The sequence below is a fragment of the Antechinus flavipes genome, chromosome 4 (assembly GCF_016432865.1).
Source record: "Antechinus flavipes isolate AdamAnt ecotype Samford, QLD, Australia chromosome 4, AdamAnt_v2, whole genome shotgun sequence".
Lineage (NCBI taxonomy): Eukaryota > Metazoa > Chordata > Mammalia > Dasyuromorphia > Dasyuridae > Antechinus > Antechinus flavipes.
In genome coordinates, this window is record NC_067401.1 from 40,786,955 (window position 1) to 40,859,043 (window position 72,089).

General features: G+C 38.4%; 2 protein-coding genes and 9 non-coding genes across 11 annotated transcripts; 7 read left to right on the top strand and 4 right to left on the bottom strand.

Annotated features, from left to right (window-relative positions):
* Positions 1–514: 514 nt before the first annotated feature.
* On the top strand, positions 515–596 carry TRNAS-AGA (transfer RNA serine (anticodon AGA)). Its single transcript has one exon. It is a non-coding gene; the product is annotated as a tRNA-Ser (tRNA).
* An 8,568-nt stretch (positions 597–9,164) lies between these two features.
* TRNAQ-CUG (transfer RNA glutamine (anticodon CUG)) lies at positions 9,165–9,236 on the top strand. Its single transcript has one exon. It is a non-coding gene; the product is annotated as a tRNA-Gln (tRNA).
* A 3,179-nt stretch (positions 9,237–12,415) lies between these two features.
* TRNAQ-CUG (transfer RNA glutamine (anticodon CUG)) lies at positions 12,416–12,487 on the top strand. Its single transcript has one exon. It is a non-coding gene; the product is annotated as a tRNA-Gln (tRNA).
* Positions 12,488–21,513: 9,026 nt separating this feature from the next.
* Positions 21,514–21,585, top strand: TRNAQ-UUG (transfer RNA glutamine (anticodon UUG)). The gene has a single exon. It is a non-coding gene; the product is annotated as a tRNA-Gln (tRNA).
* Positions 21,586–23,827: 2,242 nt separating this feature from the next.
* TRNAS-AGA (transfer RNA serine (anticodon AGA)) lies at positions 23,828–23,909 on the top strand. The gene has a single exon. It is a non-coding gene; the product is annotated as a tRNA-Ser (tRNA).
* Positions 23,910–32,659: 8,750 nt separating this feature from the next.
* On the bottom strand, positions 32,660–33,035 carry LOC127559147 (histone H4). The gene has a single exon (XM_051992805.1). It carries the CDS (start codon positions 33,022–33,024, stop codon positions 32,713–32,715), a length of 312 nt encoding a protein of 103 aa, XP_051848765.1. The 5' UTR covers positions 33,025–33,035; the 3' UTR covers positions 32,660–32,712.
* A 16,714-nt stretch (positions 33,036–49,749) lies between these two features.
* LOC127559145 (histone H4) lies at positions 49,750–50,148 on the bottom strand. The gene has a single exon (XM_051992803.1). It carries the CDS (start codon positions 50,108–50,110, stop codon positions 49,799–49,801), a length of 312 nt encoding a protein of 103 aa, XP_051848763.1. The 5' UTR covers positions 50,111–50,148; the 3' UTR covers positions 49,750–49,798.
* Positions 50,149–50,899: 751 nt separating this feature from the next.
* Positions 50,900–50,971, top strand: TRNAM-CAU (transfer RNA methionine (anticodon CAU)). Its single transcript has one exon. It is a non-coding gene; the product is annotated as a tRNA-Met (tRNA).
* Positions 50,972–52,603: 1,632 nt separating this feature from the next.
* On the top strand, positions 52,604–52,685 carry TRNAS-UGA (transfer RNA serine (anticodon UGA)). The gene has a single exon. It is a non-coding gene; the product is annotated as a tRNA-Ser (tRNA).
* Positions 52,686–53,473: 788 nt separating this feature from the next.
* TRNAS-GCU (transfer RNA serine (anticodon GCU)) lies at positions 53,474–53,555 on the bottom strand. Its single transcript has one exon. It is a non-coding gene; the product is annotated as a tRNA-Ser (tRNA).
* A 176-nt stretch (positions 53,556–53,731) lies between these two features.
* On the bottom strand, positions 53,732–53,803 carry TRNAQ-UUG (transfer RNA glutamine (anticodon UUG)). The gene has a single exon. It is a non-coding gene; the product is annotated as a tRNA-Gln (tRNA).
* Positions 53,804–72,089: the final 18,286 nt, after the last annotated feature.

Genomic DNA, 72,089 nt, shown 5'->3' on the forward strand with positions numbered 1-72,089 from the left:
AAATCCGAGCTGCTTCCTCCAGTGAAATGCGCCAGCCGTATACGAATTTTGCAAGGAAGCCGTTTCTGGCCGGGCCTTTACCACGGGCCTGCACTGACTGCGGAATTGGGGGTGCCAGGGGTCGTCCCAGCCGAACCTCGGGACTGTGGCTACGCCACGTTCCAAATAGGCTGGGGTGGAATTCCATCCTCTCCATTTTTCTCTTTCAGTCTTCCCAGCAGCCAAGTATAAGTGCCTGAGGGTCCGATGCTAATCGTTTTTTTCTCGTTTCACATTTGTCTCAGGCTGCTGCAGTCTATGAGAGGAGGTCATAAATGTCAAAAAGGGTCACTCTTGGATTGTCTGGTCTCCACCCTCTCGCAGAGATAATTGATTTCTCCCCCTCCTCCTCCAGTCTTGGTCTCTGTGATGCAATAACGAATTTCAATATAAGATGAAACAATTACCGTCGGGAAGCATCAATTTCCTATTTGTCTATGACGATATAGAAAAACTGGGTGGAAACGTTCGAAGGGTAGTCGTGGCCGAGTGGTTAAGGCGATGGACTAGAAATCCATTGGGGTCTCCCCGCGCAGGTTCGAATCCTGCCGACTACGAGAAGCGTTCTTTTTCTCACCCGAGTTCGAGTTCTGACAAATTTCCATTTACTGTTTGAAAGATTAACTTCGAAGAATTCCTTTTTACACTTCTTTAGGATCACTTGCTCTTGGTATATTAATCTATTGGAACAAATAGCCTTATGAAAGATAGAATGGGCAACTGGAAGAATACTGGCCTTGGTTTAGGAGATCTACATTACCCTCTTAGACGCCGTGTTAATTTAGGTAATTCCCTTCCCTGAAGATATGTCCCCAAGTACATACACATTTTGCTTCTTTTCTATCAGATATGATCTGGTAGAAATCTTTTGCAAGATTGACTCCAGTATTTGGAACAGTTCCAATTACTTCCACCATAATTCCTACCTCGCATCAAAGCTCAAAGACCACTTCCTACTCTAGACCTTTCCTGATTGCCTTTGTGTCTAGGGCCCACCCTCGAATTAATTTGAATTTACAAAGTACATATTTTGTATCTACTTAGGTCTACAATTTTTTTCCCCTGATAGAATGTAAACTTCTGGAAGGCACACATTTCTTTTTTTTTTTTTTCTTTTGTATCCCCATAGTTTGTAACAAAATATGTGCTTTAATTAAAAACTTGTGGATTGGTGAGGAGTTTTGAATACTAGACAACAAAGTTTGAGCTTCATTTTACAGTCAATATTTCAGAGAAGATGTTTGACCAGAGAAATGACATGATCTTTTCTTTTTGCAGAAAGGAGATGTTAAGGGTAGATTGGAAGCAACTAAAGGTAGGAGGACTTGGAGAACTAATGAAATAATACAGAGGGCTTGTATTCTGACAGCATCTGTGGAAATACAAAGAAAAGAGAGTTTATGTAAGAGATGCTGCTGAGGTGGCATCCATCAACCCTGGTCAGGGGTCGAATGTAGGCAGTAAAGAATATGGAAGAGGCATATATAAAACCACAAAGTTTTAATTTTTTTGATCTTGTTCTCCCCCTCTTCCTCGTGCTCCTCTTCCTCCTCCTCCTCCTCCTTCTTCTCTTCCTCCTCCTCTACTTTCTCCTCCTCCACTTTCTCCACCTCCATTTTTTCTTCCTCCTCCTCCTTCAGAAGGCTGTGTGAATGGTGCTGCTATAAATAGAAAGAGATAGAGGATAAGAAATAGATTTTAGAGAAAGATTCTTGATTGGCTGGATGTGTTAGATTTGATTTGGGGTGAGATATCAAAGGGCTAACATTCTTTTGGAAATGCAGATCTCAAGCCTTGAGAGAGAGAAATAAGGGCTGATTCCTGAATCATCTTAATGACAGAGATTGTAGAGAAAAGGAGAACAAGAACATATCTAACTCCCATATTTCTCCATTTCTACAACCTCTTCTGGGCCATGAGATCTTCTTGCTATCTTTCAGGATAAAAGCTTATGGAGTTTTCCCTCTATCCTACCTTTCCATTCTTCTTATATATCACATCCCGCTATGAACTTTATGACTCAGTTGAAGTGTCCCATTCCACACATTCTCTTTCCCTATAAGATACCTTGCCCAGAATGCTCTATTCAGCTCCACTTCTAGTTTTTTTTTTTTTTTTTTGGTTTCTTTCCAGACTCCACTCAAATTTCACTTTCTGAAGGTCTAACCTCCTCTTTGCAGAGGTCCCAAACATGCTAGCCATGTCAGGGACCCTTTGTCCAGTGCCCTTATCTCTACCTTCGCCTATTTCCATAACTATGCTTTAACCTTGCTTCCAAAGCCCATAATAAGCCTCTTTTATCAATCTAGCTTTTCAGGCAGATAAATGCTTTTATTGGAGACTCCCTCCGCTAGTAGACCTCATTTACCGCTGCCGAATCCATTGGGCTTTCAGGAGAGCTCCCGTTTGACTCCCTGTACTCCAAACCTGCCACTAGACCTTAACTAAACCCTAATTTCATTTAGGTACCCCAAATCTAGACCTCATCAAGATGAGGATTGACCTTTATCAGTGATCTTTTAGACCCAGGATAGCAAAATCTAAGTTGAGAACTCATTCAGTAGTCAGATTACTTTTGGACATGAACTTGATAGAAACAATATTTTGTAGACTCAGAGAGTATGTCTGCCTGAGTTATTGGGAAGAGATATCGTTCCATTTGCATCTACTATATATTTAAAGTAAATATCTCATGTTATATCTTTTAATATATTTTTTCCAATTACATGTAAAAGCATGTTTAACATTTTTTTTAAATTTTGATTTCCAAATACACTCCCTCTCTCCCTTTCTCCCCAGTAAGGGAATTTTAGAAAGTTTATTCATGTGCAGTCATATAAAACACATTTCCATACCAGTCAGTTGTAAAAGAAACACAAAGAAAAAAACCAAGAAAAAAAGTTTTTTAAAGAATGTTTTAATCTGTATTCAGACTCTTTCTGTAGAGATGGATAGCATTTTTCATCTTAAATTCGTTGAAATTGTCTTAGATTATTGAATTGCTGAGACTAGCTAAGCCATCCACATTTGGTCATCATACAACATCTGGATTACTGTGTTTAGTGGTTTCCTGTTTCTGCTCACTTTGCATCAGGTCATGTAGCACTTTCCAGATTTTTCTGAAATCATCCTGCTAATCATTTCTTATAGCATTTCTTATATAGTATTCCATCACAATCATATACCACAACCTGTTAAGCTATTCCTCAATTAATAAATAGATATTCTCTCATTTTCCAGTTCTTTGCCACCATAAAAAGAACTGCTATAGAAATTTTTGTACTTATATATCCTTTTCCTTTTATTTTTTGTTTGTCCTTTGTTTTTGAAGAAGACTAATGACATCACATGGAGATGTCTTCACTTGAGGGTGAATTAACTTTAAGTGAGACAGAGTTCCACAAAGTTGCTAACTTCACTCTCTCTTCCAGAGTCATTGAAATCTAGGGGCAGGACACAAGTTAGGACCTCTGGAAATGGCCAGGGGTGCAAAATTGGAAGCAACTAAAGGTAGGAAAACCCATTAGAACCTAATGAAATAATACAAAAAATGGCAAAAGAGGGCCATTACCATAAAATGGTTACTCGATGCTTGTCTAAACTAAAAATTCCACAGGGCCCACCCACTTTAGCTGTTTTCATGACCATTGGAACAAAGTGTTTTTATTTACCCTTTCTTCTAGGGGGTGGGGAGGGAGAAGAGCCATGTTCCCATGCTTGAAGTAAACATTTCCTTAATTCATCAGTAGGTTTGAGGCTTGTTGACTACTTTCAACCTGGTTTAACCTGTCTGCCAAGAAGGTTTTACTAGGGTGTGGCTACTGTGCGTGCTATAGCTTCTTGGAGCTACAAGTATGAATTGGATATCTCAGATTGGCTAAGATGACAGGAAAAGACAAGGACGAATGTTGGAGGGGATGTGGGAAAACTGGGACACTTAATACATTGTTGGTGGAGTTGTGAACTGTTTCAACCATTTGGAACTATGAAGAACAATTTGGAACTATGCTCAAAAAGTGCATACCCTTTGACCCAGCAATGTTTCTATAGGGCCTATATCCCAAAGAGATCTTAAAGGAAAGAAAGGGACCTGCATGTGCAAAAATGTTTGTGGCAGCCCTTTTTGTAGTGGCAAGAAACTGGAAACCAAGTCCATGCCCATCAGTTGGGAATGACTGAATAAGTTTGGTATATGAATGTTATGGAACATTATTGTTCTATAAGAAATGATCAGGAGGATAATTTTAGAAAGGCCTGGAGAGATTTACATGAACTGATGCCAAATGAAATGGGCACAAACAGGAAGTCATTGTATATGGCAACTTCAATAATATATGATGATCAATTCTGATGGATGTGACTTTTTCCAACTATGAGATGATTGATACTAGTTTCAATGATCTTGTGATGAAGAGAACCATCTACATCCAGAGAGAGGACTGTAGGAATTGAATGTGGATCACAACATAGCATTTTCACTCTTTTTGTTATTGTTGTTTGCTTGCATTTTGATTTCTTACTCATTTTGTTTCTTTTTTTTTAATCTGCTTTATCTTGTGTAGTAATGTGAATTTAACATATGTTTTAACATGTTTAACATATATTGAATTGCTTGCCATTTAGAAGAGGGGGGGGAAGGAGAAGAAAATTATAAACACAAGCCTATGTAAGGGTGAATGTTGTCAAATTATCTGTGCATATGTTTTTAAAATAAAAAGAATTATTAAAAAAAATCAAATATGAATTGGGTGATTAGTCACCAAAGGTGAATGAACAGACCTGAAAAAGTCTTATTAAGCTCAAACAACAGAAGTGCTAGTACTCTCTTAATAACCCATATGCCCTCTTTGAGTAGGTACTATTATTTGACTGTTCATCAATTGGGGAATGACCCATCCTGCTCTTCCCACTCCCACCTTTATCCTTTCCCTTCTTCCCTCCCTCCCTCCCGCCTCTTTCACCCTGTGTTTTATTTCTGTGAGGGATTATGTGGTTTCTCATAAAATCATTAAGGTAAATTGAACCTATAACCTAAATTTTAATTTATGAAGGTCTCATGGGTTTGGGAAAAGTGAAATTCTTTGTACAAACCTTACAATAGAATGCTCGTATCAGTTCAAGCAAGAATTAGCAAACATTGTAACCATAAACTTACACAAACACACCTGCAATAAGTCAGTCAACCATATCCGCTTGACTAGGAATTTAGCGAACCTTGGTAACCTATTTACTACTTTCACTTAAGCAATCATTGAGCAGGCAGTGAAAATTAAGCGGATAAGGGGAGGAGGTCATGGATTCCTATGGTTTTGACTATTTAATCGCTCCCAATTCTGTAACCAAGCGTCTCAATTCTTTGAGCACGCGGGGAACGGATCGCCCCTTTCTCGCGAGATTCTAATAAAACTTCTAATTTTCACTTTGAGAAATCTCTGACAGTCATTTTAAGTCAGGGGTAGCGTTGCTATCCCACACACTTCTGATCATCACTTCCCCCAACATACCCTCCTTTCTAAAAGCATCCCCTCCCTCCCCTTTCTTTTATTTCCTTATCCTGTTACTTCTCTATAAAGTAAGATAGATTTCTATACCCAACTGAGTTTATATGTTATTCCCTCTTTGAACTAATTCTGAGAATGATTCAAATATTGTTCTTCTCATTTCCCCTTCCACTATAAAACTTTTATCAAGCCTCTTTTATATGAGATAATTTATCCACATTCTACCTTTCTCTACTCTCAGTGCATTCCTTTTTCTCACCCCCTAATTATATTTTTTATATCACTCCATCACAGAGAAGTCACATCCCTACCCTCTATCTAAGAATATTACTTCTAAACTGTTCTAATACGGATAAAGTTCTTAGGAGGCTTCATTTTCCCATGTAGGAATGTAAACAGTTTAACTTTAGATAAGATGTTAAGAAGCAAGGAAACTCAATGAGGAGGCTTTGGAATCCTTACTGATGGTTTAGTAATGGTTAAGACAAAATTTTCCACATATTCTGTAGAGGATGTTTTATCTTGAATATTTGTAGTGATGTTTCACTTTGATGGTTTGAATTTGTCTAATAGGCCAGTTGATTGTTCTCTAAAATTTGTTTCTACTCCCAGGTCTAAGATTAGTAAAAGTTTTTATTTCAATTAAATATTTTAAAAGGCCAATTTGTAAAAGGCACTGTGATAGTGTAGTAAATATTTACTTGGTTCCAGGTCATTAGCAGAAACAGGGAGTCTGGTCACCCTATCCCTTCATCTACCTACTTATAATCACCTTCTATAGACCATTTTCACAAAAAAAAAGAAAGTATATATGTCTTTTCTCTACAATTCCTTCTTTTCCAACCTCTTTGCTAATGCAAATGTAATAGAAACTGACTCAAAAACATATTTTGTTTGGCTGATCTAACTTCTCTATGTGGAAAGGTTAGGGAGTTTTGTAGGGAAAATACTAGGATTTTCATAATTATTGATATATGTTTGATGAATATACTAATAATCTACCTTTTTCATGGTTACTATTTTTCCAACAGACTCTGACGTGGGAGTCAGTCTTACAATGCAGCTTGAAATGATGGGTTAACTCTTGAAAGCACTCTCCTGTATATATTAAGTGAAGCGATTCAAAACTTGTAGAACCTGTCCTTGTCAAAGTACTCTGTCCTCTACCAAATAATGACCCCCAGGATTTGAAACTATCACCTAAAAGTCATTCCTCTTTGACTGAAGAACATCCATACTGTCCTACAGTAGTGGGCTTGTCATGGGAGACTACTCAGGCCCTGAAAATGTATTTTTCATTTTGTGATTCATTTCCTCTCCCTTCCTACTTATGATTTATTATAAAATCTCTACCTTTCCTGCAATAGAAGGTCTCCTGCCCAAGGGAATTTCCAGTAAAAACTGTATTCCTCACTCTGAAATTGATGAATGAAATTGATCTCTAAAATCTGTTTGTAGTCCTGGTTTGTGCTACTCCAACTATTCAGTTTAGAAACCAAGACAGTAACAATCTGTTAACAGCTTGCTTCTAGTCCAATTGTGATTACTGTATATGCAAGTGAAGCATCTAGGAGAGAGTGGGAATATTCACAATCCTTCTGTAACTGATGCTGTTCTACTCAGTCAAACTGAGACCTATTGAAGACCTTAACTTAAAAAAGCCAAAGTCTTCGACTACATCCAGGGCCATCTCCAGTTATCTTGATTTATATCTTGCCAATGCACTCAGATGATTTTTGGAGAGAAAAAGGAAGCAGGAGAATTTGTACAGCCTCCCTTACTTAAATCCATTCACTTGCATGCCATGATATCACCTCCCTGATGTCATGGTCCTCTTCAAGAAGGATAAACAGTAACTACTAACCATATAATGGAGAAGAGACACTTTGACCAGGGAGGCATTCAAAAGGCCTTTCCAACTGAACAACTTTTGCTTCATAACTTCTTGAGGTATCTCAATAACTCATGGAATCTTGAGAAATCACAGTGTAGAAGAAAGGTCATGAGGCTTTATCTCCCCCAGACTACATGGTCTGATAAAAGGACCTTCATTCTCAGTCCCATCTTTGTGGTTTCTTTTCTTTTGCTTTCTAGATTAAGAGAATGGAACTTCTGTGAGTTTAGCAGAGATCTGGAGTCTAAGCATTTGAACAAGAGCAGCATCAAAATCCCCAAAGTAAGACATGATCTTCACAAGTGACCTTCTGTTCCCAAACCAATGGAAACTAAAACAAAGGATCATCTGGAAGACATACTTCATCTGGAGATAAACTTGTGCTTCATCTGGGAACAAGGCTATATAATTACGGAACTCGGGCAAGTGTTTGCCTTTATTCCCCGACTTGTCCCATGAAGAATTTTTCATTACCATGTATTTCTTCCATGGCTTTGTGTTCTAGCCCTAGAATTGAGGAGGTCAGAGAAACCCACCCTGTTTAGAAGACCCTTTCACTATCTTATTACTGGGTCTGTGCTTAGGAACGGAGCCCTGAAGCTGGCGATGGAGTTCCACTCAATTGGCAACTGAAAGTTTCCAGGGATTGATGTGATGTATAAAGCATATGTTCAGCAAAGAAGAGGTAATTCTCCTATATCTTCCCCAGACCTGCTTCGACCCTTACCACCTCCCAAGAATTTAGAAATGACTATGTCTTTACAATTTCTACTGTGTCCTACGGGACTCTCCCTCGGTTACCGCTATTACTATTACTACTACAATTACTTTAGTAGACTACTACTAATAGTATTAGACTAGTAGTAATAGTAGTAGTACTATCTTTAGAAGTAGACTTTAGTAGACTACCACTACTAGTAGTATTAGACTAATAGTAATGGTAGTAGTACTACCTTTAGTAGTAGACTTTAGTAGACTAGTGGTAGTAGTTAACTATAACTTAGTCTTTTTTAAAGGGAAAGATTTTTCAAATGCAAAAATTGAAACTCATATTTAATCTCTGACCCCGGAATATGTTCCTGCATTTAAATTATGCACAGAAGCCAGAGGCTTAACTGGATGGTTTCCCCTGAAAATTTAATTTTTTTTCCAATCTGGAGACTAAAAGATTTGAGGATTCAAGAAACCAGTCCCTATTGGGAGTGGTGGCACCCTGCTGTGGCAGCCTACCAGGAAATTTTTTTTTTTAAGGGGTGGGGGGCGGGGGAGAAGTGGTCTGCTTTTTCTTGCTCCGGACTGGGAGAAGTGCATTCGATTTCAGATTTTTAATTCACTGAAAGAATCACTCATTAAGCGAATAATCAGCCATGGGAACTCTTCGTTGCATATTCCAGGGGGGTGGGGAGGGGAGGGCGGGGGGAGGGGGAGAAGTGAAACGCTACAAAGAAAGATATATTCTGAAGGACCCAGGAAGAATTTTTGCTTGATTTTCTAGTACACAAAACTAAAACTGAGGACAGATTAGGAAAGGAAGAAAGATCACAGGATCGCAGATTCAGAACCAGTAAGGATCTTAGAGATAACTAGAAGTGTTTATTTCAATTGCCTCTGGATGTCTGTCTAATTCAGAAATTTAAAAAATCTCCTGATGGCTGGAAGAAAAAGTAAAGGATGAAACAAAGATATGGTTGTTGAAGTCCTAGAGGGAAAAAAGAAACTGTTGATGTAGCGGTTCCATGGTGTAATGGTTAGCACTCTGGACTCTGAATCCAGCGATCCGAGTTCAAATCTCGGTGGGACCTGCTGTTTGTTATTTCTACACTGACTTGTTGTGGAAGTGTTTTTAATGATAAATAATGCGATCAACAACTTTCTTCTGATATTGAAGGCAGGTACAGTTGTACATTTCTTAATTTCGTGTTCTTTCTGCCTTTGTCGTCGCGGAATTCTGAGGCAAAAGAAAAAAAAGAGAAATATGGGTGTGTTCGTCAGTAGGAGTAAGGTGACTAATGTTCTAGTGTTAAAATACAGTCTACTTTTCTGGAAGTAACCTTGAAGTAGTATGATGGAGTAAGTAGTACTCCTAGAATTGGAGATTCAGGGCTCGAACACCGGAAGTTGAAAACAGGATAATAACTTTAGCCAATTCCCTCATCCTGTCTCAGTTGCCTCGTGTTTTTTTTTTTTTTTTTTTTTTTTTTTTTTAATGATGTTTGGAATAGGTGGAATAGATGGAGAGATCATCTTAATGATGGTGTTTCTGAGTCAGTCAATAAGCATTAAGTACCTACTGTGTGCCCCGCACTGGATTAAGTAAACACTAAGGATACAATTAAGAAAAAGAATTGTAGCCTCTGACCTCAAGGAGTTTACATTCTAACCAGGAAAGACTACACAGAAAAGAAAGTTGCAGGGTCAAGATAAAAAGTATGATGTACCCGAAGGGAAACTCTCCTATCCTGCAATCAGAGGAGAGGGGCAACCTGAAGGTACCAAGGAGGTGTTGAGTACCAGATTTCTCCATGATAATATTTCTGGTGATGGGCTTATCCTGGAGGAAGCATATTGTTCTTAGAATCCAAACCAAGCAGAATCCTTGGTAAAAAAAGAAGATCAATTCATCCCGAGCCAATTAACCCCTCTAGGTCCCTCTGTTTCCTCGTCTATAAAATGGCATATTATTTATAGTACTGCCTTCAGAGGGAAATTCAAAAACTTTCGAGCTTCATATAAACACTTAATATCAGGTTTTGAGAAACATAAATCAGCCCCTTTCTCCTTCAGCCTAGCTTTTTCAGTCATAAGATAAGTAGACAGATCTTGGACCTTAAAAGAACCTCAAGAAATTTTTATCGCTTTCCCTTACGAAATGTGGATGTCCCACAGCTTCAATCTTACTTTTCCTCTTCCAAATAAAAAAAAAAATCACCTGGCTCTTTAACTTTTAACCTTTTACCTTCGTTGTGTAGAGTGATAGTCAAGTGACTTGTTCCTATTCATGCTGGTTGAGAGCCCAGTATGTGTTTCAGGATAAATTTGAACCTTAGGGGCCAACTCTGTTCACAATAACTGTTGCAATAACTGCAGCACCTGGGGCTCTGATACACTTTTCCTTTCTAGTCTTACTTGCTGTCAGGACTGTTTAAGCTGTTTCCCAAAACAGTTCTTCCCCCCCCCCCAAAAAAAAAAAAAAAAAAAAATTTTCCCAGTTGTGGGGAAACAGAGCTTGGCTTGCCTCCTTCCTGACTTTCATATCAGTGAGCACAGGATATCATCTAAAATACGGTCCTTCCTTAGCAAGCTTAATCATGAACTTTGTGTCTTTTGTATTTGCTCTCCTCTGATTTGTTATTTCTTGATGTGGATTTATCTAGGCTTGGGGATAGCCTTATAAAAGAGTTAGTGAGATCTTAGCTTCTATTCAGTTTCTTTCAGCTGAGGAATGCTAGGGGCTCTTGGAGAGATCATCCTTTAACAAAAGGATTGACCAAAAGTCTTAGTTTTACCAGGAGTTCTTGGACAGTATAGAACTGAGGCAAAAAGATAAATGATTAATTAGCTGTACTGCAAAATGCTTTATATTCTTATGAGATTTAAATATAACCCCAGCAGATTGCAAAAGTTTTACTAAATCTAGTTTATTTCTGTCTTTTATTAAATGCATACTTACAAATTTTGTTTAACATTCTTTTCATGTACATTAATACATTCTTATTCCATAATAAAAACTAGTAACATTATGAGTATTATATTATACCATAATATACATTCATAATTACACTGATTTTTTTTTCCTTTAGGGGAAAACTGAAAGTTAGCTATTCCTTAAGCTGTAAATCAAATTCTGATGGGAGTTCTTAAGAAACCAAAAAGTGGGAGAACAAGAAGCAAAGCCCTTCTAAGGAGAGGTGGCCTCTTCTCCACTTCATCCTGGTCCAAATCTCATGACCATGGGACAGAACATAGCACTATATTCCCTGTGGGCCCCAAAGAGGATTCCTTGAAGTTAAAGACATGACTCAGTTCTTCCAGAAATATCTTCATATATATATATACATACATATATATATATACATACATATATATGTATATGTATATATATATATATATATATAAACATACTATGAAAGAGACAGAAAGGGAAACAAAGATAAAATGAGATAGGTAGAGAAATTGAGACAGAGAATGGGTGGGGGGAGAGAAGAAGGGAGACACAGAAAGAGAAGTACAGAGAGGTAGAGACAAATACACGGAGACAGAGAGCTGTTTGAATGAAAAGAGCAAAGTTTTGTATTATTGTATTATTTGTACATATTGCATTATGTAATATTTGTATTATTATATTTTGTATTATTTGTATTATTGGTTTGTGACTAAACCTGATGTATCTGTGTATAGATTTAGAAACTGATTTGTTTGAGGTTACTGTTGACACTTAGTCATCAGGATTGGTTCTCGCAGCATGTACCTAATGTTCCTAGTGCTCAATGTTTTGGATTCTCTTATCACCCGCGAATTGGAAATCTGTGCTCAAGAGCCTCTCGCCTCTCCCCCCCCCCCATTTCCTTTTCCCCCTCCTCCCCCCGCCCCCAAAAAGTGATGGAATCTATAAAAAGTAGTCAGTATGAATCAGAAGGGAGTAACTTTCCTGACTTTTGGAGAAAATTTTCCCTTGTGCATCCTTTCGTTTCCCAAAACCATTTCCCTTCTAAAAATCCAGGCTTTTCTCTTGAATATTTTGCATATATTTAGGAACAATCCGATGCCTTTTGTGCAGCTCCATCTGGCTGTTACATGAGGGACAAGAAGGATTTCTGGCATTCTTCCTATTCAGGGAAGAAAGTGAAAAGGACTGCCTCTAGGGAAAAGAAGAGAAAAAAGGAAATTGTGGCTTTTAAACAAAAAAATAAAAAAAGAAACTTGAGCTAAAAGGTGTATCGCTTTTGTGTCAGATAAAATTCCCAGGGTGACGTTCTCAGCTGGTTCCATGGTGTAATGGTTAGCACTCTGGACTCTGAATCCAGCGATCCGAGTTCAAGTCTCGGTGGAACCTTCTCTTGTTTTTCTGCCCTTTAGGAAATGAGACTGAATGACTTGCTTGAATCCAAGCAAATTTTTTAAAAGTTTAGTTCAAGCGGAAGGAGAGGGCAAAATAATAACAATAATAATAAAGTAAAACGTGCACAACAGAGAATGAAAGAAAACTTACAAGGAAACATAGAAGAGATGGACAATCATGAATATAATGCCTTCTATTATTATATATCATTTCTTGAAATGAATTTTATTTGAATCATCCCTGTTGTTCTATTGGGCACATGATAATGGTTTTTTCCCCTTCCTTTTGTCTTTTCTATTCATTGTAACTTTGCATTTAAGTTTTAAATTAATTAATTTAAAGGGAAATAAAAACCTAGCTCATACAGCCTCCAAATTAGTATTCTTAAATGATAAATACTCCAAATTAGTATTCTTAAATGATAAATTACCTTTCCCAAGATGCTCTTTGGACTCACTATTACATTGTGGATAAAATTAAAGTTCCTTTCTTTGGTATTCAAAGTCCTTCATAATCTGCACCTACTTTACCTTTCTAAGATTATGAATCATTACTTCTCATCGTAAACTTAACTTTTAGCCAAAGTGTCTCGTTGTTCCCCTATATAAACCATTATATCTCCAGTCTGTCAGCCCTTCAAGCTTGAAATTCCAAACTCTCTTCAAAGCATTGCTCAAGGAGTACATCTTTATAAAACCTTTCCCAATCTTATTTCCTAATCTCTCAACTCCTCAACCCCATTACTTTGTATTAATTTTGTGTACATTTTGAACTTATATGGATTTTGATTTCCATGCTATCAAATCTTCTCAAACTTCCCACACTTTCCACTTCTCTATCCTACTAAGGATATAGACTCTTACTTTAGTTAAGGGGAAGGGGTGGGGAAAGAGTTGATTCGAAGTGAGTTTCCTGTCTCTCCCAGTCTTTACCTTAAAATTCCTTGAAATCATCCCATACTTTTTCTGTTGTGATACAGGAGCTATCTGCCACTAGCTGCTAAAGGTCTAACATAGACCTGTAGAGTGGCTCTCTTCATGCGAGCAGATGATAATGATACAAGGAGACTGAGAGGCTGTTGGTTCTCTGACCTCTCCACTGAGAGGTACTTGTGTTGTCTGATTTCTCTCATCTTCACTCTGCCTCCAATTTATTTCATTATCAGTCCACAAGCAACACCTGTGTCAGTAAAGGCTGCTTTGCAACTCCTTCAGATGTTAGGATCCACAGCTGTGGAGCCTCTCAGAGAACTGACCTGCCCCTTCACTTAGGCCTGGTCCTTAACATTTTTCCTCCTTTCCCACAGATTCACACAAAGTTATCTTTTCCCTTATCAAAGGTAACCTGTAATATCTCTCTAAAAGTGTAATATTCTCTTGTTGGGGTTTCCTTGGGGTTTCTGGAGGCAGCCTTCCTTTCAGTTCAATAATCACAAGTTCAGCCAGGAATTAAAATTTTATTGTCTCTTTCCAAGTCTTGTCTCCTTTCCTGGGGCCCAGTTAGCTTTCTTAGAGGCCTATCTCTTTTCTTGGTTCTGAGAGTTTAAGCTCCTGCCACCAGTTCTTTGTCTTCTCTGCTTCTGCCAGCTTCTTGAAGTCCTCCTGAATGTGTCTTGGTTTCTGTGTGGGAGGCAGGAGGACTGCCACCACTTCTCTGTCTTCCCTAGTTCTCCTCAACTGCCTTCTCTGGTTTCTGAATCTCCCCGAGGGTATCCTGGTTGAGGATCCTGGCTTATATATGCTCTCTTAAAGGTATGAATCTTGTAGAACTATAGTAAGTACTAAGTACATGTATTGAACTAGAGAACTGTTAAGCACCATGCTAAATTACTATTGTCTCTTTCAATTCCACTGACTTAACACCTTGTTTCAAGTTCTGACCTGTAATAGTAACCCTTCCACATATTCCCTATATCCCATCACCTTTTTTGTTCTCTAAGAAATTGCAACCTCAATTATTCTCTACTTCTGTCTTTCTAATCATTTAACCTTTCCCATATATATCCCTATCCTAATGACTTCAAATTGGCAGTATTTTAAAAACAAAACACAACAAATGAAAAGGACTTCTACTAGACCTTAACAAGTCCTCAAACTAGGCTGTATGTCTCTTTCTTTTCTCCAGACAAACTGCTAGGGAAAAAAACAACAACAACAAAAACTTACTAGCTCTCACTTCTCAATTTTTTGCAGTCTGATTTATTATTGCATCATTCAACCGAAGTTGCTCTCTTCAACACTATCAATAATTTCATAAGTACCTGATGATCTTTTTTTTTAGTCCTTGTCCTTCTTGATCTACATGTTATATTTGATATGAACCATTCTTTTCTGAATCCTTTCAGCTTGAATTGTCTTCTTTCTGGATTTTGAAGTTCCCGATCTCTCTCAGTTCTCTTTCAACCTGTCTATTTCTTCTCAGTCTCCTTTGCGGGCTCAAGATTCTTATGATGCCCCTTTACTATGGAATATTTCCCCAGACTGGGTTTTAATTTCCCCAGATACTAGTGTCCTCTTTCCCAAACTCCCTAGTGTTTAGCAATTTTGCATCTTTTTAATATTTATTTTCAATATATCTATTGTTTATATGATTATATGTGTAATTATTGTCTCTTTGATTGGAACAAGTTCCACAAGAGTAGGGACTATTTTATTCTTTGTACTTGTATCCTCTGTTCCTAGCACTGAGTTTGGAACTTAGTAAAATAAATGCTTGGTGATTTAGAGGAAAATTATAACCATCTTAAAACATGAAGAATTATCATTTGGAAGAAGAATTCAGTAGATTTTTCCTCTTTGGCCCTTCTCATGTAAGGAGATGAAGCAGACAGAAGACAGAAGCATGGTGGTGAATATTTGAGTGAAGATCAGGGGAGAGAAGAACAAAAGTGATATGATAAGTATTATATAATGTGGGCTTGACCATTGAGTCTAGTCCTTACAAGTATACATAGAGTGCCACTGATTGGACTCTCCAGGTGAAAGAGGTTTGGGAGTCTGCTTCCAAGAGAGTAGTAATAACATATATTTTGGAAGCATTTTAAAAAGACTTTGACACCTTTATAAACAGTCTGTTATTGGTTCAGGCATGCTAATCTACAGAATGGACAGCGACCTGTTTAACAGGCTACAGTTGCAGAATCAAAATTGAAAGCAACTATTTCTCTCTTAGTTGGAACTCTGCTATTGGTGGTGTTTTTTTGTTTGTTTGTTTTCTGTTTATTTTTAATATACATTACTTTATGAATCAGGTTGGGAGAGAAAAATCAGACCAAAAGGGAAAAACCATGAGAGAGATTAAAAAAAAAAAAAAAAAACAGAAAAAAGAAGTGAACATAGTATGTGTTGATTTACATTCGGACTCTGTAGTTCTTTTTCTGGATGCAGATGGCATTTTCTGTCCAAAGTTTATTGGGATTGCTTTGGATCACTGAACCACTAAGAACCAAGTCTTTCACAGTTGATCATCATACATATATATATATCTTTTTATTTACAAGTTATATACATAGGCAATTTTACAGCATTGACAAATGCCAAACCTTTTGTTCCACTTTTTCCCCTTGTTTCCCCCATTCCCTCCCCCTGATGGCAGGTTGACCAATACATGTTAAATATGTTAAAGTATAAATTAAATACAATATATGTATACATGTCCAAAAAGTTATTTTGCTGTAAAAAAAAAAAATCAGACTTTGAAATAGAGTACAATTAGCCTGTGAAGGAAATAAAAAATGCAGGTGGACAAAAATAGAGGCATTGGGTATTCTATACAGTGGTTCATAGTCATTTCCCAGAGTTCTTTCGCTGGGTGTAGCTGGTTCAGTTCATTACTGCTCTATTGGAACTGATTTGGTTCATCTCATTGCTGAAGATGGGCACATCCATCAGAATTGATCATTATATAGTATGGTTGTTGAAGTATATAATGATCTCCTGGTCCTGCTCATTTCACTCAGTGGTCATCCTACATTCTTGCTGTTATTGTGTATAAGGTATTTCTGATTCTGCTTGTTTCACTCAACATCAATTCATGTAAATCTTTCCAGGCCTTTCTAAAATAAGTTGTTCATCATTTCTTTAAATAGAACAATGTATTCCAGTATTTTCATATGCCACAATTTATTCAGCCATTTCTCAATTATGGGCATCTACTTATTTTTCAGTTCTTTGCTATCACAAAAAGAGCTGCTTTAAACATTTATGCACATGTGGGTCCTTTTCCCTCCTTTAAGATTTCCTTGGAATAGATACCCAGTAATGGCATTACTGGGTCAAAAGGTATGCATAGTTTGATAGCCCTTTGGCATAGTTCCAGTTTGCTCTCCAAAATGGTTGGATCATTTCACAATTCCACCAACAATGCATTAATGTCCAAGTGTTCCCACATCCCCTCCAACATTATCTTCTCCTGTTATCTTAGCCACTCTGAGAAGTTCGAGATAGTACCTCAGAGTTGTTTTAATTTGGATTTCTCCAATCAATATGGATTTAGAACATTTTTTCATACAACTATAGATGACTTTAATTTCATCATCTGAAAATTGTCTGTTTGTATCCTTTGACCATTTATCAATTGGGGAATGACTTGTATTCTTATAAATTTGACAAATTCTTTATATATTTTAGAAATGAGATCTTTATCAAAAATACTGGCTGTAAAGATTTTTTTCCAGCTTTGTACTTTTTTAAAATCCTTTTTATATTGGTTTTGTCTGTGCAAAACCTTTTCAATTTAATGTAATCAAAGTTGTCCATTTTGCCTTTCATAATGTTCTTTAGTTCTTCTTTGATTATGAATTCCTCCCTTCTCCAAAAATCTGATAGATAAATTATTCTTTGTTCTCCTAATTTGTTTATGGTATCATCCTTTTTTGTCCAAATCATGTATTCATTTTGACCTTATTTTGGTATGGGGTGTGAGATGTAGGTCTATACCGAGTTTCTGACATGTTATTTTCCAGTTTTCCCAGAAATTTTTGTCAAATAGTGAGCTATTATTCCAGAAGCTGAAGTTTGGGGGTTTATCAAATACTAGATTATTATAAATCTTGATTATTGTGTTGTTTCTAATCTATTCCCCTGATCCACCACTCTATTTCTTAGCCAGGACCAAATGGTTTTGATGACTGCTGCTTTATAATATAGTTTTAGGTTTAGTACTGTTAAGCCATCATACTTTATATTTTTTTCATTAATTCCCTTGATATTCTTGATCTTATGTTTTTCCAGATGAATTTTGTTATTTTTTTCTAGTTCTATAAAATAATTTTTTGGCAGTTTGATTGATATGACACTGGAAAAGTAGATTAATTTGGCAGAATTGTAATTTTTATTATATTAGCTTGGCCTTAACCCGCAAGCAACTGATATTTTTCCAATTGTTTAGATCTAGCTTTATTTGTGTGAGAAGTGTTTTATAATTGTGTTTTTATAGGTCTTGGATTTGTCCTGGCAGATTGACCCCCAGGTATTTTATTTTGTCTACAGTAATTTTAAATGGAATTTCTCTTTCTATCTCTTGCCAACAGGCCTTGTCAGTAATATATAGAAATGCTGATGATTTGTGTGGTTTTATTTTATATCCTGAAACTTTGCTAAAGCTGTTAATTGTTTACAATAGGTTTTTGGATGATTTCCTAGGATTCTCTAAGTATATCATCATATCTGCTATTGGTTTTATTTCTTTGTTGATGTTCTGGTGAAAAATAATGCTTTAAGAGATTAAATCTTGGTCTTTGGCCTACCTAAGCATTTGCTTTTTCATTTTGGGTGAAGGAATTTGAAAGCTTTGATCCTGAGAGCTTCAAATGGACAGGACTACCTTCAGATCCAACTCTACAATAATCAGATTTGAATAGGGAGATTGATAGAATAATATTTTATAGAAACACCTTACAATTCCTATCCCAGACTGAACTGATGTAGAAGAATATGCATTTCAAGGTATTTGAAGGGAGAGAAAATATTTATACTCTTTTTTCTTGCTATATCTTTGAAGTAAATAATCTTTTTTTAAAAGTCAGTTGAGGTTAACTACTTAAATGGATGGGGGAGCTAAAAGAGGGAGACAATACATTAGAAAAGAGACACCTCTAATCCTCAGGATTACTCCCAGAGTCCTGAGTGGTAAATACAACAGCCTGGTTCCAGAATGCCAGACTATGTTTGCTGAAGTTATAATGAATTACTTGGAGAGATTAAGGATGTTCAAGAAAACAAGCTCATTAGAGTGGCCATGGGATTCTAGTAGTGAAAGAAATGTCAATTATACAGATTTCTGCTGGAACTTTTTCTTTATTAAAAACAATATATAATACTCTTCTGTCATATGAATAAAGATTTAAACATTATTCAAATATGTAAAAATGAGTATTCTGGATGTGATTTTGAACAACTATCATTTGTTATTGTCTTGAGCTTCAAATTAGGTAAGAAAGATATTTATGTTTTCCTTTCTCCTTTCAGCTGATAAAATCAAAGATAATGTGTTTATGTGTTGATAAATGTTAATATCATTTGGTTCATTTATGAATCATGGATGCTCTTCTCTGATGGAATTAAAAAGTCTGGCTACTGAAGGAGCAAAAATTAGAATGGTTCCTAGAAGACTTAATATTTAAACCCTGGAAACAAGCAGACAGTTGGATAGCTAGTCAGTCCAAACCTGGAGACCTGGAGTGTTTTCTATTGTAACTCCAGAAAGGAACGAGGAAGGAATTTTTTCTTTACAGTCTTCATGCTTTCACTTTGGCTGCAACAGTAACAATAGAAGTACAATTACTTGCCCAGAAGGAGATAGCCCATACACAACTGAAAAGTCAATTTGAGAAAATTCTTGAAACATATGAAGAAACAAACATAGACACTTTCCCAACAGATATGGATACAGAGAGACAGTTGTTAGAGATTGTAAGCAGCTTCAGGAAATATTGAACCCTAGCTGCTTATACACCCAAGGAGGACGTAGCCATGGCAATCCAAAGTCAAGTTGTGAGAGAACTCCCTGGAAGGTGAACTGAATAACCTTTATTCAGCAAAGACAGTGTGGCCAGGAAGAAGCTTCATGATGGCTCCTCTAATTAAAAAAAAGACTTTGAAGTACCAGAGTTTTAAGTTGACTTGTAAGGCACATCCACCCACACATACACACCCACACCCCTACATAAGTATGTAGGTACATAATACATATATATATATATATATATATACATACACAAGTGCCTTCCATTGCACTCTAAGCTTGTGCTTACAAATGTTGTGTGTATTTATGGGAGAACATTTTATTAGGAAAGTTTTCTAACTATGGTTCTTAATGTGACTTCTTGGTAAATGCTATTGGTTTGAATTACTGGTGGACCTTTAAAGAGAACCACACTGGTGATTAATAAAGAATTTAATCACAAGGTAAATAAGAAGAGCCAGAGAAAGCATTTCACTGACTCTAATGACTGTGTTTTCAGCCTAAGGAAACTAAATGCCAGATGACTGAAAGAAATGGCAGATGTGATAGGCAAATTCCCATAATTGATTTTTGAAAGATCATAGAGAATTGGACAATATAATAGAAATAAAGAAGGGTAAATTTTTATGATTTTTTTCAACAAGAAAAAAAAGTTTCAAAACATAGAACAATGAGTTTAATTTTAATTTCAAGCAAAATATTGAAACTTTGTCAAAGGGTTGTTTATAAACACCTAAAAAAGGAAAATATAATCACTAAGACCAGTTATGTCTTCTTCAAAATAAAGTCATGACAATTTAATTTCCTTCTTTTTTAAGAATTACCAGGCAAATTAAGGGAAAGATGCACATATACTTAATCTAGACTGTAGTAGAGTTTCACAATATTACTCATTCTATTCCTGAAGACAATAGAGAAATATGATAGTTGTTGGGTGCATTTGGAAATGGTCCAATGACCTGACCTCAGAATGTGATGCCTAATTAGGGAGAGGCCTGTAAAGGAAAGACCCAGGAATATATCCTTGGTCATTTGTTTTGTCAGTCCACTTGATGAAAGTGTGTGTGTGTATACACATATACAATACACACACATATATAAACATATACAATCATATTCTATTATAATGTTATATATTTTACATATAATATATTTTTATATAATTTTCATTTGACACAATGCCAAAGAAAGATAGCTGATGATATAATATTTGTTGAAGTCAGTATCTAAAAAGGTATAATTGGGTAGAGTATTGAGATAAATTCAGAAATACAAAATTTAATAAATGCACAGTCTTTACTTAGTCTTTGAAAAGATTTCATCTTCATGAGATCAGTGGCTAGATAGCAATTAATTATTTAAAAATCTGTGTATTTAAATGGACTAGAAGCTCAATAGCAATGTCAATTGTAAAGAAAAACACTAATGAATTTCCAGAGAGCCCTAGATTCCAGAACATGCTCCTGCTCAGACCGCAATTGTGTCTTTTTTACGTTCTAGTTTTCGGAAGGACATTGGTAAGTTAAAGGACATCTGGAGGATATGGAGAGGAAGATAAATGATGATCCTTGTATTTTCCCTTTAGAGTAGTTCTCTATGTGAAGCAAATTCATAACTTTCTACCCCGTAACCAGTGTGACCTCGAATCTCCTATTCCTGCCCTGGGAAACTAAGTTTATTGTGAAATAGTGTAGGACACAAAATAGAGGTGGAAGTGATAGAGAGCGAAAGGTGAAAGTGAAAGACAGACAGATACAGACAAACTTTTCTATTTTTCTTTCTGGTGCTTTTTGTGTTTTTTTTTTTTTTGTCTGACTGGAAGACAAAGCACTTAATTTCTTCCGAATAGATAAGTAAGATCCTTTTGTTTCTCCTTGGCACTAAAATGATGGGACTTCGCTTGATTGTACGAAGCTACGATATTAGAAATCTCAATGTTGTATGTACGTACACAGTCCAAACCTAAACCTACTCTCTTAAAACTACTTTTATGAACGAAAAAGCTGAGAAAATTAAATAATGGTATTCAGACAGTCTTCTACAGCTTTCTAACATCTGGCCCCATGGTGTAATGGTTAGCACTCTGGACTTTGAATCCAGCGATCTGAGTTCGAATCTCGGTGGGACCTGTAATTTTTGGTAAGCGTTCTCAGTGTGTTTACATTATTCTTACTCCAAATTTCTCACCTGCTCCACCCACCTATGATTCTGATTTTGAACTACAGGTTCAAATACACGTTGCCCTTTCTTCACACTCTCTTGCAATGTACTGTCCTAGATGAAGTAAAGAAAGAATTGCTTTAAATCTTCTTAATTGATAGGAGATTTTCTTGTTCCTCCAGCATTGGAAACTCAAGTTTCAAGGGTAGTGATAAAAGAAGTTAAAATAATAGTAATACAAATAACAGCAATAAAGAAAAAACTCAACTGAATTAATTAGTCTTGTTAATTTACTTCCTAAGACTCAGATCTTCCCATTTGCTTCCTCTTCTCCTCCTCTCCTTTTGTTTCTTAAAAAAATACCGAAAAATAGACTGTGTTCTTCACACAGATTCCTTCCATCATATGCCTTCGTTCATCCTACCAAAGATTTTTTTCTCCTCCATTCACTTCCTCTACAGAAATTTTGAACTTTAAATTGTATGCTGCCTAATATTCCATATATATCATATTGGGTCATCCCCTCCTCCCCAAAATTAATTGTTTTCTTATTGTTCATTTTCATGTTTCACATAATAAACTCTGATGGTTTCTTTTTCTTTTTCTTTTTTTTGGGGGGAGTTTTGATGGGGTTTTTTTTGGTTGTTGTTGTTTTGGGGTTTTTTGCTGAGACAATTGGGGATAAGTGTATACACAAGATCACAGCTAGGAAGTGTTAAGTGTCTGAGGTCAAATTTGAACTCAGGACTGGTGCTCTATCCACTGCGCCACCTAGCAGGCCCACCGTAGTAAACTCTTAATAAATGCTTGTTAAATGAAAGAATGAATGCTTAGCTGTCTTTTCTTCCCTCTTTAAGGGTAGGATGTTTAGCATAATGCTTGACGCACAGTAAATGCTTAATAAATGCTTGTTAAGTTGTTTCTGTCTTTTAAAAGGTTTTTATTCGTAATTCCTCACCTTCCCCTTCTATCATTCCAAATTGTCTTTTATTTCCTTGCCTTGACCCCATCTAAGGGACCTAAGGATGAGCTCCAGACCTAGAGTCAGAAAGACTGAGCTCAAAGCATGAAGCTCTTGATGCTTATGTTACTCTGGTCTTAGTTTCCCCAATTGTGAAATGGAGATAACAATATCTGTCTCTGTCACGGTTGTGAGCATAAATGACATAATATTTGCAAAAATACTCTGTTAACGCTTAAAGCATCATATAAATAGTTATCCTTATCATCTCATTCCAAAAGCCAGCGGACTGCCACCCTAAATTGAAGATTTGGTCATTTCACCCTTTCCATTTTCTTATCCCTTGCAGTGTCACAGTGGTACAAAATCCTACAGGAGAGGATTCATTATTTTAAACTACATCTTTCCAGAAGAAGAAGTAAGACACAGAGATTTGCCCATCGTTTTAAATTCATTGGTGTCAATGAAGTGCTCTATTGGCTGTTAAAAATAATCCTCTAGTTATGAAATGTTTAATGTGTTGAGTTGCTGTTTCTCTGTGCATTATTTAGACTATTTCTTGCAAAGAAATATTCAGTTATCGGTCTCTTTCCCCTGTTCAGGAACTTCAGTTGACTCTCAGTTTCCTACTGGCAAACCTCTGACTTTCAAATATTCACCCTAGAATTCCCTTCCAAGCTAACCCTACTCTACCTCTCAACAACACTACTCATTTATAAGGTTCTGGATCCGTCAAAATTTAGATAAAACTTGCTCCTTTCAGTCATTGAACTACATTTCGGGTGGCGTACCTCCCCAAATCGACCTGCTAAGATTTCCGCCAGTCCCAGTTTCTCTTCTCTGATAACTGAAGTCTCCGAGATCAGGTGACTTCTTCCAATACCTTTGCTCACTATACTCTGATAACTTGTATTTTATTTAATATCTACAATGCACCTAGTCAGGGTCTAATCCAAACCCAACCTGGTTCACTTGATCTTTCCTTAAGGTTCTGCTCCCCAAATTTCTCTTTCCGAAATTCTTCTCTTCCCAAATTCCCATACACACCAGTAATGTCGGATATTAGAGCCAAAAGGGACTTAGAGCTTATGGAATCCAACTCTTTTAAATTACGTATAATGAAACCGCATTCCCCTGAAGTAGACTGATTTTGGAACTCATTTGTTTCCCTCTTCTCATCAAAAAGGAATTAAGTCTTTGAGTTACCTGGATCAATTGTTTGGAGAATCACAGCAAATTCAAACACTTAGGTAGTCGTGGCCGAGTGGTTAAGGCGATGGACTAGAAATCCATTGGGGTCTCCCCGCGCAGGTTCGAATCCTGCCGACTACGGTACTTTATATTGCTTAGTTAGTTACTTAAAAGAAAAGAGCACAACCAGGAAAACATACCTCACATATCCGGTTCTTTCCCTTGGGCTCCCTTCATTCAACTCCAGCAAAAGTTCATTGTCAGATAGACCTTGATCTAATAGCTGGAGAAGAGGCTTAAAACACCAAATCAATCAGGTTTCTATTTCAGAATTCCTGTGTGACTTTCCAGTAGGTCGATTCTCAACCTCTGATTCTGTTTCCTTAACTGTCTATCTCCAAGGACTGTGGTGAGCATCAAATGTTATAATATTTGTAAAGCACTCTGCAAAGTTTCTGGAATAATGAGAAGAGGGATAATCTGGAGTGAGAACACTCGCATAGGATTCTCTATAACTTTATTTCGCCAAAGCAGATGGACCAAAGGTCAAGGGGAAACAAAACTTTTATACCAAACTTTTGGCTCTAAGCCACATTAGAAATACTAAGGCTGCTAAAACAGAATCTGGATAGTAGCTTAGCCACGGGATCTGTTAAAAACAGTCAAAATGGCAACTTGGTTCCCTGGGTTCAAGGAACAGTTTACAGGACGAGTGTTCTTTTTGAGGGCCCAATAAGTCTAAACATACTAATGTTAGTGATTTGGAAAATGTTTATGTTAGTAATTTCAGAAACTAGTATAGGGCTCAGTGTTAGAGCCTGTTTGTTCTCTTCAGGAAGTGCTTTATATATAAATCATCTTCATTATCATCATCATCGTGGTCATCATTGTTGTCATTAGCAGAAGGAATTGACTATGTTTTGTCAAAGATAATGAATTCTTGAGCAAGAAATAGAAGGCTATAGAGACAAATGTTGCATTTTCCTCACTATTGTCTATCAAAGTCAAGGGAAAACGAAAAAAAGTAATATCTGGAAAGTAAACTTGTTTTGGGAAATGAAATTATTTGGGTTAGAAGATGATGTCTTGGAATGAATTTTAGACATCTGAAACATAGCTTAAAATAAAGGTTGTCATATTCCTGGCTAGAAATGGAGTATATAGATCAAATGGTGATAAGAATAATTATTTTAGATGTTTTCAAATTTAATTAGAAGAGTACCTGTGACTATCGTCATGATAGATACCATAGAGAGTGACTGCAATAAAAAAAAGAAAAGCAATTGACACATTTAGACTTTCAGAGTACATAAACCCAAGAAAAGTAGAACTCCTACTCTCAAATGTGTATACACAAAAGGCACAACAATTTAGGCAACAAATCTGAGGGAGGGGTTGGAGGGAGGGAGGGGAAAAATCGGAACAGAAGTGAGTGCAAGGGACAGTGCTGTAAAATTACCCTGGCATGGGTTCTGTCAATAAAAAAAATTATTTAAAAAAAAAAAAAACAATTTAGGCAACAAGCAAATGGGACTAATAGCATAAAAAGGCAAATTCAATTTTGAGGATATCATATATGTAATGGAGCTTTGCAAACTCCCAGATGCACTAATATAGAGACATTGATATAGAAGATGCCAGGAACTTGCTTCTGGAAAAGGATATTCTGCATTTCACCACATAGTGGGAGCAGCCTCTTTCCAATGTCAATGTAACTGGAACTGTCTCCATCTTTAATATCATCAAATCCAGAGTTCCTTTTTCCAACACTGTCTATGGAAATAAGGTTCTGTTCACTTAGGCACTATGCACCTAACCTGGGAGTAAGAGGAGGGTTCTCTCCCTTCTAGAACTGTGAACCAAGATTCTTAAATCAGGTTGGAATTTAAGTTTCTTTTATATATCCTTTTCAGTTCTTGGTGTCTGCAATAGATCCCCAGGACCCAGAAACTGAAGTCATGGTGACCTTGGAAGCAGTATTCTAGGATGAATGATATTGCCAGTTAAACAGAGGAACCTTGAGAACCTAGGTGCTTGGACTCAGGTCTAGGTGGCTTTGGATTTAGAACCTACTATATAGGAACTGAGTTAATCTGAGAATTTAATACTACTTCTCTCCTCAAAAACTAGGGAAATTTAAAGAGGTCAGATTATGTTACTCCAGATTGGGGGAGGGAGGAAGAGTGCATATTCATGTGACTGTTTTTGCGTTAACTTTATATTTTTTATTTTATTTTATAATAACTTTATATTGACAGAATCCATGCCAGGGTAATTTTTTTTTTTTTTTACATTATCCCTTGCACTCGCTTCTGTTCCGATTTTTCCCCTCCCTCCCTCCACCCCCTCCCCTAGATGGCAAGCAGTCCTATATATGTTAAATATGTTGCAGTATATCCTAGATACAATATATGTTTGCAGAACCGAACAGTTCTCTTGTTGCACAGGGAGAATTGGATTCAGAAGGTATAAATAACCCGGAAAGAAAAACAAAAATGCAAATAGTTCACATTCGTTTCCCAGTGTTCTTTCTTTGGATGTAGCAGCTTCTGTCCATCATTTATCAATTGAAATTGAGTCTTTGTCAAAGAAATCCACTTCCATCAGAATACATCCTCATACAATATCGTTGTCGAATTGCGTTAACTTTAAAGTACAAATTCTTTTCTAAAAACTACTCAATTGTTACTGGCTAAACAAAACTAGGACATAGGATTCAAGAACATCATCTGTGGAAGCTTGTTCAATGACAGAGACTAGATATTTCCAAGTTCCTTTTTGGATATTGGAGAACCCCGGGGAAAGATAAAATGTAACATACTTGGTCACCACCCGGGGCTATGAGAATTACTTTAAACTTGGTAGGATGAAAATCATGACTGTACTTTGGTTCAAGATGGGAATACATCATTAAAAAAAACAAACAAACAAACTGTGTGTGTGTGTGTTAAGAAGGTATGTTCATGAATAAGATTTGGGAAAAATGGGAAAGAGAATTGAAATAAAAGACAATGAAGCAAGAAACATAAGTGAATTTTGCCATTGGGGTATATTATAGACTATTTTTGTCAGGAAGAGAGAAGAATTGAATAGTTTGGGAAAAGAGGCATGTTATAGTAGTGATAGGGGATTTGAATTATTCAGCTGGTGCTCTCTTCCAAAAGTAAAGTGATGTTCATTAATGACAATTTCATCCTTCAAAAAATGGAGCCATCAACAAATCAAAACTTACTCTAACTGATTCTCACTAAGAGAAACTAGTTGCTAGAGTGGAAATTAAGACAACTCTGTGGAGAAGTACCCAAATATTCCTACAGTTTGTGAAAGAGAAGAGGAAATTTCAGCAGAGTTTGACATAAGCTCCAGATTTTACATTAGCAACCATTTGGAGGCAATAATATATAAGATATATTGATGAAACCAGGAGCAGTTTAAGTGAACAGCCAAGTGGGCTGCATTATAAAGATGTTTATGGGATACACTAGAAAAGATAGATTAAATAGGGCCCTGAATTCCAAACTAAGGAGCTTGAATCTTGTTTGTTGGCAAGGGGTAGATACTAAAAAGTTTGGGGCAAAGAAATGACAAAGTCAGACATGTTCATAAGGAATATTATATTACATTTGTTGGGCAGGATGGATTGGAAGACAGAGAATGCATGTTGGAAGGAAGATTTATTAGCATTTTGGTTGCATTTGCTGAGTAGATATGAAAATGTAGTAGAATGGTAAAAGTCAAGGAAAAGAGAGCTATTACAGAGATAGAATTAGGAAGGTTGGAAAATGAATTGTTTATAGATTTAGTGAGAGAGAAGATTGAAAGATAGCAAAGATATGAATAGAGGGCCAGTTGACAGAAATGTCAAAGTTAAAGGAAAGAACAGCTTTTTGAGGACAGATGAGTTTGGTCTTAAACAATAAGATGCTATTGAAATATTCAGGAAGAGATTTTTTTGTTGTTGAGTCACTCAGTTGTGTCCAATTGGGGTTTTCCTTAGCAGAAATATTGGAATTGGTTTGCTATTTCTTTCTTCAGTGGATTAAGACAAACAGGGTTAAGTGACTTGGCCAGAGTCATACAGCTAGTGAATATTTGAAGGTGGATTTGAAATCACATTTTCCTAACTTCAGGCTTAGTGTTCTCTTTCTATCTATCTACTGAGTCACACAGCTTCCTCTCTCTCTCTCTCTCTCTCTCTCTCTCTCTCTCTCTCTCTCTCTCTCTCTCTCTCTCTCTCTCTATATATATATATATATATATATGTTTTTGTTTTGTTTTGTTTTGTTTTTTTTTGGTGTGGGAGAAGAAAGGACAGAGAAGAGAAAGAGAGAGAGAGAGAGAGATGGAATTACATTTTATATGTCTGTCTTACATATATATTTCTCAATTAAACTAAAAAAGAATTCTCAGACTTTTGGGTGTCAGGAACTCTTTGCATTCTTGCATATTATTAATGACTCTGCAAAGAATATCTGTCCATTTGGATTATACACATTGATATTTACCATTTTAGAAATTAAAACATCTCAGTTATATTGTGACAATAATTTTGGCTTTCTAGTCTCTTTAAAAGAGTCTTGGAGATGTTTTGGGATTTCCACATCATATTTTGAGAACTCTGCTTTAAAATAACTTATGTGTAGGTATTTAAATTAAAGCAACTTAATACTGAATTGGAACAACAGTCTGAGTTCAGGGAATTTAAAAATAAGGAAACCTGATCAATTTCTCTGATCCATTTCAGTTCTTTGATTTGAGAGCAAATGTATGTCTTTTCAAATGAGTGATTAGAGAAGGTAAGAGAAATCTACTCAAAAGACTTACATGTTCAAAGGATATTAATTTAGAGATGATCTTTATTATTAGTTGGGAGACAGGAATGGGAAGCTTTAAACCTCCAGATCTTCCCATTAGGTCATCGGCATGACAATCACCCAAACTGGAGTTAGAAGCTTTGGTAGCTGCTGATGTTCAAGAGAAAATTTTAGTTTTCCTTCTTTGTGTGGAAAAAGTCTTTTCTCTGATGTGTCATTTATGATGGTTCCAGGATGACAATTGGTGGACTCCAGAGTATTATCTGTTCTTCCTCTTCCAAGACTGTTTTGGGACCTTTGATATTGATTAGTTATCCAAGATACCAGCTGTTGTGGATCCATTCAGCCCAGGTGCAAAGCAAACTATGAAACTATTATTGAGAAAAAGAGGGAAAACCTTTCTCATATAGTTTTAGGGAAGATAATAAGATGTAAGGGACAATTAATACCATCCTGTTGATATAGACACAACTCCCAGGGAGTTCAGTAATGCTAAACTAATGACTATAAGGCCTTTTGAGCTGCTTGTGATTCCCTGCAGGCCACCCTTTGGCATTCTATATGTGAATCAGAATTGTAGCAAACAAAGACTCTAAAGAAGGGTATAAAGGTTTTACTTATTAATATAATTGTGTACAGATTTATGTATACACATCTGTATTTGGTTGTTTTACATTCTACAGAGTGAAGAGGGGCAGCACAAAATCTTAAGAAAGAAAATCATATCCTAAAACACAAAAATGACAGAAATAGCTACACAGCTACAGTCACCAGATAGTAGGGAAAGTAGGGCAGCAACTGAAGTATTGTTGTCTCTGCCTCAGTACTTTTATTATCCCCCTTTTACAAATGAAGAAACAGGTATAAAAAGGCAGTGACTTGTCTATGGTTACACAGCTTTGAAGTCTTGCAGTGGCATTTGAATCCAAGTTTCTGAGATTCTTGTTCCAGATCAGTCTTTATTATACCACATACTTCTAGATTTAGGAATCATTGGTTTACAGCAATGGGGAGCTGATGCAGTTACTAAGGACAAGAGAGAGTCACACACACACACACACACAGACACAGAGAGAGACAGAGACTCCGAGATAGAGACAGAGACAGAGACAGAGACAGAGACACAGAGATAAAGACAGAGAAACAGAGACAGAGACTCAGAGATAGAGACAGAGAAAGAGAGAGACAAAGACAACAAAAGCCAAGGAGAGAACTCATTAAGGGATCAGGAAAAGCCCCAGCAAAGGAGATTGAGAAGGAATAATTAGGTAAAAGGAGAAACAGGAGGAAGTCCTAGAAGCTAAGATAGAAGAAAATATTAATGAATGATAACTAATAGTATAAAATACTTTAAATAAGGAGAATGAACACTGAGGAAAGACTGTTATTTTGAGAGATTTCAAGGTCTAGATGACACAGTAGGTTAGAGTGTCAAAATAAAGTTCAAATTTAACCTTAGACATTTATTACCTATAGGACTGTGAGGGATTGAAAATCCTATCCAAAAATGACTATTCAGAGACTTCTCGAAGTAAAAAGCAGAAAAGTTGTTTATTTAATAAATTCTCATGAGAATGAGCAATTCCACCGTGAGGAGTGAAAGAGAGAGAGCTCACGGTAGAAGGGCTAAAGAATTAGAAAAAGATATACAGTTTTTATAGGTTTTAGTTACAAAGGATTACATCATGGGTTGGGGAACCTTAAGAGATAGGTGCCCCCCCACTTAATTGAATGTTATTCGTGCCCAAAACAGCAGATTCCCTGGAACCATACATCAGACCTTCAAGTTCAGATGTGAATCTGATACAATCAGAATTGTAGCATACAAAGACTCTAAAGAAGGGTATAAAGGTTTTACTTATTAATGTAATTGTGTACAGATTTATGTATACACATCCGTATTTGGTTGTTTTATTTTGAGCTCTTTGGGGGAGAGGGGGGGTTACAGCTTTCTAAACATTAATAACTTGAACAGTGATAAATGTCATCATTTTAGGTTAAGTACATATATCTAAAATCTAAGTAAATATTGGCTAATACTTAACATACTTATGCAGGTCACAAAGACCTAGAGAAAATAAAATACAGAAAAGGAATTTAAGCACTCTTGGAAGTTCTTCACTTTATTTCTACTCCACACAGGACTCTGGCCAAGAACCTTGAAGTCTGGCTGCCTCAGATTATCCAGCTGTAAAATGTAAAATGTAAAAGGGAAATAATAGTACTTCCCTTGCAGAATTGATGTGAGAAGGCTAAATTTGTAAAAGGATCAGCACAGTACTTGAGATATAGTAAATGCTTAATAAATTCTGTTTTCTTACTTTCTTCCAAGTTAAACATCCCTTCAACTCACCAGAAACCAGAGGCTTGACATTTATAGTTCATAATATAGTCTCTCAAAAGGGCAGAAAGGGCATAAGGATGAAGTGAAGGCTATATTGGGGGTGGAGGGAAGGGGTGTTCATTGACTGAGGATTTACTTTCCTGGTATCTCTGTCCTGATTGTGGACTGCTTCACCTGCCCACTATTTCAGGTTAGCTCAACCACCCTTTATTTTTCTTCAGGCTTTCAAGAACACAGGCAATCTCTTTACTTAAGCTAATCCCTTCTTTCCACAACCATCTCCATTTCTTGAAGCACAATCAAATAAACTACCATTGTTTCTACCAATTTCTGCTCTCTGGTCAGGATTTTTTCCTGTATTACAATTTAAGCTCATAAAAGTAAAGTAAAGATAGTTGAGCAAAATGTGACACGAGTGAAATAAATAGGTTTTTGTTTGGGTTATTTTTGCCACAAGAATATCTTTCACAGAATACTGGCTAGTGTTAGCGATCATATAGAACTTTAAGGTTTGCAAAGTACTTGTCACGTATTATTTCCTTTGATTCTTACAACGATCTTAGAAGGCAGGCACCTAGTATTCGTATTATACAGATGGGGAAACTGAGACAAAGAGAGATCAATTAATTATCATCACATTTTGTGTGAGACAGCATTTGAACTCAGGACTTCCTAAACACCCACTTCTTAAGATTCTCTGGCTACCTATGACTCAATCCAAGCATATCCTCTTCGGGGAGTCTTTCCCCAATCCTCAAACTGCTAGTTTTTTTTCCAAACTATCTCCCATTTAATTTGCATTTATCTTGTATTTACTAGAAAAGGCATATGTTGTCTAAGAATTTAATCTCCCTTAACTCATAGATTGATTTTACTTTTTTAAAAAATATGAATTGTAAATTAATTGAAAAATATGTTTTCCACCCTCTTTCGGCCAATTCTTATCATTTGAATTTTATCTCGAAATCTTCCATAATCCCTAAAACTCGGAATTGATCCAGAATAAACTGAATGAAATGAACCATTTTACACGTACAAGTCACTAGAACATCAAACTACGGCCCGCGGGCCAGATGCAGCAGCTGAGGACGATTATCCCCCTTACCCAAGGCTATGAAGTTTCTTTAAAGGCCCACAAAAGTTTTTGTTTTTACTATAGTCCGGCCCTCCAACAGTCTGGGCTCCTATTTAAAAAGTTTGAGGACGCCGACGTCCCCCCCCCAGTAAATAGATCTCCAATTCGTTTCTCAGTGATTAAAAGGTATTTTCCAAAAAGTCACGCTTTCCCTTTGTAGTTGTCTTTTTCCACTTAAAGGAGTTTTTAAAATTTTCCAGTGGTTCATGGAAAAGAGCTCATAATTTAGGATGCTCTAAGGATCTTCAATCTGCCCGGATCACAAACCGCTTTTCTGATTGGACAAGAGACTCCGGTATCAAGTCGGGAGCACATTTCGATTGGTTTAATTTTTCCCCGCTCTTCTCACGATAACTCGGGTAGTTTCTCTGCCTAAATAGCCTGTACATTACGGGACTCCATTTTGTACTTATTTCGTAAACGTGAATGCTGAAGTCCCAACTTCAGCAACAGCTCAGTTTGCGACTGAGTTAACACACAATTAGTTGGTGGCGATTAGGAGCCAACCTCATCCCGTATGATATTTTATAAACAGTATAAGGAGAGTCCCAAATTGCATACTAACATATTAGCTTTACAGATCTTTTGTTAGACAGTGGAGGGGGGCCCTGAAAAGGGCCTTTGATTTTTCTGGGAGGTTTTGCAGCAAAGTTAGCCGCCGAAGCCGTAGAGAGTGCGGCCCTGGCGCTTAAGGGCGTAGACCACGTCCATGGCGGTGACCGTCTTCCTCTTGGCGTGCTCGGTGTAGGTAACGGCGTCCCGGATCACGTTCTCCAGGAAAACCTTCAGCACGCCGCGGGTCTCCTCATAGATGAGCCCCGAGATACGCTTAACGCCCCCGCGCCGAGCCAGACGGCGGATGGCTGGCTTAGTGATGCCCTGGATGTTATCCCGGAGCACCTTCCTGTGCCGCTTGGCACCTCCCTTACCAAGACCCTTGCCTCCTTTACCGCGACCAGACATGTTGAACTCAAGTAGACGTCTAGGACTGATAGCAGACTCAGACAACTCTCCCTTATATATCCAATGAGCCGACCTGTTTGAGAGCTGAAACTGTGGGCGGGGCCATAGGGTTAGTCGTTGTTTCCCGCCCACTATATTCAAGAATACGTCATTTAAAGACACATAACTTCTAAAATAGATTCCTCGCTAATTGGAAAACAGACCAACCAACATTTTCTTACTTTGATTTCTGTTCAAAAAAGGAGAGGTGGGGGTGGTTAAATCTTTACAGATAAAATTCGCGGGAAGATTGTAAAAAAAAAAAAAGCAAGCTAGAAGTAAGAGCTAAGTCTTTCATACCCTTCCTGACGAGTTCAGGGCGAAATAGAGGGCTAACGACTGGTTTACTTGATTTAAACTTTGCATTAAATCATGAGTTAGATCTGCAAAGGACCCAACAGATGATTTAGTTTAGGTGTTTGTATCTTTTGCTGTGTCAGCAGTTCCTTTTCCTTGGCAGACTGGGTACAACTTTTCAGAACTTCATCTTTTTTTGGTCTTTTGAAATTATCTTGGATTGTTGTGCCACAGTTCTCTTTTAATTGTCCTGCCTCAGTTTCCCTAATTGTTCTGCCTCAGTTTCCTTAATTGTTCTACCTCAATCCCCTTAGTTGCAAACCCATCCCCACCCCCACCCCCCACCTCCGGTTCATTAAGACTGGTATAACTCAGAGGTTATAAATTGTCGATGTGTAAACTCAGAAAGGGAGAATTCAGACATTCTGTTTCTAGCCAGACACTTTCTTACCTCCCAGTTAGTAAGAATTTATGGTCCTACCCCCCAACTTGTCAGAACCGAATTGATGGGTTCCTGCCTGGAGATTCCAGCTCACCAGAGTTTGGACCCCCCACTCCCACCCTCCCCCACCCGCCTCTGTTAGCTACTGTGTGTAAATATGTCATTGAGAACTTGCATTGGCTGCTGTTTGCTGCATTCTTGGAGACGATAGTCTCATTCAGCCCTGGGACCAAACTATGGATCTATTTGGTCCCAGTAAATCTCTCTCTTTCCAATAAAATATTAAATACTCTCTGATCTCTATCTTGCCTCCGTTTCTCCAGCGTTACAGGATTATTCTATTACCGAGAATATCTGTCACTCACAGTTTTTCATGGAACAATATTGCTGTAACGGTACAACGTTCTCCTGGTTCTCTTCCCTTCACTATCAGCTCATGTAAAATCAGAACGTTTTAAATGTTTAAAATAGAATGCATAGGATTTCAAAGGAAACATTAAAATTGTTACTAATGTGTGTATGTGTGTATAGGTGTTATATTAATGGTTAAGAATTCCTGATTTAGTTAGACCCCCTCTTACTTATTTTACAGATGAGAAAAATGAGGCCTAGGGGAGGACTCAGGTAAATGTCATACATAAACTAGATTTGAATCTGAATTTTCCTTTCTCTTTTACCCACCTGCTTCCCAACACTGATTCCATAGCCTCCAAGGTTTATTTAACCATGTATTGTCAACTTTACTCTGCTCACACAAAACCTTTTAATGTAGTGTGGGTGTGGGTGAACACAACAAAAATAAAAAATAAAAATTGCAATACTTGCTAGTGTGTATTGAATCATGAAATTTTAGGACTGAAAAGGACAAAAAAAAAAAAAAAAAAAAAAGGCAAACTAGTCCAATTCACTCAACTTGAAAGAATTAGGATCCTTGGATTTGCTCCAAGCCATACAACTGGTGAGTGACATCAAGAACTAGAACTCAGGTTTTTCATATCCCTGAAAGCACTCAGAAAAATCAACAAATTGTAATACTGGAAAAACTGAGGCAAGATAGAGATTAGAGAGTTTTTAATATTTTATTTGGGTTTCTGAGAGGGAGAGATAGTCTGGAAGCAAAGCAAAATCCATTCTGACTCCAGGGCTGAATTGGATTTTCATCTCAAAGAATCCAGCATCAAATGTGAGAGTCCAGTGATTTAGATATGGCTCCAAGTGCTCAGAGGAGACAAAGGCAAGTGGTGGTGTCTGAAAACTGGTGAGCATGGGAATTTCCAGGAAGGGACCATCAGTTTGGTTCTGACAATTTGGTTACATATCAGAGATATGTAAGCATATCTCTAAGTAATTTATCTGCAATTTATGGCTCTATGGAATGCCAATGGCCAGGGCTCCCAGCCCTAATTATCTCAGTCCAAATGGTTAGGAAGGAGGGTTGCAACTGGGGGATTGAAGCTCAAGGAACTGAGGCAGAACAATTTAGGAAAACTGAGGCAGGACAATAAAAGGAAACTGTGGCACAACAAAATTATCTCTTTATTACAAAATTCCTCCATAAAGTCATCTATCAGCAATACATAAATAAGAATGGCTTTAACTTGCCCAAGGTTTGGATGGTAAACATGAAAAATATGCTTCTGACTATTACCTGAGAACCAACATAAATATGGAGAGTGTAGTATTCTCTCTAAAATGTAATGTTGTCTCTTAAGGTTTTCTTGGGGTCTCTGGAGGCAGCCTTCATTTTAATTCAGTAATCACCACAAGTACAGCCAGGTGTTAAAGTCCAAATCCTTTATTGTCTCTTTCTAAGTCTTGTCTCCTTTCCTGGGGCCCAGGCCAGCTTTCTTAGAGGCCTATCTCTCTCCTTGGTTCCCAGAGCTTGAGTTCCTGCCTCCTTCTCTGCTCTCTGAATCTTTCCGAATCTGCAAAGGTTGGTGCTTCAGCCGCCAGTCACCACAAAGGTGGACAATGGAATGAATCTGTCTCAGCCTCCAAGAACTTCTAGTGTGCTTGTTTCTGAATCTCTCTCATCTCTCTGGCAGAGGCTTCTAGCTTCTATGCCCCACACGGAGTACAAACAAATCATTATAGCACTAGAAAACTAGTTTCTAGTTTCAGAAAACTAGAAAACTAGGATTAAATCAATGCTAAAGTAGATTTAACCATTGTCTCCTCAATTCCACTTAGTATCTTGTTTCAAAATTCAAATTCTGGTCCATAACATCTCCTTGTAGGAGTAAATCAATCATACTGAACCATGCTAAATTAGATAACTATTGTCTCTATCAATTCCACTGACTTAGTACCGTGTAAGAATCCTTTGTTTCAAGTTCAGAGTTCTGGCCCATAACAGGAGAGATTCTATAATTTGTGGAATCCGTAATACTTACAAGATGCTTTTTCAAAGGTTTGCAAAGTATTTTTACAGATATAAATTCATATTACCTTCATAATAGCCATGAGAAATGGGTATTCTGCTCCCCTTTTTCCAGACGAATGAACTGAGGCAGATTAAGTATGCTCATAAATGTCTCAAGTTAGATTAATTCAAATTTCCCTGACCTTTAATCTACAATTTTGTCCACTGTACCAACTAATACAGAGAAGATACAACTCAAAGAAGATAAAACTTGAGGAGTGAGGAAGGAAATACAGATAATGACAGCAAGCTAAGTTCTCTTCCTGTTTTATAGTTTTTATAATGTCAATATTAATGGCTAGCATTCTTTTGGGTAGCATATTAATGTTTGCAGAATGATTTAAATGTTATTTCATTTAATCAATCCTTTGATAGTACCACCCATCTTTCATTTTAAAGATGAGGAAAATGAAACTCAGAGAAATTATTCATTAATGGTCACAGAGCATAAACCTCAGAGGTGAAAATCAAGTCAGATTTTCCAAGTCACTTCAAGTGCTATGAACAAAGTTGAGGAAACACAATGTATCTGTCTTTGGAAAAATAATTCATAAATTGGCCGGAGTGTATATTAGTTGTCAGGAAGTAATATGAGGTGTTCAGAATGGTATAATATCCATAGACTTATATGAGATTGTAGAGGCCATCTATTTCAAATATATCATTTAATAGATGAGGAAACAGATCCCACAAGCAGTATCAGAGACAAGATTTGAATCTAAGTCTATCTTATTTAATAATTGGAAGTGGGATGTGGGGTGGGGTAAAGACTTTCCATTATAATGCAACATATTGCAAAAGCCTTGATAATTGTCTGTTATTGCCTTGTTAAGACAAGGCTATTATCAATGGACAATAGCATGCAGTTGAGATCCATGTGTAAGAAATATTATCCTGTCTGTGGTATGAAAGATGATTTATAGGAGTGGGCTAGGTAGAGAATGACAATAGAAAGATCTGTTCATAGGCTTAAAGTCAGCAAAAAAAAAATAAAAAATAAAAAGAATAGCACACCTTGAGTCCAGGGATCTGAGCTGGTCTGCTACCTCCCCCCTTCATCCCTACTTTGCCACCTTAGGTAGGGCTAAAATGTCATTTGGAAAACCTGGTACTTTTCCTTTCCCTCAAACTTCCTGCCAATAATCCTTTCCCTTTTCCCCCTCCTTGCTGTTTACTGACCATCCTTATCCTGATCTGACCTTAGCAGGAAGGAATATTGAATCTCTGTTCTGTTCTGTTCTTCAGGACAGCTCTTTAAATTCTGAATGGTCCCTCCTGTTCTCCCTTCCTTTCCCTGAGTGGACATGGATGAACAGCAAATTACCAAATATAAGCCTGCTGGTAAAGTGGTAAGCCACCAAGCCTTACTATCTCATTTGCACTATACTAGTCTCCCATATATTGTCATGTGCCTTCCCAGTGTACCCTAAGAACCTCCCAGTCCCCTAAATGAACCTTCCTATCCATGTTAATGTGAGCTCTTTGAAAGCAGTGGATTAGCTCAATTAATGGATTATTCTATCTTTATTGTTAGCACTTAAAATAGGCATAGTGAACACTTAATATATGTTTTCCATTTATGCAAAGCAATTAGGCCATCTATATTAATGTCTTCATGTTGTAGAGATAGACTGACTTATACAAATGGCTTGTCCAAAGGATGACCCTTTAAGAAGCTCATCTAGGGTGCCAATGAAGGCCTGTTCTGAGGACCTGAACTAAGCTTATAGGATCAATCTAGATCTAGAGTCACATCATTTAACCCCTTCTCTTATAGATCCTGTGGCCCAGAGAACAATAGCCCAGCCAAAGGTACACAGTGGCAGTGGTGCATTTTGGACATGGGTATTCCTCCACCAAACTACCTTGTTTTGTGAACTATCTGCATTTTTGTTTTTCTTCCCGGGTTATTTATACCTTCTGAATCCAATTCTCCCTATGCAACAAGAGAACTGTTCAGTTCTGCAAACATATATTGTATCTAGGATATACTGCAACATATCCAACATATAAAGGACTGCTTGCCATCTAGGGGAGGGGGCGGAGAGAGGGAGGGAGGGAAAAAAAATTGGAACAGAAACGAGTGTCAATATAAAGTAATTATTAAATAAAAATTAAATTAAAAAAACTACCTTGTTTTTTCATTTCACTATGACTGAAACAAAGCAATAAAATGGCATAGGATTTGCAGGTATGTTGTGGCTAGAACTTAGTAACTAATTAGATTGGTGAGGGAGATCACAGTTGTAAAAATGGAAGGTCTGGTGAATATTCAAGAACTATTTCAAATGAAGTCAAGAGGGAGAGCTCTTGAAATATCCTACTAAATGGTCTCTTTACTATCAATCTCTCCTCTTTCTAACTCATTTTCCACTGAGCAGACCAGATAGTGTCCCAAAGTACAAATAAGCCTGTTTATATCCCCAAGATCTTTGGTGCTTTTGTTGAGGTGTGAGAAATGAGGGTTGAGAGATCCCCTGACAGCAATGGGATCCCCTGGCCAGTAGCAGGCTTTGTGAAAGAATTTGCAAACTCAAATGAATGAGGTGAGATTGGGGAGGAGGAGAGGGAGAGGAAGGGTTTATTACACTAAGAAAAGAACTTTCTTAGCAGGCAAAATCCTGTCAGGACTTTTGCAAAGGTTTGGGTTTACAGGTTTTGATTATATTGGAGTTTTTGGTCCCTGAGCTGGGAACCAATCTCCAGGTTAATTTTGGGGGCTAATTTTCAACTCTATAGAGGGTAGTAGTTATGCCTCAGGCCAAGATCTCCAATTGAATTGAATGAAATTACTTATCTGGGAGTTTGCCCTATGAACAGGAGGGTGGGGTTCTTCCCAAAGGCTGGGAGGGGTTTCAATTCAGGGCCTTTCTAACCCTTTCCACCTCCACCCCCCAAAAAATCAGGGAGACAATTTATATTACTTTCCTGCTGCCTTTGAGGCAAATAGAATCTCTTCCACTGTTCAGCTGAAGCTTTCCAGTCTAATTCTACTTTATCTTTCCAGATATTAAATAACATTCCCCTTCAAATTTGTGTTCCCACCAACTCAGCCTACTTGAGAAATTCTATCTTTTCTTTAGAATCTCACAGATGTTGACGAGTTTGTGTTGAATTTAGAATCCTTAGCTTCCTTCAAGGCTCACTTTAGGTTTACTACCTCCTATGCCTCTCTTCTTACTGCTTTTACTGCTGTCTCTTTCCTCAAATTATCTTACACTTATTTTTCTGTGAAAATTTTGCATCCCAAGTAAAGTATAAATTCCTAAAGACCAAACTCCATGGTTCATTTTATCTTTATAATGCCAGGGACTATTTAGCATGTGTAATATTCTTCTCTAAAGTGTAATATTTTCTGGGAGCAGGTTTCTTGGGGGGCTTCTGGGAGCAGCCTTAGTTTCAGTTCAGAGTAATAATCACCCCAAATGCAGCCAGGCATTAAAGTCCAAATCCTTTATTGTTTCCATCAAAATCTTATCTCCTTCAAAATAGCCCGGTCAGCTTTCTTAGAGCCTATCTCTCTCCTTGGTTCCAAGAGCTCTTGCCGCTAGTCCTTTGTCTCTTCCAGCTTCAGCCTCTAGCTCCCTCCAAATCCAAAGCCTCCAGCCAGCACAAAGGTGGAATATGGAATGAATCTGCTTCAGCCTCTGAGAGTGGGCTTGTGGGCTTCTGACTTGTGAATCTCCTGGGCTCATGAATTTCCTCGACTTGTGAATCTCTCGAAGTGCATCCTAGTTAAGGCTCCTACCTTATATATGCTCTCTTATATATATATGAATCTTAAAGCTGTGAAAGGTGTGAACTCTAATAAAAGTACTAAGTACATAATGGATGAAAATAATGGTCATTATGAACTACTCTCCCCAACCTTCAGTGTGTATTGGATCTTTATTCCCCTCTTTGTTCATTTATTTATTAAGCATTTTTGGAAAATTCAGACTTCATGCTTGTTAGAATTCTTACAAGGTGCTAATTCACTGGAATTGATAGAGCCAATGATTATGTACTTAGTACTTTATTAGAGTTCACACCTTGCCAGTCAGTAAGAAAGATATGCACACATACTTTAAGGTTTATAGAGTACATTTGTCTTAAAAACTTCTTCTGATAATAGGTCAGCTCTTATTTTTCTATTTTTACAACCAAAGAAACTAGGCTTAGAATGGCTAAGTAAATGAATCATTCAGAGAAGCACAGCTGGTTGATAGCAAAGCTGGCATGCAAATGCCAATTTTCCATTATGCTATGCTGCCTATGAATAAGTAAATAGGTGAATAGACAATTAAATAGCGCAATATATACAAATGTTTAGTTTTCTGCTCAAGAGAATCTGTCCCAACTCTGTTTTGTTTTAGTCTGACTTTGGGAAATCTAGGTGATTAGTTAACTAGGCTGAGACTAATCTAAATTCAACTTGGCTTCTCTTCAATAAAAACAATATAACAAAAGTATTATTCTTCATTCTTTTTAAGTTTTAAAGAAAAAGTTTTCCAATTGTAACGCATGTGACCCTTTTAGGGAGGATGTAAAGCAATGGTAAAAATTATTGGATAGTTTCAAGAATAACATAAATATATCTATTTCACATATTTTCATATATATATTAACAACGAACACACAAAGTCCAAGTCAACAGAAGTAAAACTAACAGAGTGAATTTGCTCAGAGAGACAGTGAATATGAGTGGCATTTAATATGGTATAGCTAAATGAGGTCAAATTTGGAGACTGAACTTCATATGTTGGAGATCATGGGGGAATCTTGAAACTGTCCTTGACTTTTGGGATGAGCCCTGAGACTCTCCTGACAGGAACCCACCCTTGGGGCAATTAAGTGGTTTCATTAAGATTGGCCCAGGACCACTCCCTACTTAGCTTGAACTTAAGTGGTCTCATTTAGCCAGAGAGCTGGACTTGATATTTCTATTGAGTAGCTGCACCCTCCATTGAGCTGAAAATTAGTCAAGGACCTAATTTGACTTATTAGCTCAAGCTTAAGTGGTCTTATTAAATTGGAAATCTACACCAAGGGGCAGTGACAACATTGAAGTAATTTCATTCAATTGAAGCTTCAGTATCAGATTTCCTACTTAAAGGGCAATTGGGGGGGCTCATTTCTTTGCAGAGGCCCAAAGAAGGACCTTGCCTTGTCAAGGAAACTTTCTCCTAAACAGAGCTGCCTGTCAGGACTCCTGCCCACTAAGAAGACATTCTCTTCTCAGTGTTAACACCTCTGTTTATCTCTCTGCCAGGATTTCTCTGCTAGGACCTTTATCTTTCTGCCAGGACTTTGTCACTCAGAAGTCAGTCTTTCTAGTGAAAAACTGACTTTTCTGTGCCAATAAAACTTCCCTTTTGCCATCCAAACTTTTTGGGTTCATGAATTTTTCACATTGGACCTGATTCGACCAAAGAGAAGTTGCCACAACTCTGCACTAAAGACAGAATTTGGGAGATGATGGATGAAAATAATGGCCATTTATTTAAAGGGCCTGTATGTGTGCATATCTTTCTTACTGACTGGCAAGGCTTTTGAGAATGGGAAGCAAGAGAATGTAATACCGGAGAAACTGAGCAACATAGAGATTAGAGAACAATTTAATAATTTATTTGAATGGGAGAGATTTGCTGGGACTGAATGGATCCATGGTTTAGTCCCAGGGCTGAAGGAGACTAATGTCTCAAAGAATCCAGGAGTGAATGTCAGATACAAGATTCTTTTATAGAGTAACAAGAACAATGACATAATGGGGGAGGCACCTGGATAGGGATGACCTAATGGGGGGGAGGCACCTAGGATGACATAATGGGAGATACTGGAGAGGCTCCTGATATTCTAATGACATCTAAAATGGATAAAGACCTTTATCCCATCGAGGGAATGATTATAACCTGAGGCAGAGTAACTGAATAGGACAATTAGGGAAACTGGGTCAGGACATTAAAAGAAAACTGTGGCACAACAAAAATAGTAGGTGAAAGTAGTCTATGACAGAGATAGACAGGTAACTTTGTTTAGAGGTTCACAAGGAAAAGAAAGGTGATCATATTAGCCTGCACACTATCCCCTTCATTTAGCAGCAACTGTTTTCTTAATCAGATAGGTTTTGTGTGTGGTTGTTGGGATGATAAATCATTGGCCACATCAGAGCAATAAAAGACAGTGCGTGCACTGAATTTATATATCTACACGCAAATTTACTGAAGATTTTCTGGGGTCAAAATAACGGCCATAGATAATGAAATTTACATTGTTGTTAATTAAATATCGACCTCAAAGCTTCACTCATAACTCACCTTACATATCCAATCTCTTGTCAAGTCTTGTGATTTCTACCTTCACAGTATCTCTTGCAAGATCCCCTAATCTTTCAGCATAGGCCCTCATCATCTCTCTTCTGGCTCATTGTAGCAGGCTAGTAATTGATTGCTCTACTTAATCTCTCCTCACTCCTCTCCAATCTCCATTCCTAAAATGAAGCTCTGACTTTGTCAGCTCCCTAATCTGTGCTGGACCTTCTCCAGGCAGCCTGATCTATATCTGGACATTGGCCTCAGATAACTGGAGGAGAAAGTGAGACTGGTGACTTTGCACAGCTCCCTCACTTAAATCCTATTCACTTACAAGTTATGGCATCCCTTCCCTGAGGTCATGATCCTCGGGGAGAACAGAGAACTAGCTACAATCTATAAACTACAGTGGTTTCCTTTTACCTCCAGGTCATAAATACAGTGGTCTGGCTTTTAAAATATTTCACAGTAGTCACATCTGGGGATAACTAACGAGATGTGGAGCCAGTGTTACTTTGTTAAAAGAATTCATTCAGGAGATCTCCAAAACATGTAAAGGGCATTTATCTGCGGTAAGGCACTTAGCGAGCTGCGCTTCCTAAGGGAGGCAACAGTCTAGCCAGGTTGAGAAGACAAGCCAGAAAAAAACAAAAGACTCAGTACACATGCAATTTCCCAGAGGTTCCAGGTTCCCCAGACAAAGTAGGAAAGAGAGACATAGTAATGTTAATTATATGTTAATGTGATTGAGATCTACACCCAGAGAGAGGACTTTGGGAACTGAGTGTGGTTCACAGCATAGCATTCTCACTCTTTTTGTTGTTTGCTTACATGTTATTTTCTTCATTTTCTTTTCTGATTTGATTTGATTTTTCTTGAACAGCAAGATAATTGTATAGATGTGTATGCATATGTTAGATTTAACATATATTTCTACCATGTTTAACATATATATTGGACTTGCCATCTAAAGGAAGAGGATAAGGGTGGGGGGAAATCTGGAACACAAGGTTTTGCGAGGGCTAATGTTGCAGAATTATCTATGTATATGTTTTGAAAAATAAAAAGCTTTAATTTAAAAAAAAGTACTACAGGCAAGAAAGGATTTGTCTTGTTTTTTTGCTATTTTCAGAGAAAAGAAGAAATAGACACATTCAATGTTATTAAAATGAGAAGATGGGGAGGGAAGGAGGGGGAATGTGATCGAAGGTTATGTGCAGACATCATTTCAGTCAAAATCCCTTTTGTGGTTTTGTTATCACTATGCTACTAAACTGTAGGTTCATTGGACAATTCACTTGACTCAATTTTATCACCCAGAACAATAAGTTCCCAAATTCATTTGGGAATAGAAGTGGAAGTCTCATCTTGTGGAGCCGCTTTAGGCTGATAGAGATGTTCCTGTCTCAGTGGGTCCCTCTTGAGTGGAAGGGAGTGGGAGGAGATGATTTAAATACAGCATATGTAGAATCCAAGGGGTATAAGGGAAGTTCCTGTGGAAGTGTAGCCATTTTGTCCTATTATCTGAAGTTTATCAGACTCCTCCAGGAAGGATATAAATCTAGTGACAGAGTTCAAATATTAGGAGTAAGATGATAAGAATAAATGTGATGATACAAGAAAGAAAGAGCGAGGAAACAGGACCCCCAAGAAAGATAAGTAGTGATATTAAGAGAGAGAAAGGAACTGGCTGTTCCTTTTGTGTTAGGCTGTTTCTAAAAGTGTGGGTCCCATAAAGGCAGTTTGGAGGAGAGTGTCAAAGGCAGGGGCCCCAAGCAGTGGCTGGGTGCAGGTCAGAGATCAGTTTCCAAACACTGATCTGTGGGATGGCAAGTTGACCAATAGGGGTCACTAACTCTGCCAAGTTAGTGAAAGTTTAGGAAATGTCCTTATTGGTTTCCTCAGGGGTATCCTAAGGCTCAAAATCTAGTTGGGGAGAGAATACAAGAGGGAACAAGAAGCTAACTCTTTGAATGATAGCCTTTGCAGCCATGAGGCTGCCCATAGGCCCTATGATTGCCCAGAACTTCTGGGGAATCCCCCACCTGACTGCCTTTACAATATACCACAGCCCTGTTGCTAAGGAGGCTCATGACTTGGAGAATCCTCAAAATCTCTGTACTATTTGATGGAGGAATTTTTGGTGCTGAGAAAGCCCCTTTTGCTCCAAATTGTCCAATGGGCATGGAGCACATGGAAGACATATTTTGAATCAGTGTAGATAGTTAATATCTCTCTTCCCTGTTCTAGAGCTTGGATCCAGGCAATGAGTTCAGCCTTCTACACTGAAGTGTCAGTGGCCTGGGCATCAATAAATTCCTGGTGATTAGTGTCTGAATAATCCCCTTTCCTGACTCCTGGGTCAATGAGGATGGAGCCACATGTGAACCATTTAGCATTGGGATTTGGTAAAGGGGAGTCTGCAAAGTTGGATCAGCTAGAAAAGGCAGAATCCAGAATTTTCCTCACTCTAATACTTGAGGGGACTTGTGGAAAAGTCAGGGAGAAGGATAGCAGGGTAAGAGTGTTGCAAATCTTTTTTTTTTTCCCTTTTCCCTAAAGGCTTTTCATTAAAAAAATTTTTTTTAAGCTTTTTATTTTCAAAACATATGCACAGATAATTTTTCAACATTGACCCTTGCATAGACTTGTTTTCCTTCCTTCCCTCCACTCCTTCCCCTAGATGGCAAGCAATCATTCAATATATGTTATACATGTTAAAATGTTAAATCCAATATGTGTAAACATATTTGTACAATTCTCTTGCTGCACAAGAAAAATCAGATCAAAAAGGAAAGTAAATGAGTAAGAAAACAAAATGCAAGGGAACAACAACAAAAGTGAAAATGCAATGTTGTGATCCACATTCAGTTCCCAGTCTTTTCTCTGGGTGTAGATGGCACTCTTCATCATAAGATCATTGGATCTTCAGTCATCTCATTGTTGGAAAGATTCACGTCCATCAGAAGTGATCATCATATAATCTTGCTGTTGCTGTGTACAATGATCTCCTGGTTCTGCTCATTTCACTTAGCATGAATTCCTTTAAGTCTCTCCAGGCCTCTCTGAAATCATCCTGCTGGTCATTTCTTATAGAACAATAATATTCCATAACGTTCATATACCACAATTTATTCAGCCATTCTCCCATTCACAGGCATACACAGTTTCCAGTTTCTTGCCATTACAAAGAGGGCTGCCAAAAACATTTTTGCACATACGGGTCCCTTTCCTTCCCTTACTATCTCTTTGGGATATAATCCCAATAGAAACACTGTTGGGTCAAAGGGTATGTAGTTTAATAACTTTTTGAGCAGTATTTGGCACTTAATGAAAAGTCTCCCTGACAAACTGGTGGCCCTTGGTTTCAAGAATACTCTTAATTTTAATAGACAGCTTTAACAATTGAGTCAAGGTTTTCCCTGGCCAAACCAAGGCCTCTAAGGTCACCAGAGCCTTCCTGAAATCTGGACTTCTAGGAAATGCCCTGAGATGATTTCAGAAGCTCCTTAGGCGAAGACAGCTGTGGCTACCACTGCCTGGAAGCAAATAATTCATCCAGAAGCCACAGGGTCCAGCTGTTTAGAAAAGCAAGCCCCTGGACTGGGGTCTGGCCTGAGGAATTGGAGCAGTACCTTTAGAGCCTGTGGCTGTTTACTATTAGCAAAAAGTGTGAATGGCTTTGAAATGTAATGCCAGAGAAACTGAGCAAGACAGAGATTAGAGATCAATTCAATAGTTTATTAAATGGAGAGAAATACTGGGACCAATGGATCCATGTTTGGTCCCAGGGCTGGAGGAGACTATCATCTCAAAGAGTCCAGCCCTCAAGTATCAGAGGGCAAGCTTTTTACAGGATAACAAGAACAATGACATAATTGGGGAGGTACCTGGGTGGGGGTAACCTAATGCTGGGGAGGCCTCTAGGATGACACAATGGAAGGAGGTTACTGATATTCTAATGACATCTAAAATGGATAAACCTCTATCCTGTCAAACATTAAGAAGGAATGTCTACAACCTAAAGATATAAAACCTTCACCTCATCAACCATTTAAGAGGGAATGATTATAGCCTGGGATTTGGGGGCAGAGCAACTGAGGTAGACCTTTATCTCATCAAACATTAAGAGGGAAAGGTTATAACCTGAGGCAGAATAACTAAATAGGACAATTGGAGAATCTGGGCCACAACATTAAAAGGGAACTTTGGCACAACAGAGAGGGCTAAAGTTGGGGAGGTTTCTAACCCCTAACCTCATACAAGGGTTTAGAAATAAGAACAAAGTTCAAGATCCAAAGTTTACAAAATCCTACAAGGCCCAAGAAGGATGGAAGTTGTCTTCTGATGGTGGGGATGGGATAGGAAATGGTATCCTCTTTTCATATTCTAGGTGGCCTCCCTAGTGGGAATACAGAGAAGTATGTTAGTAGAATTGATAGCTCAGAGGTCCTGGACCAGACAGTTATGGGCTATCAGCCTTCTTAAGGTAGGATGGGAATATTACAAAGGAAATAGCATGGAGCAAGGAGGCCATGCTCCAGAAATTTCTCTATGAAGAGCTGGCCTGGGGTTTGCAGTGAAAAAAAGATGAGGGTCTTTGAGGAGCATTTTAGCTGGCTTGGCTCAGAACGCCTTTGTCCCAGACTGAAATGTCCACTGAATCCCAAACATTCAAGGGAAAGTGTGTGTAGTGGAGAGGTGGGGATGAAGGGGGCTGGAAAACACCTAACCTGGGTACATGGTCCCCCCACAACAGGGGCACAGGGCAGCTGGGAAGGAGTAGAAACTAGTAGGAGAAAGTCTGCTCTTGGTACTGACAAAGGACGACACTGATGTCCTTCCCTTGGAAAAGAGCCCAGAATAGTGAAATAGGACTGAGTAGCTAGCTCCCATATTAATCACCAGTTTGACTGTTCCCAGGATTCTGTCAGTCTGAGTCCTGAGGGTCTTAGATAGTAGGGAGTTGAGGGGCAGCTGCTCCATCATTAGAGCGGGGTACCATTGTCAAGGGGCATTCATGTCTCCAATGGCCTTCCTAGTGGCAGAAGGAGCAGGGAGGGGCCAAGAGATGGTTCCTTTACCAGTGGCCCAACCTCTTGCAGTAGAAGCATTTCTGTGATGGCAGGCAAGCTGGACCCCGGGGGGCCCAGTGAGGATTGCTGCTAGGAGCTGGGCTTGCAGCTGGGCCTGTTGCTGAGCTCAGGCCCTGATCCTGCAGTCCTTATCCTCAATGTCCTACTAATTCCTGTAATTGAAAACTTGAGAGCAATTTCCATGAGTTCCTTCAACAGGCTTTGAGGCCCTTGCTCCAGTTTTTATAATTTCCTGGGGATCGCAGAAGCTGCCGGTAGAAAAGAAGTTTGTACAGTGGCTCCAATTTGGGGAAAGGAATCCAGACCAGTGTATCACTGAGGGGTTCCCCTAAAAAACCTCTGGCTGTGGGGTTCTCCTCAGAGCCTTGAATAACCTCCTTCTGGCATGGCTCACCAGCTTCTTAAAATTGTTTTCACCTTTATGAGACAGATGAGCATGTATTCTGGGTTTGTCCTGTCCTGGTCAGAGCTGTAGTTCCACTCAGGGTCTGTGAAGGGAGCAGCCACTGGGTTGGGGAAGACTGATGTAGAGCTGGGCAAAGTTTCATGTTCTCTTTCTCATTAGTGGAGGAGATTCCCCAGATAAGGTCAAATTGTCAGAAGAGAAAGGTGAAACTTTCTATGAATTTGGTAAATTTCCTAATTTCTCAGTAATCTGGGGGAAATCAGAAATAGAAAAACAGACATGAACTCCCTCCGGTTCTTCCTGTCCCATGTGGTTCATGGACTTGCTGGACGTGGGAGTAGGTAAAGGTATAAAGGAACAAGGAACATGGACAGCTGATGATGGTTAAAAGGTGAGGAAGGAGGAGAGGGGTATGTTGGATAAAAATCAGGCAAGGGATTTAGAGGAATTGAGGAAGGTCGAGAAGGATCAAGAGCAAAGTTTGGGACCGACAGCATGACAACAAGCGGGGCAGACAGATGGACTCCTTGGAAGCCCTGTTCGATGGAAGAACAACAGATGTAAGGAGGAGCCGTTCTTTCCAGATTGCATCATGGGCATGCAGGACATGGAAAGCCTATTTGGAAGCAGGGTAGATATTCACACGCTTGCTTACCTTTGTTTAGGGATAAGGAACCGGTCAAAGAACTTAGTTCACCTCCCCCTGAGAAGAAGGTGCAAATGGCTCATACTCTAGAAACTATTGCATAGCCAGAGTATTGAGCTCCATCTGAACTGAACTAGAATCATCTGTAAGCTAGCCCACGTCAGGGTTTTTGAAGGGAAAGTCTCATAGATCGGGGCTGCTTTAATAACCCAGTTATCTCAAATCCTGAAGAGGTTCCTGGCCGGGGAAAGGTAAGTGTGCGGCAGGGTTTAGGACACAGCAAATTTTTAAGGTGAGATCAGGAGAGTCTAAGAGAAGGGCTTCACACCTCGTGAGGTTTATGGAAAAGTCGGGGAGCGGTAACCTTTGAAGCGTCCTTAACTTTAGTCAGTCAGATCTGCACCGGTAGCCCAAAAGCCTGTGGGTCACCAGAGAATTCGCCCACGGGTTTGGCCAGGAGAGAGATAGGATGCAAGATGTGCCCGTTGCTCAGACCAGATTCCCTCTAGATGTACCCCCTAATTGATGGGGTACAAAAGCCCAGACTCAGAATTCTCCTTCCGGAGCACATGGCTCTGTGGGGGAAAAGACAAGGTTATACAGAGCCCAGTCTGTAGAACTAGTTTGGATGAAGACACTGAAACTACCCCCTCCTCTTCCCCCTCGGACTGCTGGAAGTGCCAGGGATAAGGCAATTTACCTTTAGTTGCAGAGGCCCCATCTCCAGTGGGGCGGGTCAAAGTGATTCCAGTGCCCCAAGGGGTGGAGAATAGCTGGTGAAAAAAGGCGCCAAGCCACGATCCCAGGAGCCATTATGAGGAGCGCGTTCAAAGGACCTAGAACTCGGCCAGCTTAGTGAAATCATTTCCCCACCAGGGAATTTTCCCAAGTCCTTGGTTTCCAGCCTACCTCAGGGGTACGGTTCTTGATCCTGCTGAAACATCACTCAGCTACCCAAGTGAAATCAGAATACTTGCCTAAAAAAGCAACGGCTACGATTATAGGTAGAAATTTGTAAACTTCTTAAAAATATCGCTTAGACTAATAAAAATTGCAATCATGTTACTGCCCTTTTGAAGTGAGAAAATTTGGGGGGCCCTAAAAAGGGCCTTTATTTTGTTAAGGGATGTAAGGATTTAGCCGCCGAAGCCGTAGAGAGTGCGGCCCTGGCGCTTAAGGGCGTAGACCACGTCCATGGCGGTGACCGTCTTCCTCTTGGCGTGCTCGGTGTAGGTGACGGCGTCCCGGATCACGTTCTCCAGGAACACCTTCAGCACCCCGCGGGTCTCCTCGTAGATGAGCCCCGAGATACGCTTGACGCCCCCGCGCCGAGCCAGACGGCGGATGGCGGGCTTGGTGATGCCCTGGATGTTATCCCGGAGCACCTTCCTGTGCCGCTTGGCACCCCCCTTTCCAAGCCCCTTGCCTCCCTTTCCACGACCAGACATGTTGCTGAGACCGCTGCGTCAGACTGTGGAATGGAGCAGCCCGCGCACGCTTATATACGCACTGAGCCGACCTGTTTGGGAACTGAAAGCGCGCGGGCGGGAACTAGATAGAAACTATAGTTCTCTTTCCGGGTCGCTTCTGGCTCTGGCACAACGGATGTACAAACCCCCTTCCAGAAAGCTCAGCTGGCTTAGCTAAGCTGTGTGCCCCGTCATGGAGAGCTCCTCGTCCCCTTTTTTCTTTTGGGGTTAGGCAAGGCATTTTCAGAGCTCGATTGCAGGAAAAGTTCGGTTATTCTTTGTTTTGCCTGTGTGCTTAAGGGAGAAACTCCAAAAGACCAGGAGCGAACTTAACACACACGAAACCAAACCAAAATGCTTCTAGTATTTGCTTCGCTCAGACTTCAATATGCACTGTTGGGGAGGGAAAGGAGCGTATTAAGACGCTGTGTATCTAAATTATTATTAGTCATCTTTCCATTAGGTGGGAACGCTCACCAGTAAAGTTCACATGGGCATATAACACGCAGCACTTCATTTCATCTTAAACGTTTGTACAGAAATATTATTTGGACTCGGGTTGGGTTGTTGGACTCGGGTTCGGTCCCGAATTAGAGCACGCAAGCCAGTTTTTGATTATCTTCTAAAACGACTCAGGGTCGGGGGAATATAGCGGAAAGACTTCCTCTAGGATTAAAAATCTCTGAAAAAGCGAAGGGAAAAATGACTGCCACATTTATGGAGATGAGACAACCAATTGGAGGAATAAAAAGCACGACATACGTTGTCAGCAGAGTGGCGCAGCGGAAGCGTGCTGGGCCCATAACCCAGAGGTCGATGGATCGAAACCATCCTCTGCTAGGCACGATTTTGTTTTGTTTTTTTAAGTTCAAAATGTTTAATTTTACATTAAAAATACAAATATTGTTTAAATTTAATACTGGAAAGAAAAAGGCAAAAAGAAAAGTAATTCAAAGAAAGTATAACACTGAACAATAAAAAAAGTGTGGACCTTTATTTCCTCTTGAAATGGACCCAAAAATATCCCAGGCACTTCTAGATAGAGAAATGCTAGAATCTGAGTGCACATCGAGGCTTTCGTTTGTTCCTTTGATGTGTTTTTTGCCAGGGTTAGAATTTTTATTTAACTATATTATATCTTTGTTTCGGGTTTTGGTTTTCTTACTTTCTCAATAAAGATCGGGGTTAGAGGATGGGAAGGAAAGTGAAAGAATTAGGACCTTGAAGCAAAATAAAACTGAATTTTAAAAAAGGAAAATATCTATTTTTATCACTTAATACTGTATTTATAAACTTTAATTATCAATACTGTTAACTGATGTGTCCACTTAAGGGTGACTACAATTCTTATTTTGCAGGTAATTAAGATGATTAATGAAAGAGAGAAAAGATAAAATGAAGAAAAATTGAGAGTATAAAGTTCCAGAAAAAAATGAGTTGACCTTGGAGAAAGTAAGAAATCTTATTAGACTAGATTACAGATTACTGTATTTTTGCCTTGCTCCAGTGGTAATAGGCAATAAGTGGGCCTTTGAGCTCAAGCTAAGAGTAATTAGATGTAACTAAGAGAGGGCTTTTGGAACCAAATTATGTTTCTGTATTTATTTTAGAAATCACAAACTTTTTCAAGATAAGGTTGAGCTGTGGGAAGGGCGAGAGAATACCTCAAACAACAAGTTCTATATTCATGCTTACATTCATTCATTATGTTTGTTTATTAATAAATTGGTATGTATTACACACACTTGTGTTAGAACCAAAGAAATTACAACAAGGAATGAATGACACATCTTGACCCTCATGAAACTTTTAATCCAGTGGGCCTTGAACCTTAGGTATTTAGAATCCATCCAATTTTTCGTTCTAGACCTCAGAAAGGCCCCAAAACCTCAGGGATAAAGAGAAACTTTTTATTGGGTTCAGTCTACAGATTTGCAAAGGTACAAGTAGTTCTCTTCTAAAGCACTTTTGTAAAGTACAAGTTGACTGAGGAAGATGATTCCCCTTCACTGAACCGATTAAAAAAAAAAAAAAAAAAGCCTTCAAGAAACCAGCAGTTAGTTTAGAACTTGTCATCACTCTACTACTCAGGACCTCAAAACGATCACACCTATTTTTTACAAAAGGGCACTGACTCTATACACACATATATATAGATGAATGCATTCATGCTTACACACATCTTCAGAACAATATGCATAGGCATACATATTTTTAAGATAGCAAAACTAAAGTAAGCTTATCGAATTCACAGCCAAGCCTATCTTGCTAAAACAGGTCTTATTAAAACTTTAGAATAATCTGATCAAGCATTGGGTTCTATACTCATTCACGTTTTTACTTAAATACATGTTTGTTAGATGTCTGTTACGTGTCTACATTTATTGAAATCCACTTACAAATAAAATTCTGGACTGGAAGCTGAAAAGAAAGGAAGAAATGAAACATTCATGAGATAAGTGGAAGCACATAGTAGTCGTGGCCGAGTGGTTAAGGCGATGGACTTGAAATCCATTGGGGTTTCCCCGCGCAGGTTCGAATCCTGCCGACTACGGGGCTATATTTTGGGTACAATATTAAAAAAAGGGTGAGTTCCAGTCCCACCTGTTATTTCCTATCACCTTGATGATAAGTGTGATTTCTTTCTCTGCGAAAAGACCGAGCTAACAACGGCTTCTGATTCTATTTCTATATTTTTGAAATGGGGAATCTATTTTTAATTTCCCCGCGGCTTCACAGTTCCTTTGCTAAAAAAACGTCAGGAAATAAGGAATGGAGATACAGGAGAGGGGGATAGGAGAAATGGGTTTTGAACAGAGAATGGACACATTTTTAAGAGATAAAGGGAGCACCAAACAGCACAAAAGTCCGAAGTCAGAAAACCCCACCGCAAATTTTGGGAACGTAAAGAAACTTTACAGAACAAGAAACCGCAAATTTTGGTTCCTTGAAAATAGGGGTTCAAGCTTTGCTAACTTTGCGTCTTTGTATCTCCTCCAGCTCTTAACAACAGTTAAGTTAGGTTTAATAAAATGTGTAAATGGTTATTTCATAGATGGACCTTATAGGCGAAATAAATGTGACCGAGAGGCTGATGAGACAGGTAACTAGTCATTACTGAATTAAAAACCTACTTTGTTCCACTAGAAGTGGAGAAGGAAATAAAAGCCAGGACTCACTTTTTCATTCCTTAGCTGATAATTCTGGGGTTTCAGGAAATTACCCGTGGATGAAGTTGAGACAAAGGGGTTATTTTCAAAGAGCGATTTTGTAAGTCGCCAGCAGCGAATTTTTCGCCGCGATAAAGGATTAAAAGCCACTGTTTTAGCAAGCAAGAGAATCCGACGAGGATGGGATTCGAACCCACGCGTGCAGAGCACAATGGATTAGCAGTCCATCGCCTTAACCACTCGGCCACCTCGTCTATTTGCTCAAGGACTCGGATTAGTTTCTATAGTAGGTAACAGCGTTTCTCTTGGAGAGAATTAAAAGTCAGGGATTTTCTACATATTTCTTTCGTTTGTTAGAAGAATTCTATGAAACATGTCCTATACATGCCCTAAACTCGTAAAAGTAAATCAGAAGGAAAAATTAATTCATAGGTCCCACCGAGATTCGAACTCAGATCGCTGGATTCAAAGTCCAGAGTGCTAACCATTACACCATGGGGCCTCACAACGAAAGTTGTATCGCGAAATTGATCCTTATTTGACGTAGCCAATTTTTTTCTTCTCGTTATGATTTTTGTATTACATTTAGGGTTTTCTAAACCACAGCGGCATTTCAGCCCTCAAATAGAGGGGGGAGGGGCGGGCTGTGGACGCCCAAGTTCACAACCCTTATCAACACGACCCCGAAAAGAAAGCGAAGCAAGCCCGAAGCACGAGTCACAAAATATCCCTAAAAAAAAATTCTATCCCTTAAAATTCTCCAAAACCACATTCGCCCACCCAAGGAGGACCCAAGTTGTAAACAGCCAGGTTGGCCAGAACCCCGAGGTTCGGATTCCCACAATTCACAACAGCGGTTGGTGAGGGGCGTGACTGCGGAGAGTGCGCCTGCGTCTGTGCCGAGCTGTGATTGGCTCGCGGAGATTTTTCCAGAAGGAGGAAGTAGGGGCTGACTATTTTTCGTGTCCTCCCGGAAGTGGAGGTGAACTGTTTCTTCTAGGAGGAACGTGTGTTCATGAAATCCCAATTTTTGATCCCATACGCTCCCATGCTGTAGGTACGGTGTGAACGACTTTATTTAATGGGGTGAGACGGTCTCCCCTAACCCCCGGGAAGTGGACGGTGGGGGGTATTCTTCCGGCTGGTGCTAGATAGAGGGAGAATTCCCTCCTGCGTGGGCCCTTCCGAAATCCTCTGGCTTCTGGGGTCCACGGGCTGCCGAGCACTCTGACTGCCCATCCTCCCACCAGGGGTTGTTTTACTTTTCGCCCATACATATCTATTTAGCTCTGTTATGTGTGCGCGTGTATTTGCATATACAAATACCTTTAGATGTTATAGCAGTTATCAAATTAAGGTAGACTGAAGCACGAAATTCCGAGCAAGATCAGAATCCGAATTTACCAATAAATAGTGTCTCAGCTTCCACGGTAAAGACCCGGTTATGCGGTTAGCGAGCTTTTAGAGTTTTGGGAAATACAGAAAATAGTAAGGCTAGAATCATAGATGGAAGAAAGTACGATGGTTGGACATTGGGAATGAAGACTAGCAACAACCTCCTCTTTCCCTCCTGTGACTAAGAAATGTTCCTCGTTTGAGTCCAGCCCGGCCCTCAAGGACAGAGATAGCAAACCAGACATCATTGAAGGATATCTTGCTGCTCTAAACATGCTAGACCCGAGTCTTTTTTTTCCATCTGCATCCTTCATGGATAACAGATTTCTTTGACAAAAGAATAGAATAATATAAAGAGAACTGGATTTCCAAACATAGGACAGCCAAATTTCTGAATTAAGTTTAGAGATTAAGAATCATGATTTGGGCTGTTACAGCACAAAATCGATTGATTGTAAGTAGTATCACTACACAAGGCATAATCTGATTATTTCAATATATACAAATGTTTTTTTATATAGCTACAAAGTGATATTTTATATGCAGATGTATAAATATATAGATATTTGTAAATATATTTATACATCTCTTTCAGCAGATTTATATACTCATATAAATATATACAGATAATCCATAAGTGTCTGTTGATATTTCTGTTATATTTGTATACATATTTTTATATAGACATATAGGTAGCTATATGTGCATGTTAATATCTATATAGAGATGTCTATATATATGTATTTAAATATATACATAGATAACAATAGTAGCTATATAGTTATATTGGCACACAAAAATACATATTGTAATGCCGGAGGAACTGAGGCAGGAGAGAGATTAGAGTTTTTAATATGTTATTAATTGGAGAGCATAATTGACTAGACAAGACTCTCGTCTCAAAGTATCCAGTGATAAATGGGAGAATCCCCAATCCTTATATACCTTTTTTACAAAGAAGGGGACAGAAGCGAGAAAACTTCTTCACAGACCCATTTGGTTCTGTCAGGATTGGGGGGAAGCCATAAATTCTTACTAAAAGCCAGAGTCAGGATGTCTGAATAAACAGAAGTAAAGATGTCAATGAGGTATCCGGGATAGTCTTATCTCTTGGAATATTTTAGAGGGATAGTGTAAATTCTTGAGGACAGAAAGAGTTAGGAGTCAGGAAGTCTGATCTTCTTTTCTTGAGACTTACATTGACAATTTATAACCTTAGAGCAAATGGTCCTCAGTCTTAATGGACCAGAGGGAGGTTTTACAACTAAGAGGATTGAGGTAGAACAGTTAAGGAAACGGAGACAGAACAATTCAGGGAAACTAGTGCAGGGAAACTGAGTCAGAACAATTAAAGAGAACTGTGGCACAACAATATGTATATATATACATATAAATATAGAGAGATCTACAGATTTAAAAAAAAAAAATGTAATATCTAGAAACAGGTAGGTAGTATAGTCCATAACACTGGGCCTAGAATCAGAAAGACTTTAGTTCAAGCTTATGCTCAGATACTTACTAGTTCTGTGACCCGGGCAAGTCACAACCTGAATTTGAGTTCATCTGTAAAATGGGAATACATTAAAGAAGGAAATGGCAAACCACTCCAGTTATCTTGCTGTGCCTCAGTTTCCCTGAATTATTATGCCCTGAATAACATTATTATAGTCCTACCTTTGTTCTTAGGAATGGGGAAATTAAATTAGAAAAGAGTCCCTGAAATATCATGGAGTCATAAAACTTATCTTATCTCAAATGCCTGATGGGATAATTTCCCCTCCTTTGAGTATTGCCCCTTTCCTGGCAGTCTCTTGCCCTCTGACTTATCTTGATCCCATTCTGTCAGGACTAAATTATGATCCTTTCCTAGAATTATGGTTTGTCCCCCACCCAGTATCCTTGCCCCACCCACCCCCTTGCCATATATTCTGCATAGCTTAAAAAAAAAAAAAAAACGCAAAACAAAAAACAAACATATAAAAGGCCTCTGCCTCAGTTGCTGAGGGTCTGATGTCTTTTTGACATGAGTCCCATTCTACTGACTAGCCCAAACTCCACAATTAAATTATTAAAAACCAATCTCTGTCTTGCCTCAGTTTCTCCAGCATTACAATCTTTACCAAGAATACCCTACTAAGGGGTCATGAAAAGTTGGACATGCTCGAACAAAGCAACTACAATGGCATTTGATATATATATCCTGACGTTTATATATACACACATATGTATATATACCCATATGTAGAGAGCATATATGGCTATATTTTATATATAATAAATTTATTATATTTATATTGTATATCATATGTAAAATATGTTATATAACTATTGTTTATAGTTTTTATATTTATGTGTTTTATATATGTGACACATGTGGAATATATATAACACATATGTATAACTATAACACAATTTATAAATATATGGAGCACATCAGCTCAATTAAAGGAGGAAGAAGTATGTTCATCAGTATAGACAGTCAAGTATAGAAGCCAGAGGATCCAATAGCCAGAAGATAAACCAACCATCTTCAGCTGGAGGGAGTCTAACCTTTAGTGTGCCTTCGTTAATTTCTGGATCTGTTGATGGGAGTATTTACTATTGCTCTTGACACTCCTACTTCTTCTTTAGATATTGCTGCAAGGAATGTAAGGAATATCCTAATGATTGTCCTTTCAAATAGACCTGTATGCCATGTAAAGAAACTGTCCATGAGGCCCAGAGGCCATGTTTCTTTGAATTTTATATAATGTGAAATTTACAGAGATTGGGGAGCAGAAAGCAAAGCTGGCCACCATTTTTTTGTCTGTCCCCTCTGTGGAAAGATCTAATAAATTTTCCTTTTTCTCTAGCCTGTTAAAATGTGTGTTCATATATATGGATATGCATACATTGCACCTATTTATATGTGTGGCCATATACATATGTCTGTGCGTGTGTGTTTGTTTAAATGGTTGTCCTTGCATATGAAATTGTGTGTGCCTCATATTATATACATGTATACACGTGCATTTGTGTAACTGAACTGTGAGACTTTTGTGACCGGCACAATACAAATGGGCTAGTGGTGGTTACAAATGAGATGGGTTGCTGAGAGTTCAATAGAGCCCTTTATTGAAAGAATTCATGTTGCTTATATACCTTTAAAACCACAGAACAAAGCATTGTTCTGTGACCAACCCTGGTTCCTGTTTTGAATGATATGATTCCCTGAAGCATGTTATTTTCTGGAGACTCCATCTTTTGTAAAGTTCACATTGCTCCAGGAAATGTGCCAAGACCTTATGCTTTCTCATGATTTCAACCTTAAATGCACCGATTTGTCTTAGGAAGAGGGGAACATGGTAGTTATCAAAGTCTCTAGCTCCTTGGGAGTTCTCTACATGAGACTTGGCTGTATATATCATATATAGTATGTACACATTTGTGCGTGTGTATATATACATACATATATATAATGTGCATATCAAATGCATCTGAAGTAGTGATACAAAGCATTTCTACATGCTAGAGATTCATCAAGTATTCCGCTGGGGCCAGAATAATGAGCCATTCAAGAGACTAGTTCCAGACTTAAAGTCAGCTCTTCTCTCTGTTTTAAAATATTAAAAACAAAGATCAAAGAGAACAACAGTATATGACCCAAGTTGTAAACACATGGATATAATTTGAGCCCAATATCTTTGTATAGGAGAGGAAAAATCGATTCTTGGTGCTATTCTCCTGGTTTCCTTGCTTCCCCACCCTTCTTTGCCAGCCCACTGAAATCCTATCCATAATGCTAACAGGGTAGGTTTTCTGCTGCCTTATTTATATCTCTGTTTGGGGTGGTCTCTAAACTCCAGAAGTCCTTACACACAAAGGACTAAGCAGCCTGTTCTCCTTTAGAAGAGAAGGCAAAGAATTCAAAATTTATATGACAAATTACACATATACCATAACAACCCAAATATTAATAGTTCTTATTCAGGCCAGAGACATACATAGATGTTTAGTGATTACGGATAAATGTCCTGGGATCTACTGCTCAGCATTGCAAGTCATACCACATTTTCACAGATCAATGTTCACTGCTGACTTGGAAGTCTGATGAGTTGTTAGAAAACAAGCAGAAAAAGGGAAACAGGATCCAAACTTCGGAAAAGTTGGATTCTAATGCTGAGTGTAACTAGTATGGTTAAGATATAGGTAGTGCCTCCTTCCTCACAACCCATCGAAAAAATACCATGGAGATGGCCTACAAGTAAATGTTATAGGAAAAATTTAATCTCAAGGGACATGAGTAGAATTTCTGACAGGGTATGGCAAGGTGAGGCTGCTTGATACCCTTAGAGAGAGTGGATCTCAGAAGTCTGACATGATTTGGTTTTCATTCAGGACCTCCTCATTGTGTATTTCAAATAACCCACTTGTCTTATCTAAAAACTGATTGCTTTGATCAGTTATCTTTTCTATCTTCCTTTGATATTTTAGAGACACTTGAGGGGAGTGGGACACTTCTTTTTCTGAAATCAGAGACCCACAAGTTTGTTCGTTTTTTCTTGGAAAGATCCACCAGTTAGAAATCGGATTACCTAATGTTATGTTTCCTTTTAATTAATTGGCAGTATTTGTTATTGTTTTTAAGGTATAAAAAGTCTGTTTCCCTTTGTATTTGGGATCCAGGCCTAAGCTAAGGAAGTCTGGTCCCAGCTTATTGAACATTTGCTATGTATTGCTTAATAAACCCAAATGTTCCAGAGACTGAACCTTTTGTTTCCTCAGTCATTTCATCTTTCACCCACTGCAAAAGACATTATTTTAAATGCATTGAGTTACTCAACTTTCACCCAAGCGGACTGGGAGGTGGGAAGTGATCAATTCCTCCCATCTCTGAGAAGTACTAATGGAAAAAAAAAATGCTTTTTCCCTTTCAGAATGGGAATAAAACAATGCACACACTTAAAGTCTTTGCTTTACTTTAATTTAGCAACACACCTTGTATTGGGGATGGATCACATGCTTTGTCCTCTGGATAAAGGGAGTTCATTTCAAGCTCCTAGTTGGTCTTCCGGTATCCTTGTGGGTTTACTTTACATGCAAACGATTTTAAAGTGATTTATTTGAACTATTGTTTGTTCCCTATTATATTAGAGAAGAATTAAACAGGGACTGGTACCAGTTCATCCCCTGTCCCCTGTCCCTGCTCCATTTGTCCAGACTCAAGATTCTTACCGACAAGAGCCAGACTTTCCTGATAACCCCAGTTTCCAGTTTCAGAGCAAGAGGTCTCATCATTTGAAGCTTTGGGCATGGGGATAAGGTTGGGAAAGAGAGGGAAAGAAAAATGGCAAATGAGTGTTGGCAACTTAATAAGCAAAGTATCGATTGATATGCCACAAACATATATCCAGAGGGGGCATGCACAGAATTTGAATGGGTAGTTTTTAACAAGGATGTCACTTTCTGGCTCCCCGGAGTAGATGAATTACAAGTTGTAATGGGCTGAGGCTCGAGTTGATGCACTGAGTTCCCAAGCACATGAGGCTAAATAGTAATTGGACCATACTCCATTAATATATAAGCTTGGAGAAAGAATGGCCCCTGCCCATTCTTTGTGCAAGTCCTGTTGTGTTGTATAGGAAATGATGATTTTGGTGGGTGGAGGCAGGGGAATGGAAAAGGAAGGGTGAGACTGCTGGCTGGCGTCTTGACACAGTTGCTCGCATTGCCATTGCGACAGCCTTTCAGCTCAGGTCTCTCTTTGCTAGCTGGCTTCCTGTCGCAGCTACCCATATTGCTATAGCAATCTTTTTTCACCTCTTCACTTCAATAAAGATTGAAGATTTTTCCCTTAACCTTAATTCCTGACTCTGGCTGATTTTAAATACGCGGTCATTCCAGGATGGAAGTTTTGAGGTAGGATGTTTCTCAATGTACTTTCTGTAGCTATGTCTTTTCCCTACCACAGTGGAATTAGGAACCAGTAACTGCAGTTTTTGGCATATATACATAATAGTGCCAGTGTTTTTGAAAATGGTGGAAGCCTATGTACAATTATCCCACATGATGTGGATGTAATTAGGAGTTTTACCATTAGTGGTAAAGATGCTGTTCTAGTGGGCAGTGCAGAGAATTGTGAGAATCCCCTTCTTTGGTCGAAGGTGCAGGTCCAACGTGAAAAAAATTCACAAACCCAAAATTTTAGTGGCAAAAAAAGTTTATTGGCACTGAGAAGTCAGCTTTGCCAGGGCGACTTCTGAGTGGCAAAGTCCTGTTAGAAAAATAGAGATTAGCACTGAGAAGAGAATGTCTTCACAGTGGGCAAAAGTCCTGGTAGGCAGCTGTGCCAAGATATAGGTCCCTTGGCAGAAGCTTAATTCCTACTTTGGACTTCTGCAAAGATCCGGAGTTCAGAATTGTCCTTTATAGAAGTCTGAGGCTAAGGTACCTAGTTGAAAAGAGAACCAATACCCCCAGGCCTACATACTTATCTTGGGGTTTCAAGTAACTCAATATCAGACCCAGATCTCCAATTGAATGAAAATCACTTTGAAGGCTTCCTGAATGGAGATCAGGCTAACCAAAAGATCAATGGGGGTGAGGGAGTGATTTGCTTTAGAAAAGGTCTAGTCTGGAAAATATACCTTCTTTCTGTAGTCTGACTGACCGGGAATCAAAGGGGACAGTTTCACCCCAGGACAGTAATATTTCCATTTACACATGAATAAGTAAATGGCCCTATTTGTGCTGTTCTTTCTCAACTAATCAGTATAGGACCAAAGTGTATGTGATGTTAGAAAAGGGAAGGCCCGGATTGAAACTTATGCTAGGAATGAAAAGACTGGAGGCAGACCTTGGAAGTTTTAAAGTGGAGTTTATTGCTAGCTCAATTTACCCAAATCAAATGGCCCTAAACAATAGGAGGTGGGGGTTTACAAAACATAAAATCACTAAGGGGAGGGGATTCTATGCCATAGGCAGGAATTACAGAAGGAATAGAGCAAAGGTTACATTCCTTAAAGCTAGGTGGAAACAAAGGAAAGGCACACATGACCACAAGTTTTTGCTAATCTAAGTGAGATTCTTGAAATATCAAGATACTCTCAAAGCTTAATGAACATAACTTTAAGACAAACGGGGCCCCAGCTTGCAGGTATTACTGCCAGATTACAGGGATTCTTCAGGGAGTTGCATGTTCCAGGAAATACCAATCTCTGACCATGAGAAGTTTTAAGGGGCCCCAAGCAGTTTCGAGTGCTCCCTCTCCCAGAAGCACAGGGGCTCACAGGATTCAGAATGTGAAGGGGAGGTTTGGGCCCCTGAATCCAATCCAGTTTTCCCAAACCCAGTTTTTCCAAAGATAGGAGCTATGGCCTATTAATCCAGGATCTAATATCCCCTACTGCTTTTAGGAGGATACTCAAACCTTTGAATCATCGTTGTAGCACCATAACTTTGACTGATTATCTGAAATCAGATAAGTCTAGAAAAGATGTAGGGACTACAGGAATTAAACAGGGACTGGTACTGGCTCATCCCCTGACCCTGCTCCATTTGTCAGGACTCAAGATTCTTATGGACAAGAGATAGACTGTCCCTGATAACTCCAGAATTGTTAGCATAAATCAGCATTCCTCTATTAGGGCTGCACAGAGGCCTTCCCATTGCAAGAACAGCAGGTCAAGCCCCCTATGGTTCTGGAATACTGCCTCAGCCAGGGAATCAGCCTGGTTTTCTGGTTTTGAGATGGCCGATTCAATGGAGTCAGGTCTGAGGTCATCTGTGCACATAACCAGAACTGCTTGTAAAGAGTACAGTGGCCCTTAAGGGGCACAACCGGCCAATCCTAACCCTACTAGGAGAGGAAGGAGTGACACTGCATGCACCACGCTGTCTGTGAGAGCCCAGGAGGGAAAGGTGAGACCTGAAATAGTTCCACCTCCTCCACTCAAAAGAATAGACAGCTGAGGGAACACCGCTACCAGGATACAGAAAGGGTCCAGATTATTGAGAAGGTTGTGAGAGTATGCACATTTAGTCAGACTGTCAAGGCAAGCAAACCATGAACCTTCAGGGGCCTAGTACCAGGCTGCAATGTCAATCGAGGATACTGAAATATTAATTAAAGAACTGGGGTTACAGGACTGGAGCAGATCAGAAAGACTTGTAGAGATTAAAAATGAGTGCACTGCTGGAACAAACCAAGTCAAAAATAAGGCTGATTGGGATCATGGGGAAGGCTTTTGGCTGGAACTGCTATGTTAGGGCATTTTGAACAGGAGCTGGTAACACTGAGATTGGGTCTGACTGAGTGGGATTAGGTGGGAACAAGGTTATGGTGGCCAGAGAGATACCTGCTGCCAGAGGTTTAACTTCTGCTAAATTCCATCAACCAACTCTCCCCTAGCTGCTATCCCTTTAATCTAATCCTAGGTGAGTTGTCTGGTGAAGGTGTTTTCCCCACTCTTTCAAGTGTTTTATGGGGAAATCCACCAATTTTCCTGGTCCCTAATCTGTTATCCCCACTTTTGTAGAGAGAATCATTCAAGGGGGAGTAGACAGGGTTCCAATTGTCAAGTAGACACTCCATACATATAAGTTCTGAAAATGAATTAAAATTCCAATACATGACATGCTAGTACAATAGGGGTTTTCTACTCTGGTGCTTATCCAATGATCTCACAAATAATCACATGTTCTGGAGGGAACGTTGAGTTCAATTAAATAATGCAGATACATTCTATAATTTTGTTAGTAGTTGACTATGTTAACTGTTACTGTTTAGTTGTCAATAGTGAACTTTCTGAGTAACCCCCAAATCTTAACCCAATGTTTCCCATCCTCAGTCCCAAATACATTGTAAAAGGGAATTCACCAAATCTTGAGTGAGTTTACAACAGCAATTTTCTACTCTGGTACTTATCCAATGATCTCACAAATAATCACATGTTCTGAAGAGAACATTGTGTTCAATTAACTAATGCAGATACATTCTATAATTTTGTTAGTAGTTGACTTTGTTAACTGTTATTGTTTAGTTGTTAATAGCAAACCGTTCTGAGTAACATTTACCTAAATCTCAACCCAGTGTTTCCCATCCTCAGTGCCAAATACATTGTAACAGAGGACTCACTCAAAATTTAGTGTTCATTCACCAACAGTTCCAGTTCTCCTCCAATTCAATGGGGCCCAAAGTCCTTTAGGGTCAGGGGCGATGGTCTCTTCTTCTAAAACTACTTCCTGCTGAGAATGGGCGTAGAACTGAATCATTCTACAGGATCCCATTTTGGGGGCTGGTATGCTGGAACCATTGATTGGTTCATCCAATGGGTTGATCCAGGTCCCTGAAGCTGGCCAATACAGCTATAACTGAACCTAGAATGAAAATAAATCTAACAAAAAGATGTTAGAATAGGTTGAGGTAGAAGGACTACTGTAAGATGTAGAGGCGCCAATATAGATCGGCCAATAGCTTTTCATGTAAGGAGATATGCATCACAGGATACACAATACAGAAAAATGTTAAAACATGTATCAGCTGTAATCTCAATAAACCAGAAATAGCATTATTTTATTTTTTTCTTTTCTTTTTTTTTTTTTTTTTTAGTTATAGCTTTTTATTTACAAGTTATATGCATGGATAATTTTACAGCATTGACAATTGCCAAACTTTTTGTTCCAATTTTCCCCCACCTTCCCCCCATCCTCTCCCCCCAATGGCAGGTTGACCAATACATGTTAAGTATGTTAAAGCATATATGTCCTAACAGTTATTTTGTTGTACAAAAAGAATCGGACTTTGAAATAGTGTACTATTAGCCAGTGAAGGAAATTAAAAATGCAGGCGGACAAAAATAGAAGGATTGGGAATTCCATGTAATGGTTCATAGTCATCTCCCAGAGTTCTTTTGTTGGGTGTAGCTGATTCAGTTCATTACTGCTCTATTGGAACCAATTTGATTCATCTCATTACTGAAGATGGCCATGTCCATCAGAATTGATCATCATATAGTATTGATCTTTTGGTCCTGCTCATTTCACTCAGCATCAGTTTGAAATAGCATTATTTTATTTTATTTTTTAGAAACCTTTAAGGACCCTATTATCTATAGACAAATATGTAGTACTGATAGATGACTAGGCCAAATACTCATTTACCTAATTATTTAGGATATAATGACCATATATAGTCAGATTGGAAATAGCAAGACATTATATATTTTGGTTCATGGCCTCTATCAGTTGTCTTGGTTATGAAACCTGCTATAAGAAGAAAAACATGGGCATGATCATACTACCAAAACTGGTTCTTCAAGCTTGGGAGCATAAAGATGATAGGAGAAAACATCCTTGGTTCTGACAACTGACAACCAATCATGCACTAACAATTTCACCTCATAGCCAGACTCAGGAATAATCAAGTGGGAAGCAAAGAAATAGAACTGGGAAACTGAGTCAGAAGGATCCCACCCTAGCAAAAGGTAAGGTTGTCCTCCAAGCCCAAGTTCAGGAACACATCCCTTGAATAACTTAATGATCCATCAGGCAATCATATCTGAATTCAAAATTCAAAACAATAGTAGTTACAATCTCAAGAGATTTCATCTCAATAACAAGTTTCACCAATCAGGGGCTTGAGATCTATTTAAAGCAAACAAAAATCTTACAAACCAAAGGGTAGGTCCAGGTATTACTTGAGACCTTCTCTCTGTAAGGGCTGAACAATTGGAGGCATTGGCTCACTGTCTGCCTTAACAATTTTTGAAAGACATACTGGGGATAAATTTAGAATAATCTTGATGGAGAGTGCCTATGACAGGAACAAAGCATCACAACTATGTTATTTATAACTCTTTTGACAAATACCTGTGCTATTGATAATTTCTGTTTTGACAAATATCTTTGCTATTGATAATGTTTTTGATGACTGTTATGATAGATATCTTGTTATTGCTAGTTAAGGTGAACTGAAATATCAAAGTAGGGTCTTTGCATTAACCTTGGAAGTTATATAGCTTGAAAGTAATTTATCACCAGGCTGACATGAGAAGATATAAAATATCACATATAAAATATAAGACAAAATTTGTAAGATTTCGATCCTTGTCCAGTTGCTATCAGTATAGTACATATATTAAAATAGAATGGGGCAGAATCAATCTGATAGCAGGGACAGAGAATATTATCTAAAAGTATTTTTTAAAAATAGTTATCTAAAAAGGGTAATTACCACAGGACAGTTACTAGAATTTTTGGAGTTCCCTGATTTCCTCAAGAAGGAATGATTGATTTGGAAAAATAGGATAAAGTGGAAAAACAGATGGGTAAATATTTTAAGGAAAGGGGATGAGGAACTTTTCCAATTAATGTATTTTCTACTTGGATTATTTTGAAAATGTTATCAACCTCCAGAGATAACTACAAAAATTCTTAAAGTAGATTCTTCTACCAAATGGCCAAAGAAATAGCCAGAACAATAGAATATATAAATGTTAATAAAAAGGAAAAATCAGCACAATTTACATTTCCTCCCTTCTCTCTTCCTCTCCTCCCAGCTCCCAGACCATATCTCACTCATAAACACAGATTTGAAGGGAAGCCAAATTCTTATGTACCCCCAGAACTAGTTCAGGAGACAATTAAGAGAACCAAAGAAAGAGAAGATGTCCCTTTAGAAATGCAATTAGCTTTTTTTGTTATTGAAGCTCCTGATCCTAATAATCCAACTCAAATTATAAGAGAATATTAATTTATAGACTTTAAACTGTTAAAGGAATTACATCAGGCTGCTTCTAACTATGGCTCCAATAGAAGCATACAGTCAATTAAGAGATCAATAAATTATGAACTTGTAGCTTATGAGTTTATTGAAAGCAGCTAGAACAGCATGGGTAAAAGTACCAGGAAAAATTGATAGAGGAACATTTTACAAAAAAATCATGCAATGAACTAATGAGATGTTTGTGGACTTTATTAATCACTTAAAGATGGCAATTTTATGTTCTGTTAATGACTGGGAAGCAGCTCAAACTTTGTTGAGAAAACATGCTCTTGAAAACACTAATGCCGAAAATAGCATTAGCTGGGGGAAAAATGAAAATGACTTTAACAGAAATGATCCAAAGGTGTCAAGACATAGACACTTCTACTTTTCAAGAGGCAGTAATGGCTGCTGTACTAAATCAAAAAAATTTATGATCTTAAAAAATTTTCAAATTCTCATAGATGATATAATTGTGGACTACGGAATAACAAGAAAAAATTGTACTGTTCAAAAGGTTGCACCTCATGGCAATTCAGCAGATAAACCTTTAACTTTATATCCAAAAATGCAAGAAGGGCAGACACTGGGCTTCTGAATGTCACTCACAGAATAATAGAGAAGGTATTCAAACATTGGGAAACTGTTTCTGAAGCTCATTCTGGCCCTGAAACAATGAGAGCCTTATATTCCCTTGCTAGGCCTCTCCAGCTGCAGGCAAACAATACCTTAAATCAGACTTACTGACAGTACAGGATTTAATGCATGCTACCCTGGAAATTGCTGGTCTTGATCTATCCTCCTCGGTTTCACACCAAATTATAGATGATACAGGAATATGCTCTCTCCCAACCGGAATCTCGGGGTCATTTCCTTCTGGTCTGCTAGGTCTCATTATAGGACGTAGCTCACAGCCATTGCTAGGGCTTATGGTTATGCCTAGAGTAGTAGATTCTGATTCTCTAGAGTCAATATGTATACTTTGCTATGCTACTTCTCACCAGGACAAATAAAAAAGGGGGAGAGAATAGCACAGTTCTAATATCTTGCAAAAAAATAGAAAAAGAATGTAAAAAAAAATTCAGGGTGGTGAAAGTTTTGGGAGTACAGGAAAGTAGGCATTCTGGATGCAACCTATAACTGATTCCAGGCCAATTTTAAAATTGGAAATAGAAGGAAAAATATTTGAAGGGTTAGTAGACACAGGAGCTGATAAATCAGTAATATCACAATGCTTCTGGCCAGAGGCTTGGCCCAAGGTACAGGTGCACATGCCTTTACAAGGTATAAGTGATGTATAAATGCCACAACAAAATGCCAAACAGTTATCATGGAGAAATGAGAATAAAGGAGGGTTCAAACCTTATGTTCTTCAGACATTCCCTATTAATTTAGAGGGGAGAGATTTGCTAAAAGGAACGAATGCAGTCATACAAAATTTTTCTTAGGAGTCACTGTTCAGAAAATACAATTACAAGGTGGTCATATAGAACAATAGCCCATGAAATTTTTCATATTTGCCATAAAAAAGAAATCTGTAAAGTGCCGAATGTTAACAGATTTAAGGCATATTTATAATAGAATGGCAAATATGGATCACAGGTATTAATAACTGTTTTTACTCTATTCCTTTATGATCTAAAAACTATCCTTATTTTGCATTTTCATTACCATTCACAAATTTGAAGGAACTTTACCTTAAGATTTCAATGGCAAGTCCTTCCACAGGGCATGGAAAATAGCCCCATTATGTGTCAACAATATGTGGCTGAAATTATAGCTCCTATCTGTGCCTCTCTAAGGCAACAACACTTGCCTGTCAACATGAGTTTAGCTGAAGAATTCAAGGTTTTCTTGATCATGTTTTGACTCCCCCTAGAAACCTAAAGTGTCAGCCAGCAGACCAGCAAAGACTGAGATTAGGAATAAGTGTGTTGGGTGTGTATCATTAATCAGGATAGCAAGAGGGTGAAGCTGTTTCTATAGAGAATGCCCCGTTTCTACTAATACACAAAACATTCAAGCACTCATTAATCGTTTATCTATTTTACATTTCCTTAATAATTTTGTGGTTTTAGGGTTTAAATATGGAGAGCATAGATACAATAAACTTGTCTTGACCACACACATAGATGTTTTCTATTTTTTCTTGCTTTCCTGGTCTCTGTGAGAGCCAATATAGCTGGCATTAGCATTTCACACCTATCAAAGCCAAATATAAAGAAGCTCATATTGTACATTACATTATGATTGGGATATTGTACAACAGGTACTGAGGGACACAAAGGAGGCTTTAGAAAAACAGACTGAAGATAGCTCCGGAAAAAATGTGATTAAGCCCCACTAGCTTCATATTTAGGACAGATAATTGAAAACATATTAATCAGGCCTCAAAAAATAGAAATTAGAAGGGATAAGTTAGTCACTCTAAATGATTATCAAAAACTATTGGAAGATATTAATTGGGTAAGATGGTATTTTTAATTGGGAACACTTGAATAGACAAAATTATTCAAAATTTTATGAGATCCTAACCCCAATTCAAAAAGAGGCCTAACTAAAGAAACTGAGGATCAGTTGCAAGTAGCAGAAAGAACAATAATTTCCTGTTATTTGGATCAAATAAATTTACAAGAGAAAATACAGATATCATTGATAAGTACTCACAACATTCCTTTTGCTGTCACATATCAGACTCAGGCCATTTTAGAATGGGTGTATTTAGCAAACCAGTCTCAAAAAAGCCTTTCTACTTACCTTCAGATAGTGGGTGACAGTGATTCAAAAGGCTTTAAAAAAGGTATCACAGTTATCTGGAAATCTTCCACAAATAATTCATCAACCATATTCTAAAGATCAAGTGGATTCCTCATTAGCTTCTTATGATTGGCAAGTTTTATTGATAATGTATCAAGACCCAATTGATAACAACTTTTGTCTACAAATTTTACAATCCATGACTAAGCATCAATGGATGTTTCCATGCCTGACTACAATTAATTCTATTACTAATACTCTGATATTTACAGATGCTACTAACAATTGACTTCTCTATATATCCCACCTACCACTAAATATGTTTTTCCACCCTGTTTGAATCAATACAGCAGAATGAGTTACATGCAATTATTATTGCACTGTATATTGTTCAGGAACCGCTTAACATTTTTTCAGATAGTAAATATGCTGTTTATGCAATAAATAAGAGAAATAGCCCAAATAAGATTTTCTAGTAATTTAATGATTTTTGGATTGTTTGAGTATTTGCAGCATATCATAAGAAATAGGAAAGGCCCTTTTTTTGAGTATACAATATATTCTCACATATTGAACTTCCAGGAGATGTAACAGCAGGGAATGCTGTTGCTGATATTCTAACACAATTCTCCTTACTATGTTTTTTTTTTTTTTGATGCCAAAAACTCTCATTCACGATTTCATCCATCTGCACAAATTCTATGTTGTCAATTCAATATTACTAAACAAAAAGCCAGACAAATAGTTCCATCTTGCACTCATCGTATTCCTTCCTTGAAACCTATAGCTAAAAATTCCCACAGTTTGATATATGTTAGAGGCTACAAATGTTATCTGGGCTGTGGCAATTCTTTCTTTTCCCTACTGAATAAGCCAAATCAAATATTATGTTTACATCCCCTGGATAACAAGCAAGAGCTAGCATGATTGCATATAACTCATTCTGCTGCATATACTGAAAAGAAGTTCTGACCACTTTTTTTATAGCTAAGTCAGAAGAACATATAGCACAAACTTAGGTTTGATCAAATTTCTAGCCACAAGCACTGGGTTAAGAGCTACAGGCTTTGGTCTGGTTGTGCTGAGATGGTTACCCACTCAATTAAACTGTTTCCTTGATTGATGATTGCTGTAGGTGTCTCTTTTGTAGCAAAACCTGATATTTCCAAGGGTTTTTGGGTGACTTTCAACCACTGGGTAAAGCCAGTTCAACCTCTTCAGAGCCTCCTGGGCTTCCTTTGTGGACTGGCAAAGGAAATCCAAAGCAGTGTGTCCCCTTAAGATGTTATACAATGGTTGTAGTTGATGAGTAGTTAAACCTAACACTGGATATCATTGGATATCTACTATTGGTTTTTGAAAGTCATTTAAAATATTCAACTTTTCTGTTCTTAAAGAAAAGTTTTTGTACAGTAAATGCCTTGGGGTATACTTCATATCCTAGATATTGAAAAGGAGCATGCCTTTGAATTTTTTGGGGGGCTATGTTCAACCAGTAGTGCCTTAATGTTTCTATGGTCTTCTGTAGGAATACTTCTAACATTTGGTCCTTAGGGGCACACCTCAAGATGTCATCCGTGTAATGCAATAGCATAACATGTGGAAACGTTTCCCTTATAGAACATATATCTGATACATGGTGGGGCTATTCCTCATTCCTTGAGGTAAAACTTTCCTTACAAAATCTTTTAAGGCTCAGCTAAATTCATGCTGGACATTGAAAAGACAAAAGCAAATCTTTTCATACCCTCTTCATCCACAGAGAGATAGTGGAAGCAATCTTAAATGTCTCTAACTCAAAGAGGCCATTTCCTAGGCAACTAAGTAGGAGATGGAAGCCCAGGTTGAAGAGCTCAGTTGTCTCCATCAGTTCATTCACCCTCCTCAAATCAGTTCAACATCCTCCATTTTCCAGATTTTTTTTTCAAATAAAAGAGAATTCCAAGGATTTAGAGGTTTATAGGTGTCCTTGGTCAAGTTGCTCCTGCACTACTACTCGGTGATCGACCACACGTTGTCTACATATATTAGTGACTAGTATGTTAGTAACATATTCCCCAGTTTCCCAGATCAGTGTATGAATAGACACTATCTTGTAAACACTCTCAGGGAATGAGAGTGAGGGGTGGGAGGGATGAGAACCTACTGTGGGGGAGGTGGGAGGTAATGAATCTATAGGTTGGATGTTTCAGTTCCCTGAGGGGGTATTACCATGGGTGCAGATTCATGTAATTTTATTTATCCCTTCCGCTCTCAGCCAGTCTTTCCTCTGACTGAAAAAAAGATTACTTAACTTTTAATGATTCCTGGGGCGGGGCAGGGCTGCGGCTGTCATCATGATACAATTGTTTTGTGCTTGGGCTGTCATCATGATACAATTGTTTTGTGCTTTGGGCCCTGGAGTCAAATCCCCATACCCATTTCTGCATAATGAGCTACACTGCGATGCCCAATGAAAGCCCTTGTTACACTTTGGGCACAGAGTTTTAGGTCTTATTCCACCATCTTTTTCCTTAGGCTTAGGTTTCTGCCAGCATTGTGCCTTCAGATGCCCTCTTTTACCACACTGAAAGCAGGACCGAGTCTCCTTTTGGGTACTTCCCTGTTTGCCTAAATTCAAGCCCTGAAAGGCTTGCATCATGGTCTGGACACGGAAGGTAACTGTGCCCACTACTGCACAGCGTCTTATGATCTCATCCAATGGGGCATCCTTTTTCAGTCCTAGTATAATTCTCCTACAATCCTCATTGGCGTTTTGTTTAGCAAGGAGTCTCACCACGTACTCACTAGCTACAGTTTCTCCAGCAGTCCTTGTAACAGCAGTCTGCAAACGCTCTACGAAATCTGCAAAGGGTTCTGTAGGGCCCTGTACTATTTTTGTCAAGTAGCTCCC

What these genes read in the sequence shown, in the direction of transcription:
- LOC127559145 (XM_051992803.1), bottom strand. Translation starts at nt 50,110, where the DNA reads ATGTCTGGTCGTGGAAAGGGAGGCAAGGGGCTTGGAAAGGGGGGTGCC.
- LOC127559147 (XM_051992805.1), bottom strand. Translation starts at nt 33,024, where the DNA reads ATGTCTGGTCGCGGTAAAGGAGGCAAGGGTCTTGGTAAGGGAGGTGCC.